General features: G+C 50.0%; 2 protein-coding genes across 9 annotated transcripts; both read right to left on the bottom strand.

The window, feature by feature from the left end:
* Window positions 1-13,752: 13,752 nt before the first annotated feature.
* On the bottom strand, window positions 13,753-41,960 carry LOC131764121 (serine protease 44-like). Of its 7 annotated transcripts, none has more exons than XR_010842595.1 (6): window positions 41,732-41,943; window positions 40,309-40,438; window positions 36,218-37,960; window positions 35,256-35,450; window positions 20,145-20,304; window positions 15,265-15,348 (listed from the first exon to the last, which is right to left on the bottom strand). XR_010842595.1 is itself a non-coding variant. In XM_067044462.1 (5 exons), the coding sequence occupies exons 1-5, from the start codon at window positions 17,671-17,673 to the stop codon at window positions 14,394-14,396; spliced, it is 948 nt and encodes a 315-aa protein (XP_066900563.1). In that variant the 5' UTR covers window positions 17,674-17,727; the 3' UTR covers window positions 13,753-14,393. The 7 variants fall into 7 exon arrangements, 1 of the variants encoding a protein (XP_066900563.1); XR_010842599.1 differs by having other exon boundaries at window positions 40,309-40,435; XM_067044462.1 differs by lacking the exons at window positions 20,145-20,304; window positions 35,256-35,450; window positions 36,218-37,960; window positions 40,309-40,438; window positions 41,732-41,943 and adding exons at window positions 13,753-14,630; window positions 16,116-16,381; window positions 17,075-17,231; window positions 17,550-17,727 and having other exon boundaries at window positions 15,185-15,348.
* Window positions 41,961-53,876: 11,916 nt separating this feature from the next.
* On the bottom strand, window positions 53,877-59,574 carry MYL3 (myosin light chain 3). Of its 2 annotated transcripts, none has more exons than XM_059076517.2 (7): window positions 59,180-59,574; window positions 56,922-56,949; window positions 56,635-56,784; window positions 55,643-55,816; window positions 54,464-54,541; window positions 54,306-54,348; window positions 53,877-54,210 (listed from the first exon to the last, which is right to left on the bottom strand). In XM_059076517.2, the coding sequence occupies exons 1-6, from the start codon at window positions 59,324-59,326 to the stop codon at window positions 54,320-54,322; spliced, it is 606 nt and encodes a 201-aa protein (XP_058932500.1). In that variant the 5' UTR covers window positions 59,327-59,574; the 3' UTR covers window positions 53,877-54,210; window positions 54,306-54,319. The 2 variants fall into 2 exon arrangements, with proteins under 2 accessions (XP_058932500.1, XP_058932499.1); XM_059076516.2 differs by having other exon boundaries at window positions 53,877-54,102.
* Between the last annotated feature and the right edge of the window lie 10,940 nt (window positions 59,575-70,514).

The raw sequence follows: 70,514 nt of genomic DNA, 5'->3' as shown, positions 1-70,514 counted from the left end.
GCTGAACGTTCCTCTGCATGTACCCCACCTCGTGCCGGTTCCTTGAAGATGACTGCAGAGCCCTGGACCTGTCATTGCTTCCGCAGTGTCCAGTCCCATGGAAGTACCCCCAAGTGCCTTAAGTGGGTGACTGTCCCGCAAAACCTGGCCGGTGAAGGCATATCCAAATCCCTGGACTGGTGTTGGCACCTTGTCGCCCAGCCTCTGATCATAACCTTGTTTCCCTGGGCTTCGTGCATTGGAGAACTTCATAATTTATATTGATTTGAGAATCTGAAAAGGTGTAGAAAGCACAAGAACAGTAAGGCTAGGGAATCAGGGAGGATGTCTTTACAAAAGTGACATTTAAGCTGGACCTAAGATGAACAAAGAGTCTTGGGGGAGAACCCAAAGGAAAGGCATTTATCCTCTTCCACAAACCGTCAGTGGGATGGTGGAAACTGAAAGAAACGGTGGCGAATACCACCATTTCTTGGGCTTTCACAGGGTGTTTTTGTAGAAGAATGTGGTCTTTGGATCTGATCAGTGTGTCCAAGATTGGGAGATGACAACCAAGATTCTTGCTGCTCCTATCCAGAGTGGGGGATCCAGCTCTGGGGACCACATTCCCCACCCTAGCATCTAAAGGGGTCCAGATGATGAGCTGCACCAATAGGAGGTGAGGAGAGGTTACAGATGCCACTTCCATGCCAAGGCAGTAGAGAGGAGGTTCACTTCTCTACATCTGTTGATGCAGAGCAATGGTTCTCAAAGTGTGGTCTGCAGAGCAGCAGCAGCATCACCTGGGAACTTGTTAGAGTTGTACATTCTCAGGACCCACCCCAGACTTATAGGATTGAAAACTCCGGCAGTAGAATCAGTGCTCTGTAGCTTAACAAGCCCTCCAGGGAATTCTGAGGTAGGTAAACATGAGCCATAGGGTTGAGTGGAGCTATAAGATGGAGAAAAGCCACCTGCTGATCAAGAAGACCTGATAGGGATGATATAGGAACAAGAAGTTAAATTTATTTTTAACCCATAAATACTCAGTGGCTTCTTTTTAAAAAATTTATTTTATTGAAGTATAGTTGATTTACAATGTTGCGTTAGTTTCTACAGTACAGCAAAGTGATTCAGTTATATAGGTATAGATATTCTTTTTCATATTCTTTTCCATTATGGTTTATCACAGAATACTGAATATAGTTCCCTGTGCTATACAATAGGACCTTATTGTTTATCCATTCTATATATAATAGTTTGCATCTGCTAATCCCAAACTCCCAATCCATCCCTCCTCCTCCCCACCTGGGCAACCACAAGTCTGTTCTCTGTCTGTGAGTCTGTTTCTGTTTCGTAGATAAGTTCATTTGTGTCATATTTTAGATTCTACATATAAGTGATATCATATGGTATTTGTCTTTCTCTTTCTGACTTACTTCACTTAGTATGATAATCTCTAGGTCCATCCATGTTGCTGCAAATGGCATTGTTCCATTCTTTTTTATGGCTGAGTGGTATTCCTTTATATATATGTACCACATCTTCTTTATCCATTCATCTGTCAATGGATATTTAGGTTGTTTCCATGTCTTGGCTATTGTGAATAGTGCTGCTCTTAACATAGGGGTGCGTGTATCTTTTTTTTTTTTTTTTTGGCTGCATTGGGTCTTCATTGCTGCGCACAGGCTTTCTCTAGTTCCAGTGAGCAGAGGCTACTCTTTGTTGCGGTGCACAGGCTTCTCATTTTGGTGGTTTGTCTTGTTGCGGAGCACAGGCTCTAGGCGCATGGGCTTCAGTAGTTGTGGCACGCGGGCTCAGTAGTTGTGGCTCACGGGCTCTAGAGCACAGGCTCAGTAGTTGCGGTGCATGGGTTTAGTTGCTCCATGGCATGTGGGATCTTTCTGGACCAGGGATCAAACCCGTGTCCCCTGCAATGGCAGGCGGATTCTTAACCACTGTGCCACCAGGGGGGAAGTCCACATGTATCTTTTTGAATTATAGTTTTGTCCAGATATATGTCCAGAAGTGGGACTGCTGAATGATATGGAAACTCTATTTTCAGCTTTTTGAGGAATCTCCATACTGTTTTCCATTGTGGCTGCACCAATTTACATTCCCACCAACAGTGTAGGAGGGTTCCCTTTTCTCTACACTCTCTCCAGCATTTGTTATTTGTAGATTTTTTGATGATGGCCATTCTGGCTGGTGTGAGGTGATACCTCATTGTAGTTCTGATTTGCATTTCTATACTAATTAGCGATGTTGAGCATCTTTTCATGTGCCTGTTGGCCATCTGTATGTCTTCTTTGGAGAAATGTCTACTTAGGTCTGCCCATTTTTCGATTGGGTTGTTCATTTTTTTGCTGTTGAGTTGTATGAGCTGTTTGTGTATTTTGGTAATTAAGCCCTTGTCGGTCGCTTCATTTCCAAATATATTCTCCCAGTCAGTAGGTTCTCTTTTCCTTTCGTTTATGGTTTCCTTTGCTGTACAAAAGCTTGTAAATTTGATTAGGTCCCATTTGTTTATTTTTGTTTTTATTTCTATTGCCTTGGGAGGCTGACCTAAGTAAAAGTTGTATGATTTATGTCAGAAAGTTTTGCCTATGTTCTCTTCTAGGAGTTGTATGGTGTTATGTCTTATATTTAAGTCTTTAAGCCATATTTTTAAAGATTTATTTATTATTTTATTTATTTATTTGTTTAATTTTAGCTGCGTCAGGTCTTAGTTGCAGTACATGGGATCTTTGTTGAGGTGTGCGGGATCTTTCGCAGCGGCACGCTGGCTTCTCTCTAGTTGTGGCACATGGGTTTTTCTCATCTCCAGTTGTGGCACACAGGCTCCAGGGCACGTGGGCTCTGTAGTTGTGGCATGTGGGTTCCAGAGTGCATGGGCTCTGTAGTTTGTGGCACACAGCCTCTGTAGTTGAAGCACGCAAGCTTGGTAGTTGTGGCGCAAGGGTTTAATTGCCCCACTGCATGTGGGATCTTAGTTCCCTGACCAGGGATAGAACCCACATCTACTGCATTGGAAGGCGGATTCTTTACACTGGACCACCAGGGAAGTCCCCTTTAAGCCATTTTGAGTTTATTTTTGTGTATAGTGTGAGGGTGTGTTCTAACTTCATTGATTTACATGCGGCTGTCCAACTTTCCCAACACCACTTGCTGAAGAGACTCTTTCCCATTGTATATTCTTGCCTCTTTTGTCGAAGAATAATTGAACATACGTGTGTGGGTTTGTTTCTGGGCTCTCTATACTGTTCCATTGATCCATATGTCTTTTTTTGTGCCCCTACCATGCTGTTTTGATTTTCAGTGGCTTCTTAAAGCAGCTGGCTCGATACTTATTAATAGACTGTATTTCATGTAAGTTCCCAGTGTCTCAACCCCAGCCTTCCTCGGGCAACACATGAGACAGACTGCACTCTGAAGCCCAGGGATATCTGGGAGCTGAAACGCTGACCCCTGGAAGGGCAGGTGACAGGAGATTGAGAGGGAATTAATCACCAGCAAGACACAGACACTCTGGGACACTCTGTCCTGGAAAAAATGGTAAAGAGCCAGTACCTTATATAGGGAATCTCTCTTATAATCCTCCCTGTGAGAATGCAATCTTTGGTAACAGTGGAGGTGAGCAGCACGTAGAAGCAGGAGAGGAGGAATAATATTGCTCATGTTCCAGTCTAGTTCCAATCTATCTTGATTCTCTACTCTGGGCTATAAAGGCTATGAAATTAGGCTACAAAGCTCCCCGCAGACATGCTGATGACTATAACAGGAGTACAGGGAACAGGACCCAGCTGGCTAAAACCATCCTTAGACTCACAAATGAGCAGGTTTAGACTCACCTCTCCCTCTAGGGCTTAATAAGAACCATGAATAGTTTCTAAGCCAAATGAGAAAATAGTTTTCTACAGAGCATGTTATATGCAACCCCACAGTCCCAAGGAGAGCAGAGCATAAGAACACAAAAGAACAAACCAAACATTTATTCAGTTGACATCAGAAATCTCCACACTCCTTAATGCCTCAGCACAGAGCCTGGATGTGGCCACTGGAGCACTGGGAAAGGGGTTCCTAGACTGAGTTGCCCCAGGAGGGCTTGTGTGGCACACGCTGGACACTCACAGATGCATCCGCACTGGGCAGCAGGGGACCTTCTCCCAACGCAGACAGCTGAGTCAGATGTGGACATGGTGATGCCTCCTCACTCTCTCCCAACAATCACCAAGCGGACTGGTTTGATAAAGTGTCAGGTCTAATGCTGTTTCACCAGTGATGATGTCCCTTCTTTGCTAGATGTTCTCCAAGATGTGGCTGAAGCATCATGAAGAGTCACCTGGCAGGTCGCTGGCCATCCAGCTGGGATGGTTTCACCCACTCCTTTCCGGCTTGTAGAGCACAGTCACGGTGTAGGTGTGGATAAGGCCGGTTCCTGGAGCACCAGGCTGGGAAACTTCCAGGGTTCCTTTCTTGCTGCCACTCTCTGTCATGTGGATCTCCACAGGGTCAGTGAATCCCAAACAGGTTTGAGGAAAGTGCATTGAGTAGGAGTGGAAGGTCAGATGCAGGGCTAGTGTGAGACTCAGAAACAGGAGGGAGTGTGGGCCAGGGTGATCATGGGGTCGGCAGGATGCCCAGAGGCAGCACCAGACACACCAGTAGGATAAAGGACCCTGCTGAGCCACAAGAGGACACCTTAATGATGTGATCAATGACCCAGTCTTTGTAGTAACTAACTTCTGTATAAACTGCAGGCAGTTCTGTGTGACCACAGTGAACACCCCAGCTCACAATCCCCGCCTGGACCCATGAGTCAGTAAAGTGACAGACCAGGGGACCTCCAGAATCTCCCTGGAGAAAAAGAAGGAACAAATGCAGGAATGGAAGGGGATCATCATCAGAGCAGGCTGATTGCTAGCAAGGCACTAGGGAGATAGGCACCTAGGTCCTTTCCTAGGTACCCACCAGGCCCAGGTTTCTGTGAATGAGATTTGAGAGTTGGAAACTTTAACATCATCTGAGAAATATTACTCCTTCCCAGGTGCTCAGGGACCCACAGGAGCTATAAAGCCAGTAAGCCCTGTACATCAGTCCTGCCAGGATATACTCAAATTCTCTTTCAGTGACCCTAATCCTTCACTGCCTGACCCCTTCCCCATGACCCTCTTCAAACCTCCCAACAGCCAGCAACTAGAGGGGCATCCCCTGGCACTGTGAACAGCTTCCAGAGCCCCTCTCCAACTCTAAGGTCAGAGTCAATTCCAACTAGTCAGTCCTAGGCCTCCACAGCTGTAAAATATTTTGAGTATCATTTCTGCATGGGGACTCAAAATCAACACATCTACCCTGAAATCTCTCCCTGCCCCTAAACCCACATAGCCAATAACATCCTCTCACCAGTTCCCCCTCTCTCCAAACACAACCAGTCATGCTAAACCCCACCTCACACACGCTGCACATCCTTTCCCAAAACTGCTCTGGTAGCCCCCCACCAACCAGCTCAGTCAGAAACTCAGAGTCCTCCTTAAGCTGTTCCTCACCCGCACCCTCACATACAGTCAGTCACCAAAAACTGATGACTCAACCTCAAACACAACCCCTTCACCGCCCCACCGGCCCAGGTCCTGTCTGGGGCTCAACACCACTGCCTACATGGTGAAAACAAACTCGTGGCCTACAGTCCTGCATGGACAGGAACGAGAAACATAGCACAGCGTTGCAGGCCACACATATTCTGATTCCAATCACCTTCTCTGGCCATATTTGCCACCTCATTGCTCCAGACCTGAAACACATTCCCTAAACATGACACATTCTTCAGAACTCTGAGCCTCTGTACTTGCTGTTCCCTCTCCCAACAGGGATGTTCTCCTCTTTCCAAGACTCCAAATACTCATCCTCTAAGACCTGGCTCAGATGCCCCCTGCTCAGAAAGGCTGCTTGGTGCAAAGGGGAGACTGTGGGCCCAGGCACTCCCAGGGGAACCTTGAACTTATGTCTTTTAGGGACCACATCTGTATAATAATGTGTATAATTATGTTGCAGGGTTGTGAGCTGGGTAACTGAGCTAATGTGGGTGAATGCTCACACTGGCACAGTAAGTCGCCATAGAAGGAACTCAATTATACGAACTTACATTATTATCATTATCACCCCCAACTTCACCACACCCTGGCAGCACGCCCAGGATGCGAGGGCTGCTCCCTATTGAAGGAACAGGCCAGGCCAGCTCAGGGGCATCCTGAGGGGTTCTCCCCCCGAATCTCCTTAAGTAAAGGCTGAAAGGGGAGGTGGCAAATAACCCAGGCTCCGCCACTGGGGAATGAGGAAACTTTGAGGGGACAACCTCATGGCAGAGGTGGCCAGGGACCCGTGAACTCACCTTGCAGGGACTTTTAATCTTTTCGTGATAGCCACAGATCATCCTTCTTCCAACTACTTGGCGATGGACTCCTAACTGTGTCTGTATCTTCTGATTACATTTCTTGTGGTGAAGAATGATTTGCTCAGTCTCCTGAAGAACATGTGGCAGTGATGTGGCTACAGAGAGACAATTCAGAAGTAAAAGGATTGCATGAGTAGAATAGAACAGGGGCCCCCAGATCCCATTCTGAGTCTTTTTATTTTTTTAACTTTTGTTTGTTTGTTTTTTGGCCACACCGCTCAGCACGCGGGATCTTAGTTCCCCAACCAGGGATCGAACCCGCGACCCCTGCAGTGGATGCGTGGAGTCTTAACCACTGAACCACCAAGGAAGTCCTGTATCCTGGGTCTTGATCAGCGCATTCACACTCTGTTGCCCCCTTAGAGAAAGGAAGGACAGTGGGTATTGTCTCATTTGACAAAGAAGGACCTGAGGCCAAATGCTGACATGGGGAACAGAGGAGGTAAGAAGCAAAGCCAAGTCAAAAGGAGGAACACATCAGGTGAGAAAGAGGCAAGGCCTTACCAGCCTGATACAAAAGCAAGTGTCTGTCACTCCAAGTATCAACAGTAACAGTGACAGGTGCCTGTACAGGGAAGCGTCACAGACTCCAGGACAGGTAGTACCCAAAGGTACCCAACCAGCCTCTTCCCACACAGGAGGCCTTACAGACTCATCAACAGGCCTGCTCTGGCTAGACCTACATCCCACGTACAAGAAGCTCCCTGCCCCCTGCCAGGTAATTCCAGAGAAGGAGAGCTCTGACTGGCAGACAGCTCATCACCCTGGAGCTGAAATCCACCCTGGAGAGAACCCATGATACCTGGACCCAAGCCCCCAGGTCCTAACATAACAATAGAAATCCCTATTGCACTTCAATCTCTCCCAGGCAGCATCCTCTCCACCTCCCCCTTTGCCCACCTCTTAGAGAATCAGCCTCCCTGTCCCTCCCTCCAGCCTGCAGGCCAACCCCACGGCACCAGGCTGCCCACCTCAGATCCTGCCTGCCAGTCTCACCGAATTCTAAAGTTTGGCCCCATCCAGTCGCCCAACACTGTGTCCCAGCTTTCACTTCAAACTTCTTTTCAGGGAGGCACACTGGCTGGATGTACGAAGAATAATTCACAGAGTCGGCCAGCTGAAGAAGGGCAACGTCGTTAGTGATAAGGCTCGCATTAAAATCCCTATGCCAAATGATGTCTTGAACTGGAAGGACCACTGCACTTAGGCAATCCGAATATAAAAATATGTTTCCCATCTTCACTGTAAGGTCCTTATAGCTGTGGGAAGACAACATGCACCTCAGAGAGATGCTGGAGCATCTACACTCCCCTCCACCCCTTCCAGGTTCTTTCCAGCCTGTTCCCATCTCCTACACCAGCCATCAGCCATTTTCTCCCTCTAAACCACATCCCCTCCACAGACCCCTAACCACTCGAGCTAGTGCTTCTCCAAGTGAGGTCCCAGGACCACCAAAGCAGTACCTGGGACCTTGGTAGAAATGCAAAACTCATGTTTCATTTATAGTGAGCACAAACCAGGGGCTTTGGCCTTGTTTTAAGGTGAGGAAAGGAAAGCTCAGGTAGGGAGACAGGCTGAGCAGCAGCCCAATCCCACCACCCCAAATTCTCACCCTTTTACACAGTGAGCTGCAATCAGCACCGACAGTGGGGAAATGAGGGAACCTCAACATTCCTGGACATTTCTGATCTGCAGGCTCACAGGCCAGGGCCACTTACTCTCTGGGGCTGCCATTCCATCATCTATCCTCATAATCTGATGGCCACATGCTCCTTGGCTCAGTGAAAAGAGGACTAGAGGTGAAGCTGCTACCTCCCTTCCACTACCTCCCCCACCTCCACCTCCTCCACCTCCACCATCGCCACATCCTGCTCCTCCTCCTCCAACTACACCTCCACCACGTCTTCCTCCACCTCCACCACCACCAACTCCTCCTCCTCCACCACCACCACCTCCAGCTCCTCCACCTCCGCCTCCTCTACTAGCACCTACACCTCCTACACCTCCACCACCTCCACTACCTCCACCTCCACGTCCTCCACCACCTCCACTAGCCCCACGTACACCATCTCCACCCTGCCCCAGGGCAGAGCCACGTTTACTCTCAATTCCACCAGGATAGTCTGACCCTTCAACCCCCCAGCCAGGCCGTGTTCCCCATTGGATCCCAGGCGGGCCTGTACAGTCCAGTACAGAAGCAGTACCTTGAAGAGGCAAGCATCCAAATACAAGGTCCTATAATGATTTCAAAGTGTCTCCCACTGGGAGTGCGGGTGGCACAGGAGACACAGTGGGTACTGGAATCTTCAGGGATTTAGGTGTCCTGAAGCTGAGGGGGCCTCCTGATTGCCAGGCTCATTGCAGAATCCTCCTTGGGTCCATCACCCTCACCTGGATAAGATGAAAGAACAATGAGAAGAGGAGCTGATCGGAGTGCATCCCCCACATCACTGGCCTCTTCCCATCGCACACTACTCAACCTCAAACCCCACCTTCCATCCCCCAAGACCCACCTGCCAAACCCCATTACCCACAACCACCCCCAGACAAGCAGCCCAGCCCAGCCTTCTCTTTTTCCTGCTTGCCCGGGCCTCACTAAGCAGAGGCTGAAGGTCCAGGAGCCAGACCAGGAGGCCCAGGGATCTGCCACCGCTGCAGGGGACGCCCGGGGACGCTATGGCACCTCTGGTCGCCTCCGCACTCTGCGACGCCCCCTCGCTGCAACTCCGCGCCTGCCCTCCTGTTGGCAGGAACATGGGGCCAGGGACGAATCCCAAAGCTGCTTCTCCAAGATCTTCACCTCATGCATATTCAACCAAACCTATTCCAGGTCATGTTCTTAAGGTCCTTGAACATGTAAGTAATTTCTCCATTTTGTAGTAGAGATATTCTGGATCATATACCTCAGCGTGATCTAATCACTGGAGCCCTTAAAAATATATATAGAAATAAAAGAAAAAGAAAAAGAAATGCAATCTTCCCAATGAAAGATAAAAGAAAAACAAAGGAAAGTATGGTAAATAGAAAATACAGGACAAAACGGCAGTAGCATCTGCAATAAGCCCAAATGAGTTGAACATACCAAACAACATAAGGACTTTCATGTTGGAGGAAAAGGCAAAGTCCAGAAACAGACTCTCTGAAGAGACAAATTTACAACAGAGAGATACAGATACATGGGAAATAAAGGAATATAAGGTGAAATGCCAGGTCACACTGGTGCAAAAATAAAGCTAGGATTGCAATTTGGTTATTAAATCATAGCATTTAAAGCAAAGATTGTATAAGGGACAGAAGGAGTTAGATACAGTAAGAAGAAGACATGAAGGAGAAAACACAATGACAAGCCTTTAAAGGTAAAGCAAAGAGGATCAATTTATGGGAAACTGGAGTTTCTGATATGCTCTTCTTAGGCAAAATTTATGTAGGCAAAATTAAGCAAAAATATAGACTATTTGACTCTCACACCTTATCATCTACACCTAACAGCACTATGATGAATTTTACAACTACCAACAGAAAACACTCATTGAACACACAGGGAACTTTCAGAATCAAGGCCCTAAGAAAACCAGTATCTCAAGTAATCAATGCGATACACATTCTGTTCATGAGCCGCACATCAATAACATTAAAATCAACTTTTGGGATTTCCCTGGTGGCGCAGTGGTTAAGACTCCGCCTGCCAATGCAGGGGACATGGGTTCAAGCCCTGGTCCAGGGAGATCCCACATGCCACAGAGCAACTAAACCCATGCACCACAACTGCTGAGCCTGCACTCTAGAGCCCATGAGCCACAACTTCTGAGCCCGCAAGCAACTACTGAGCCACAGCTCCTGAAGCCTGTGTGCCTAGAGCCCATGCTCTGCAAGAAGAGGAGCCACCGCAATGAGAAGCCCACACACCGCAACAAAGATCCAATGCAGCCATAAATAAATAAATAAATATATTAGAAATAAGAACAACTTTTTAAAAATCCCATTTATCTGAAACAAAGCCAAAACCCTAGACAATGGTCCTCCTTTAAAAAGGAAATCATGTGACTTCCCTGGTGGTGCAGTGGTTAAGACTTCACCATCCAATGCATGGGGTGCAGCTTTGATCCCTGGTCAGAGAGCTAAGATCCCACATGCTTTGCAGCCAAGAAACCAAAACATAAAACATAAGCAATATTGTAACAAATTCAATAAAGACTTTTAAAATGGTCCACATCGGGGCTTCCCTGGGCTTCCCTGGTGGCGCAGTCGTTGAGAGTCCGCCTGCCGATTCAGGGGACACGGGTTCGTGCCCCGGTCTGGGAAGATCCCACATGCCGCGGAGCGGCTGGGCCCGTGAGCCATGGCCGCTGAGCCTGCGCATCCGGATCCTGTGCTCCGCAACGGGAGAGGACACAACACTGAGAGGCCCGCGCACCACAAAAAAAAAAAAAAAAAAGGCCCCACGCATATTGCTGGAGTGCTGTCTAGCACTCCTGAGGACTCCAGCCTGGGATATGCATTGCAGAGGAAACAGATGGGTTAGGTCTGCTTCTTACAGGCATGAATTACACTGCTGTTGGCCATGAGTTCAATGATACTGAATCAACAGAGTACATTAAATAAGGTGTTTTTAACCAAAAAGAAACATAAAATAAGGTTCCATATTGATCACTTGATGAAAATGTTGTGATCAGAGGTTCCCAGGAGTCTAATCCTGCATTTCCCTGAGAAGCAACTGTTCAGTGTCAGCTAATCAGTGCTCAGAGCTACTTCATAGAACATATCAACCGCAAGAAACCCTGGTGATTTTGGCTACCAGGTCTTAGGGTGGTTTGTCACACAGCAATACGTAACAAACACTTACTGAAAGTCAGACTGTCTTACCTTGGCCAGGCCAAGTGTCATAGGTTGGTTCCCTGGAAACAGACTCCGAGAGAGACCTGTATGCAAGGGTTTGTTGAGGAGTGCTCTTGGGAGGATTCATACCTGGCAGGGAGCATGTGAGGCAGAACTTGGCAATGGGAGAAGCTGAGCTGCCATGCAGTTGCAACTGCGGTTCTCAGCTGATCCTAAAGAAGCCCTTCCAATTTGTCGAAAAGGAGGCAAAGAGGTTGGGCCTTCCTATCCCTGCTTGCCAGTCATTTACTATGGGCTACTCCCTGTGAAGGGGTGTCATCTTGAGTCAATATGTTTCTGCAGCTGAGTTTTTGCGAGCAAAGCAGCTGTGAGTCAGTATTCACAGATGCTGCGGAATAGGTGTGACTTTTCTGCAAGTGGGATTTAGCAGAAATGCCACACTTCACTACAGGGTACTTGTACCAATCAGCTCCTGAGTCCTTTTGACATGATCCTAGTCATTTGGAGAACTTCTTCACCATCTGGTGTGACAGGAAATTCCAGGCTGAATTTATACATTTCCTGGCCCACACCTGGACATTTCTCAAGCCATTTCTCCAAGAAGCCCTGGTTTCTTTGGGTGGAAAATCATATTTCAAACCACAATTTGGGCATTAGAAACTCACATTGGTATGCCTCATTAATCCTTATGACTTGAAACCCGCAGCGTTTTTTGTTGGGCTTTGTGTCCTTGTCCTTTGAAGTCCAATATTTTTACTAGAACGCACTGCCTGCCTCTCAACCTCCTCCTCTCCCTGTGTTACCTAGCTCTTTCAGAGGGCGGTTCTACCCAGCCACCAAGCCCCTCACCAAAGGGTCATCCTAATGACCACTTCTTCCCTCCCACCTGAGCTCCACATCTTTATGGCCACAGCCCAGTGCCTCATTCACAAAAAGTACTCCATAAATATTTGCCGGAAAGGATAAAAATGGCTACCATTCAGTTGGAGGTTGCTATTCTGGTTTCTGAGAGGCCAGGCCTGACTTTTCTGGGAGCCAGATGCTAATTCTCAATATCTAAGCTGCTTGAACTCAAATCCTTTCCCCCACCACAAAAAGCACATTCAAATATCAGCACACCAAAGTGCACCCAGGCTAGGACCATAAACTTCCCAAAGCTTGGGACTTCTCCTACAGCAAGGGCTGTAACACTTACTTCCCCGGTGGGATTTTCCCTCCTTGACGAGTCAACCTGGAAAGTAAAATGGGGACAGAGCAATGAGCTGAGAGGGCCCTGAGAGAAAGGAGTAAGGTGACAGAGGAGATGTGAGTATTCACTTTTCCATTCATTCACTCATTCACCAAATATTTCCTGAAATCTTGCTCTATCCCAAACCTGGAGCTGGAGGGGGGAAGGTAGAGAATGATGACACAGAGTCTCCTTAACCTTGAGTACAAAATGTCACCCAGTGGAAACAAGAGACAGGAACCGGCCCAGGACCAACAGAGTCAGGGGGGCCCAGAAGAAAGCACATTACACAGACCAGGGTAGTCCATAGGAGACGCTCTAGGGAGGACTCAGTGCTGATACTGAGTCTTGGTCAGTGAGGAGGAAGACAAAGGGAAATGAGAAGCCATACTGACATTCTCAGCAAGAGAACATCACAGAAAAGAACAAGGTATCTTGTTCTGAAAGAAAGCTCCACGTGAGAGTGGTATGTAGCCAAACTCCGGCCTCCAAGTCTGCCCAACTGTGCATTTCTGTAAAAGGACGGTACTAGACTTTACTAGATTAACTATAACCAGCTGGGGTGTGAAAAGCAGAGTGTCCCGTCCCAGCCTCCCTCAGGCAGCAGGTGGGACTATCACACATGGCTCTCTGAGGTCCACTGATATCTGGAAGCCTGAACACTGACCAAGGAAGGATGGGTGGGCAGGAGGCAAAGGCCGGGGGAAGATCAGCAGCCAGTCCAGGTGACTATGGGACACTAGGTCTACTGATAGGGACAAAGAAGCTACACACACACACACACACACACACACACACACACACACACACACACACACAGCCAGGCCCTTCCTCCTATCCTCCCCTGTGGGACCTCAGCTCTTTGGGCTCAAAGTGTCTTGACACCAAGCCCATGGGGTCTCCTCCAGGCATTCCTGTTACGGGGCAGCACAAGAGGTACGAGGCTGTGTGAGTGGGCCATACCCCAGTCTCTGCCCTCTTGCTCCCCTGTTCTTGTCTACAGAGGCTGCCAGACTCAACTGCAATGCCCCCAGTTATGGTGATGCCGGCATCTACAAGAGGAGCACAGGCTGCTGGACCCACTGCCTAAGACGTCCATCAGACTTCTATCCAGGTAGTCAGGCTCCTCATCTCACACTTTCTAGAGAGTAATGGAATCTATGCAAGCTCCCTCGGCTAAGTGGAAAACTAGTTCTCTAGAGTATGTTGTGTGCAACCCCACAACCGCCAGGAGAGCAGAGCTTCAGAACACACAAGAGACTCTCCAAGCATTTATTCAGTTGACATCTGAAATCTCCACACTCCTTAATGCTTCAACACAACTTGGGGTGAGCCTGGATGTGGCCACTGGAGCACTGGGAAAGGGGTTCCTAGACTGAGTTGCCCCAGGAGGGCTTGTGTGGCAGACGCTGGACACTCACAGATGCATCCGCACTGGGCAGCAGGGGACCCTCTCCCAACCCAGACAGCTGAGTCAGATGTGGACATGGTGATGCCTCCTCACTCTCTCCCAACAATCACCAAGCGGACTGGTTTGATAAAGTGTCAAGTCTAACGCTGTTTCACCGGTGATGATGTCCCTTCTTTGTTAGATGTTCTTCAAAATGTGGCTGAAGCATCACTCGCAGGTCGCTGGCCATCCAGCTGGGATGGTTTCACCCACTTCTTCCCGGCAGGCAGAGCACAGCCAAGGCGTAGGTGTGGACAACGCAGGTTCCTGGATCACCAGGCCAGGAAACTTCCAGGGTTCCTTTCCTGCTGCCACTCTCTGTCATGTGGATCTCCACAGGGTCAGTGGATCCCAAACGAAATTGAGGAAAGGGCATTGAGTAGGAGTGGGAGGTCAGAGGCAGGGCTAGTGTGAGACTCAGAAACAGGAGGGGGTGTGGGCCAGGGTGATCATGGGGTCAGCAGGATGCCCAGAGGCAGCACCAGACACAGCGTTAGGCTGAAGTAGCCTGCTGAGTCTGTATGAGAGGCCTGACTCATTTTAGCAATGACCCAATCCTTGTAGAAACTCACTTCTGTAAAAACTCCTGGATACCCTTTGTGACCACAGCCAATGCCCCAGCTCACTATCCCCACCTGGACCCATGAGTCATTAAGTTGACAGACCAGGGGGCCCCCAGAATCTCCCTAGAGAAAGAGAAACAAACACAGTGATGGAAGAGAATCAACATCATAACAGGCTCAATGCACTGCAAGACGCTGGGAAATTGCATGCATGGGGCTCCCCAGGCTCCACTAAAGCTCCACCAGCCCTAGGTTTCCATGAATCTGAGATGTGAGAGTTGAAAAAATTTTACAAACAAAATTTGTATATGTCATCGGTAAATTGTATACAAAAAATTGAATATTCTCAAAGAAAATGTATGTACTCTGAGATATTAATAACGAATAAAGTCCTTACTTGTATACATTTCCTGTCACTTGACTTGTATTATTGGTATTTCATGCCTGAATCTCCCCTCCTCCCCTGTCTCCCTCTTGGCAGCATCAGATCCTCTCTACTGAAGGATCAGGTCAGGCCAGCCTGGCAGAGCTTTGGTGGCTTGTCCCCTTTAATCCTCTTAACTTGAAGACAGGTGAATGGAGGTGCTGCCAGATAACGTAGGTCCTACTGCCTGTGGATGAGGAACATCTGGGAGGACAACCAAAATGCAGAGGCAACAAAGGGCCCATGAACTGACCTGGCAGGCATCCTTTCCTGTGGGGCTGGTACCACAGATAGCCCCCTTCTTGACCATGTCAAATCGACTTTCCATCTTTTCTTTGAGCACCTCATTACATCTCTCATAGCGAAGAATGCTTAGCTCGGCCTCCTGAAGCAGTAGTGTAGATGCTTGTGATGGTTCTGTAGAGAGAATTTAGGAGTAGATGGATCTGCCTAGTGGGACAAAACAGGAGCCCCTGGTACCCACGCTGGGTCTCAATACAGTGTGTTCACATACAGATGCCCTCTTAGGGTAGTGGATATTGTCCCCATTTGACACTAGATGAAATGAGGCCCAGAGTTGACATGGTGAGAGGAACTGGTAAGAATCAAAACCAAGACAGGTAAAGAAGAACAGATCAGGACAGGAAGAGGCAACCTGAGAAGTCAAAACCAAGTGTCTGTCACTCTGAGTATCATTAGTAATAGTGACAGGTATCCTGTACATCAGAAAAGCATCTATAGTTTAGAGCGGGATCAGAATCTCAGACAGGTAATGCTCCAAAGGTACCAAATCCAGTCTTGCCCCAGGGATAGGAGGCCCCACAGTTTCATTCAGAGGAGTTCTCTGGCCTCTTCTCACTCACAGGACGCTCCCTATCCACCAAGGCAGGTACTTTCAGTTTGGGACAGCTCAGATTAACAGACAGATCAACACCTCCTGAGTTTAAATCCACCCTAGAGAGAACCCACTTTGCTTGTCACTCAAGCCCCAGGTCCTGACATACTAATAAAAATTTCTAAAGCCATCAAATGACTCCCACCAGCATCTTCTCCACCCCCCTCCCTTGCCCACTTGCTAGAAAATTGCCTCCCTGTCTCTCCCTTTAGCTTGTAGGCCAACACCAGGGTACCAGGCAGCCCCTTCCCTGGCCTGAGTTTGCTGCCATCTTGCTTCACAGTCTCACCTCTTTCATCTAGTTTTCCCCAGCCAGTCACCCAGCACTCTGTACCAGCTTGGACCATGAAAGCCTTTTCAGGGAGGCACACAGGTTGGATGTGCGAGGAGAAATTCACAGGGAAGGCAAGCAGAGCAAGGGCAATGTCATTTTCCACTGTTCCAATAGGATTAAAATATTTGTGGATAACGATGTCTCGGACTGGAACCTTGATTGCCATCCTGGAGGTATGCATCAAGCGTATGTCTCCCATCTTCACTGTGTATTCCACATGGCTGCAGAGAGATCTTCGAGGCTCTACACTCCCCTTCCACATCTTCTATGTTCTTCCCAGCCTGGTCCTATCTCCAAAGCCACTTTGGAGTGGCTTATCAGTCACCTCCCTCCCTCCCGACCACATCCCTTCCCGGACCCCTGGCCACTCTAAACAGTGATTCTCAACGTTTGGTCCCCAGATGAGCAGCATCAACATCACCTGGGAACTTGTCAGAGATGCAAATTCTCAGGTCCCACTCCTGACCTACTGAATCAGAAACTCTGGGGTTGGGGACAGGCAATTATTGTTTTAACAAGCTCTGCGGGTGTTCCCATACTCATTAAAGTTTGAGACCACTGAGCTAGCCAAATTGGTCAGCTACAATCTATTCCCCTTAAATATTCCCTCTTGCAAGTTTCTGCCCACACACTGTTTCCCAACTTGCATCTCTCCCCGCTTCTTGCCACTTGGTTTGAAGGCTAATCAGCACAGGGTTAAAAAAATGTAGTTTTGAGCTTGATTTTGCATTTTGACTTTCCAGGCTACCAAGGGCCCTAACATCATCTACTTCTGACTGTACCCTGAAGAGCTATAGGCAGGGACTGTGACCCTCTTTTTCAGATGAGGAAGAGGAAGCTCAGGAAGAGGTCAGGACTGGCTCCAGGTCATACAGCCTGACCAGGAGCCCAAGCCTGGAACCCCGAAAACTCACCCAAATATGCAGTGGGCCGCAGTCAGCACCCACCAACTGGCAATGAGGGAGCCTCCGCATATGTGTTTATCATTGATCTGCAGGCTGACTTGCCAAGGCCACTTCCTCTCTGGGGCCGGCCTTCCGCCAACTACCCTTGAAGTCCGATGGCCACACACTAGAGCAGGTCAATGAAGGGAGAGGACTGAAAGTAAGGCTGCTGACGCCACCACGACCAGAGCCAGATAATCCTCATAAATCTCAGAACCCTCAGAGCAATGCCATGTCCCCTCTGACCCCCAGGGCAGGTCTGTATCCCCTAAGACTCCTCAGAGAATAGTCATGTCCTCTCAGATCTCAAGGACAGGGTTGGGTCCACTCAGACCCCCCCAGGGAAAACTCGTGTCCCCCTGAGAGCCTCCTCCTCCAGGGCAGGGGCCCATGCCCCTCAGACCAGGTCGGTTCTCTGCCGCAGGGCTTGGCCCGGAAACGTCACCTGAAGGAAAGAGCTGTGGTCGTTTGGTCCCTCCTGGTGCTGGTGTATGTGGAGGTGTCAAAGCCTTGTAGGAATCAGAGTCACCTAGGGTAAACGCCACCAAATCGGGGGCTGCCGCAGTCATAATGGATTCCGAGGCCCCCGAAGTTCCCGGAAGCCCTCGAGGAGGCAGCTTCCACGGGCGTGCCCTGGCGTCCTCGCGGCCGCCCCCCGAGGTGGGTGGAGAGCCCGAGGTCAGCGTCGACCAGCCCTGCGCCCCCTCCCCGCCCACCCGGGCCTCACTGAGCCGAGGCTGAAGGACCAGGAGCCAGACCAGGAGGCCCAGGGATCCGCCGCTGTGGAGGACGCCGGGGGACGCCATGGCACCTCTGGTCACCTCCGCGCTCTGAGGCGCCCCCTCGCGGCGGCTCCGCGCCTGCCCTCCTGTTGGCGGGAAATCAGGATGGGCGGGGGAAACCGGTCCCCAGCGCCCGTGGGGTCATCTGAGGCTCAGGGCCTGGGCCGGGCGGGACCTCTGAGTCATGACTCAGGCGACTCCTTTCTCTTCCCAGCTCTGCGTGGACTCATTAACGTTGTGCCTCCCAGGCGCTCAGCGTCCCCTGGCCTAGGTCGCTGGCCACAGAGAGCGGCAGCCGCGCCACTGCCGCACAGAGATGTACCCGGAACTCCCTGTCGGGCTGCATCAGGCCTTTACCGGCGTTTCCCTCCCCTTCTTGTTGGCAGTAAAAATTTAAGTTCCTGGGCCTCCCTGGTGGCGCAGGGTCAGAGAGTCCGCCTGCCGTTGCAGGGGACACGGGTTCGTGCCCCAGTCCGGGAAGATCCCACATGCCGCGGAGCAGCTGGGCCCGTGAGCCATGGCCACTGAGCTTGCGCGTCCGGAGCCTGTGCTCCGCAACGGGAGAGGCCACAACAATGAGAGGCCCGCGTACCGCAAAAAAAAAAAAGAAAGAAATTTAAATTCCTCAATATAAATGTTGCGCTGGACATTACTAACCACTGAGTTAGAAATGATACCGATATCTTTTTAAAAATCAACATCCACGTGAAAAGAGCCATTAGTGGAATGCAAATTAAAACAACAGTGAAATATCACCACACATCTAACAGGCTAGCTAAAATTTAAAAATAATGACAACACCAATACTGACACGGATGCAAAGATATTGGATCACTCATACACCGTGGTAGGAATATAAAATATTTCAGCCACTTTGGAAAATGGATCAACAGTTTCTTAGAAAACAAAACATACAATTACTATATGACTCAGTAATTGTACTCCTGGGCATTTATCCCAGAGAAATAAAGATTTATGTACACATTCACACATGCACAAACACACACACACAAATACTTTTACAAATGTTTACAGTAGCTAAATTCATGATAGCCAACATTTGGAAACAACCTTGTAGTAGACAGAATAATGGCTTCCCAAAGAAATCCACATTCTGATCCCTGGAATCTGTGAATATATTACCTTACATCGCAAAAAAGAATGTGATAAAATTTTTTAATCTTGAGAAAAGGAGACTAACCTAGATGACATACATAAAAGTGGCCACAATGTTTTGCAGTTCCTCCGTCAAGAGACAAAGTCAGACTGTGATATAAGCAGCCATGTCACTTTGTCTACATGACCTGGCAAATCCTATGGTGCTAGAGTTTGCTGTGGTGAATTAAAATGCCGTAAGGAGTCTGCTATGTCCTAATTAGAGTCACAGTATAGATCCCTACAGTTCTGGAGCACGACCATACTCTCTGCTGCAAAGAAACTGTATATCCTTTGAAAAGCAACTCCTGGCACACTACTGAATCCTAAAAAGAAACTAAATGCCAGACCATGGGACATTAAATGACTAAGAGACCAGCACCTCCTATCATAAGATGGAAATTTAGCCAAATTCACTAAGTCATAAACTCAGTTGGAAAAAGCAATTCATGACTCACTGGAAGTGATACATTTGGGATTGGATCATGGCAGTCTTGAAGACACAAGTAAGTTGTGCAGAGAAAAGGCCTAGACCCCCATGTCACTTATTTGTATTGAACCGAAACAATTCTCCATCAGTTCACACCCATAGCCTGATAGGGTATATCCTATGACCAACAGATGAAAGAAGAAAAAACCTGGGCCTGGTTCACAGATGGGCTCAAAATCTTGGTGCCAGCTGAAAGTAGACTACTGTTGCGCTAGTTATTCAGGGGTTATATATACACATTCAGGGGTTATATATATACATATATATTCTATATATAGCTAGCATTGCCTGCCTGTAATGCCTTTGCTGACACCACTATCAGTGGACTCATGGAAGGTCTGACTTACCATCATGGAATCCTGAGTAACATCACCTTAGACATAGGGACCTGCTTTTGGGCCAGGAAGGTGCAAAGTAGGTACATGATTAAAAGAGCCACCGGAACTATCATGAACTTCGTTATACAGAAGCTAGAGGCTTTATCACATATGGGAATGGCCTCTGTATTCGTTTTCTCTGCTTTGTAACAAATAATCACAAATTCAGTGGCTTAAAAAAACAGACGTTTATTATCTCACAGTTCCTGTGGGCCAGGAGTCCAGGTACAGCTTACCTGGGTCTTTTGTAAGGCTGCAATCAAGGTATCAGCCAGGGCTGGGTTCTCATCCATCAGGAGCCTCGACTACAGAAGAGTTTGCTTCCAAGCTCAATCAGTTGTTGCCTGAATTTGTTTCCTTTGGCTGTAGGATTCATGGCGGCTTGCTTCTTCAAAGCTAGCAAGGAGAGGAAGACACATAGAGTGAGTCTTCCAGCCAGACAGAGTCTTACATATTGTAGTATGACAATATAGGGTGACATCCCACTCCTGGAATCAATCAGTCCAGATTCACTTTTCAAATGTCCTTGATGGAGAAGTAAAAATTATTAATTTTATTAAGCATTGACACTTTAATCCACATTTAAGATTTTGTGTTATGAAATGACAATTATGCACAAAGCACTACTGCTGTATAAAGAAGTAGGATGTTAACTCAAGCAAGCTGTACAATTGTTTGAGTTGTTAGCTGAATTAGCTGCTTTTATCATGGGACATCATTTTTACTTAAAAAGAGTGACTAATAAACTGCAGTTATTTAGACGCATATTTGGCAGACATATTCTCAAAAATAAAGTTAGAGTCTGCAACTTTGAAGAAAACAACTGACAGTACTTGTTACAATGATAAAATTTGGGCTTACAGGTGAAAATTTGAATTTTGGAAAATTTATATTTGCTACCATGAGCTCAACAGCTTTCCAATAATTAAATACTTTTCTGACAACAGTAGTGGTAATATGAGTGAATGTGATATTTTGATATTGTGTAATGAAATGTGTCAACATTTGGAAACTCTGCATAACTAAGTGAACCAATATTTTTCAATGATTTACAAAATTATGCATAGCTTCAAAAGATCCATTTGGAGTGAAAGGTAGACCAATGGATTTTAATGTAATAAGGACAAAAAGTTTTATATTCCACATTGTAAAAAACTACCACTTGTCAAGTTTTGGTGTATTATAAAATGATTTTTTAAAATCCTCAATTACTTAAAAAGTTTATTAAAATACTCCTCCCTTTTCCAGCTGTATATCTATGTGAGACTGAGTCTTTTCATATACTTAACCAGAACAATACATTTTGGAAGAGAATGATAACCCAGCTGTCTTCTGTTAAGTGTGCCTTTACTCTAAGGTTACCTCAGCCTTAATACTAAGGTGTGAGCCTTGCAGGGTCTCTACTGATAACCTGAGTAGACAGTGAAGTCCCTCCCCTCTGGATGGATGAAACTGGAATGTTTCCTAGTGCCTTGTGGGCTCTGAGGCTTATAGTTCCCTGGCAGATGTTCTTTGTTCTTTTGCCTAGCCTCCTGGAAATTTAACCTACGTGTGTACAGATCAGTATTCAGCCAAAGACTAAAGGGGATTGTTCTGCAGGTTTCTGGAGTTCTTTCTCTGCATATCTCCATCCTACCCAGCAGGGATTGGCAAACTTTCTCTGTAAAGAGACAAATAGTAAATATTTTAGGCTTTGCAGGTCACACATGGGCTCTGCCACATATTCTTTTTTTAAAACTCCCTAAAAGTGTGTAAATCATTCTTAGGTCAGTACAAAAACAGGCTATGTCTGGAACTGGCCCACAAATCATAGTTTACCAACACTTCTCTACAGTATTCTGACCTGCAAACTCCAGATACCTAGCCTTCCTGAACTCCAATCTCTTGTCTCCTTAACTTTGTGATATCATCATGTTCTGTTTGGGTTTCTCTCCCTGTGCCATCTGAAAATTGCCTCTGCTTAGGAATCCAGGACAGTTACAGGGTTTGTCTCACTTGTTTCCTTCTCTCCAGGATCACTGTGCTTTGCTGCCTATTGTCCTGATGTCTGAAAAATCATTTCTTTTACTCCATCTAGTTTTCTAGTTGTTTATAATGGGAAATCAAATTCCACACTGGATATTCCTTCAATGCCCTAAAATATAACTTAGAGTTTCTTTTTTTAAAAAGATAACAGAAAGCTTAGACTGATCTCTAGGTCTCTTGGTGTCCTGAAACGTTCACCTCAGTTTTTTGCTTTTTTAAAAAAATGCTTAATTCAAAGCCTGGGGTTAGCCCAGGTTTTGACAAATTCCTAAAAAATCTGGTAATGGAGTTGGAATCTGACTCCTTGGTGACTCCCTTCTCTTTCTACCTTGCTTGCTCTGGGAATCCTGACTTCTTAGAGAGGCAGTCACTTAGAAATGCAGGGAAGGAAAAAGGTTGGAGAGTTTGGGAGTCTTTGTCCTTTCCTTCTCATTACTACTCTGGCTACTGAAGACCTAAGTGCTTGGTAGTTTGAGTTGAAAATTCTCTCTGCTTTGCAACTGGAAACCTGCAGGGAGGTAAAAAGTGTCTGAAAAGTTAAAGCAGCTTTTAAAGCTCATACTGTTGTTGACCTTTGGGAGGAATCTTAAAGGCCATTGAATGAAGACACAGTGCCTACATCAAAGAAGTCACAAAGGACAAATGTGTGTAGAGGGACAGTTCCCCACCAGCATTAAGAAAGTCCTAAATTGTTCTCCTAACTGGGAATTGCTTACCAGTCTAAATTGAGAGAGGTACCTCATTGGGCCTTTAAAGTGATCAAGAATTCTGATCTGAAAGGAGAAACTATTAAATACCTGCTGAGGATGTTAGATATAGGAGGGTAAGAGTATAGCTGAGAGAAATACTAACTCTTAACAATTCCAGTCTTTCAAAAAAGTAGAACAACTGGTTTTCTATACATACTCATGGTATATTTTCACTTTTGATTATGAGTCCTCTGTTTCAATGTGTGTCTTTTGAATTACCTGTGTCTTCTGAGTTATGACCTTCGATGTCAACGATTCATGTGTAAATACGTTCATCTGTATTTTTTAGTTTATAATGACAATTTTCAAAGTAGTTTTACCAAATTACACTCCCACTATCAGTGTGACTCTATTATCCCACAGTTATTAGCTTTTCCCACATGATGGGCATAAAATTATACCTTGTTATGGTTTTAATTTGCATTTCCCTAAAGTTCAGTATATTTTCATCTCTTTACTTATCATTTGTGCCTTCTTTCTATAAAATGTTTATAACATCTACTCAATTTTACATTTGAGCTGCTTTTAAAGTATTTTTTGTTTAGTTTTTTTTAAGTATACTAATCCTTTGTTGGTAATGTGTGTTTCAAATATCATTTCACAATCATGATTTGTCTTTTCACTTTATTGTACTCTTTCAGCTCTGGCTTCTTTCACTCAACATAATGTTTTTGAATTCATTCATGTTCCTGTGTATAACAGCAGTTTATTCTTTTTAATTGCCAAGTAGTATTTCAGTGGCTATCATTTATCTGCTGACAGACATTTGAGTTGTTTCCAGATTCAAGCTATTATGAATAAAGATGCTATGAACATTCATATGTAAGTCTTTGAGTAGTCATTGTTGCTACTTTCTTCCAGTCTGTGGCTTTTATTTTCATTTTCTTAACAGTGTCTTTCAAAGAACAGAAGATTTTCATTTTGATAAAATCCAATCTTTTTATTTTTCTTGTATGGTTCATGCTTTTTGCATCCTATATAAAGAATCTTTGCCTACTCAAGGGTCACGAAGATTTTTCTTTTAAGTTTTTTACATTTAGTTCTATAATCCATTTTGAGTTATTTTTTCTACATAATGCAAGGTAAGGATTGAGTCACTTTGTTTTATTTTATTTTTGTATAGGAATGTCCCATTGTTACAGCATCATTTACTAAAAAGACGATCCTATCTCCAGTTGAATTATCTTGGCACCTGTGTTAAAATCAACTGGCCATATACATGTGGATCTATTTCTGGACTCTCTATCCTGTTCCACTGATCTATATGTCTGCCCTTATGCCAATACCACACTGTCTTGATTGCTATACCTTTATACTAAGTCTTGACATCCAGTAGTTCTTTATTTCAGTTATTCTAAGTCCTTTGCTTTTCCATATATATTTTAGAATCAGCTTGTCAATTTTTACAAAAAAAAGCTCCAGATTGAAAAACATGAACAAATTTGGAGGTATAACACTACCAAATTTCAAGACTAACTACAAAGCTATAGTAACTAGGACACTGGGAAGTTGACATAAGAATATGCAAATAGATAAGGAACTGAATAGAGTCCAGAAATAGATGCACATATATACTGCCAATTAATTTTTACTAAAGTACCAATGCAAATCAATGTGAAAATAAATGTATTTTCAATAAATGGTACTGGAACTGGATAAACATTAAAGATAGAGAAAATTACACGTTGTTCCCTATCTCACTCTGCTCCCCAAAATCTGTAGGCCATAGACCTAAATGTAAAAGCTAAAATTATAAGGCTCAGACTTAGGACTCTAATCAGAATATATGAAGACTACTTACAACCCAGCAATAAAAAGACAAGCATCTTGATTTAAAATGAGCAAATGAAAAAAAAATTTTTTTAAGAAAAATAAATAAATAAATAAAATGAGCAAAAGAATTGAAAAGATGATTCACAAAAGAAAATATACATATGAGAATATGAAAAGGTGCTCAATATCATTAGTTACAGGGAAAAGCAAAATTCAAACCTCAGTGAGATACCATTTCATACCTATTAGAACTGGGAATCCTCATCAACTACCGATGAGGACGTGGATCAAGTGGAAGTCTCATTTATTGCTAGTAGGAGTATAAAATGGTACAACTGATTCGGAAAACTTTGGAAATTTCTAATAAAGTTAACCATACATCTATTCTATGAACCAGCAGTTCCACTCCTAGGTTTATTCCCAATAGAAGCAAAAGCATATAGGCACAATAAGTCCTGTACTAGAATGTTTATCAGCAGCTTTATTCATAATAACCCCAAACTAGAAACAACCCAAATGTCCATCAACAGAAGAATAAACAAACTGTGGAAAATTCACATAATGGGTAACTATTCTGCAGTAAAAAGGAATGAACTGATGATACACATGACAACATGAATGAATCTCAAAAACAATACGTGGAATTTGATGAAGGCAGTCAAAAGGTATAAACTTCCAGTTATAAGATAAATAAGTGAGCTTTCCTGGTGGCGCAGTGGTTAAGAATCTGCCTGCCAATGCAGGGGACACTGGTTCGAGCCCTGGTCCAGGAAGATCCCACATGCCGTGGAGCAACTAAGCCCATGAGCCACAACTACTGAGCCTGCACTCTAGAGCCCACAAGCCACAACTACTGAACCCGCATGCCACAACTACTGAAGCCCACGTGCCTAGAGCTCATGCTCCACGACAAGAGAAGCCACCACAATAAGAAGCCTGCGTACCTCAACGAAGAGTAGCCCCTGCTCGCCACAACTAGAGAAAGCCCGCGAGTAGCTATGAAGACCCAACACAGCCAAAATAAATAAATAAATGAATAAAAAAAAAATTCTTGAAAAAAGATAAATAAGTACTAGGGATGTAATGTACAACATGATATGTATAATTAACACTATTGTATGCTATATATCAAAGTTGTTAAGAGAGCTAATCATAAGAGTTCTCACAAAGAAAACTATTTTGCTATTTCTTTAATTTTGTGTTTATATGAGATGATGGATGTTCACTAAACTTACTGTGGTAATCATTTCATGACGTATATATGTCAAATCATTATGCTGTAGCCCTTAAACTTATACAGTGCTATATGTCAATTATATCTCAATAAAACTGAAAGAAAAAAGAAGACAAAAACTTCCCCTACCTATGTGGAAGGTAGACCCAAAAGAACACTTACTGTATGATTCCATTAATGTGAGATGCAATAATCTGCAAATCTAATCTGACAGTAAACAGAACAAAGGTTACCTCTGGGAGGGGATGATAGAAGGGAATAAAAGGGGACATCCTGGATTGATGGAAATGTTCTCTATCATGATTTGGGTGATGTTAGCATGGGTATACATTTGTTAAAACACATAAAATTGTACAGTGCAATGTGTGCATTGTACTATGAATAAATTATACCTCAGTAAAGAAAATAATATAGAAATGCATTGAGATAATACAGTCATTCATCAACATAAACTTTTAACCTTACCAATTTTTAAATATGAATAGAGAAGGAAGCAATGGCATACAGCAAAGTAGGAATAAAGACGAATTTAGTCTAAATAAGAAATGACTTTAAAAACTTATATTCCTAACAATCCAGAAATAAAGCTCCAGATAATATCAACTGAATTAGTTAGATTGAGGTTTTTCTGTGAGCAAGTGAGACTGAAGATGATGGTGGCTTAATTAAAAGAGAAGTTTATTTCTCTCTTGTATAAAGAGCTGTGATGGCAGCCCTATAAATTCCAAGGAGTCAAGTTCCTTCTGAATTTCTGTTCCATACCCTTAATATGCTCCAGACCTGAAACACATTCCCTAAACATGACACGTACTTCAGAACTCTGAGCCTCTGTACTTGCTGTTCTCTCTCCCACCAGTGATGTTCTCCTCTTTCCAAGACTCCAAATACTCATCCTCTAAGACCTGGCTCAGATGCCCCCTGCTCAGAAAGGCTGCTTGGTGCAAAGGGGAGACTGTGGGCCCAGGCACTCCCAGGGGAACCTTGAACTTATGTCTTTTAGGGACCACATCTGTATAATAATGTGTATAATTATGTTGCAGGGTTGTGAGCTGGGTAACTGAGCTAATGTGGGTGAATGCTCACACTGGCACAGTAAGTCGCCATAGAAGGAACTCAATTATACGAACTTACATTTATTATCATTATCACCCCCAACTTCACCACACCCTGGCAGCACGCCCAGGATGCGAGGGCTGCTCCCTATTGAAGGAACAGGCCAGGCCAGCTCAGGGGGGTCTTAAGGGGTTCTCCCCTGAATCTCCTTAAGTAAAGGCTGAAAGGGGAGTTGGCAAATAACCCAGGCTCCGCCACTGGGGAATGAGGAAACTTTGAGGGAACAACCTCAATGCGGAGGTGGCAAGAGACCCATGAACCTACCTGACAAGAATCCTTTCCTATACTATTATAGCCACAGATCATTCCTTCCAGTACTACATCCTTATCTGTTGGCATGGCCTTCTGGACCATCCCATTACATTCTTCATAGTAGATGATATATTGGTCCATCTCCCGGAGTAAGACTGAGACAAATGGGCCACCTACAAGCAAAGAAACTCAGCAGTGGGTAGATCTGCACAGGTGGACAGTAAGCCCCCAAACACCTTGAATCCCCCTTGAAGAAGGCAGCACAGAGGATATTGTCCCCATTTGACAACAGAGGAAACTGCAGCCCAAAGCTGACATGGGGAGAATAGAAGGTAGGAAACAAAACCAGGACGAGAAGGAAGAACAGATCAGGACAGGAAGAGGCAAGGCCTTACCAGCCTGAGAAATGATAACCAAGCATCTGTCACTCTGCACATCAATAGTAATAATGAAAGGTGTCCGGTGCATCAGCAAAGTGTCTTTACTTTAAAGCAGAATCACAGACTCTCGGACAGGTAGTGCCCAAAGGAACAATTCAGCCTCTTCCCAGAGATAGCAGGCCCTATAGCCTCACCAACTGGGGTCCTCAGGCTCTGCCAACACTCCCAAGGACAGGAAAGTACCTGGGCACCAAGGCAGGTACTTCCAACGAGGGGCAGCTCTGCCTGGCAGACAGCTCATCACCCCCTGAGCAGAAATGCACCCTGGAGAGAACTCCAGAGCATCTGGCTCTGTCCCCAGGGAACCTAAAAATGACCCCAAACCAGCCAGGCACAGTTCCCCACAAATCTGCAGGGGACTTCACCCATGTATTTCTTCTTCTCCTGAGCAGTTCTAGTTCCCAGGACTGGTGCCTTGCTTAAACGGCTGCCATCAAATATTGGTGTGGCAACAAAAGGCCTCAACCAATTTCTGGGCTCAAGCCAATCGGGAACCATTAGCCTGGCTGCCCCCTAACCCACCTGCCAGGTGGCGTGCTTCGCTACCCCTCCCTCTAGTGTTGTTGCCAACTCCAGGGATAAGGCTGCCTCCCTCTCTGCCCAAGGTTACTTCCTGCCTCACAGTCTCACCGAATTCTTGTTGCTTGCCCCATCCAGTCACCCAGCACCTGGTCCCAGCTTCCACCTGGAAAGTCTTCTCAGGGATGCATATAGGCTGGATGACCCCAGTGAAATTTACAGCGAAGAAGAGCCGGAGAAGAGCAACGTTCCACATGTTGAGAACAGTTCCACGTGTTTAACAGTTCCACGTGTTGAGAACTGAGGGTGAACGACTCAGCTGATAGGAACCACCAACCCTGAGATTTCACCATAGACACTCTGATCTCCCATCATGACATTGTAGCAGTAACAGCTGTGGGAGGAGGACTTGTCCCTCATAGAGACCCTGGGAAGCATCCCTTGTGCCTTTCCACACATATCAGCGGTTTCCCAATCTGGCCCCAACCTCTCTCACCACTCTCGCTACGATCCTATCACCAAAAAACCCTCCTACTGACTCTCAAAATTGGTTTGCTCACCCAAACAATTGGTTTTGTCCACCAAACTAGTATTCCTAGTAACAAGACTACCAGTGCAGAATCCCTCCCATTTTTATTGTGTGTGCTTTGGTTTGGGTTGGGTTTTTATCAACTTGCAGGGCAGCAGAAACTAGTGGGTATCTGAGGAGGGCAGGACTGACTCCAGAACTCTCACATCTCAACTTGTCATTACTCACCTTAAAATACAGTGGGCTGCAGTCAGCACCCACTGAGCTGTGTGAGGGAACCTCCACACACGTCTGCCACTGACCCTCAGACTCACCTGCCAAGGCCACTTCCCTTCTTTCGCTCTGATTTCCTCCCACGATTTTCAGGAACACTTGGCCACACGATGGGGTGAGGACAGGGTAGCAAGGAGAACCTCAAAGGAACAGTCCCTGTCTCCCTGGAGCCCCTCAGACAGCCGAGAAGGTCATGTCCTCCTAGGCTCCAGGACAGCGCTTCCAAGTCCGCAGGCCATGGACCCACAGATGAAGCGCATCTCCCTCAGGCTCCACAGCAGGGCTGCGCTAATTTTGACCCCGATCCCCTCAAACTCCCAGGGAGCACCGGCCCCCACACTGGCGCCTCAGCCCGCCCCTCCAGAAGGCCAATGAGAAGAGTTGGCCAAAACTCCACCAACTTGGAGGCTCCCGGAGCCCCAGGGGACCCAGGGTTCCCAGGGGCTCCCTGACCCCCTCCAGGGTTTGGCTGTTCCGCCCTGGGGTCCTCGAGGCCACCTCCCGAGAGGGGTGAAGTGGGCAAGGGCGTCGCTGACCCGCCCACTGGGGCCTCCCTGAGGCAGCGCTGAAGGGGCAGGAGCCAGGCTGCGGGGGCCGCCCGGGGACGCCATGCGCTCGGCGACGGCCTCAGCGCTCTGTGTGCCCCTGCCCACGAAGTCTCCTGCCTGAGAGTGCAGGGTCGTGCTCTCAGATCCTCACGCCAGACTGTGTCCAGCCAAAATGCTGCCCAGGCCCAAGGGGTAAGGGTACATCTGAGGAGACTGTCCTTGCTAGGGACCTTCCAATTTAACATCGGCTCTAAAAGGCGGGTGCTTTCTGACGTCCCTGCCCTTCTTGGTGTGGTACCTAGCCTGGAGCTGGTGAGGATGGGCAGGTCTGGGAACTAGCTGAGGAGCCTTAGTTCTCCATAACGGTTCCTCAAGGCAGGGCCTCATTCACCAAACCTAGATTTGCGGGGAGGGGGACTATAGATGAAGTGGGTGTGGGTTGGACAAAGGAGCTGGCTGCTATGCAATTTCAGTCGTGGGGATGCCTGTAAAAATAAGCCACCACCAAAGATACCCGCAGGTCAATCCATTCTTATTAGCTCTATGCCCCTGATGTCTCTTTGTCTTTGTTGCTTAAGTGCTTCTACCAGGCCTCTGCCTCTCTGGATTTCATCATCCCTGTTGAAGTCAGGGGAAAGACAACAATAACAACTTCTGAGTTGCAGTACTTCCCACTTTTCCCCAGCCAAAAGAGGACAGCCAGTTACAGTGTTTTTCAAGGATATGGGTGTTCCCCTCACAATTTATTTTTCAATGTCTTGATGAAGGGGTTATTCTCTAAAGCTCTCTCTCTTTGCATTCCTTTCTCCACATTAGGCTAAGGAATTTCTGACATATCAATTTCCTTTAGTGTGGTCCACTATTGCGTTCAGGTTTAAAACAACCCAGTAAACATGCAGAATCATTCCCACCTATCTGAACCAGCAAACTGAATTCCAAATTTCTAGCAAGTATACTGTTGATAAATTTGGGACCAAGCCTTCCCAATCAAGAATCCTTTGAATCCCATCCTATATATATACCCCTTGTTCCTTCCAATGTAGATCAGCAAAATCTTGCAGTTCCTTTTGTAAGGAAGCCTTCTACCCCTGGGTTATACTTTGCACCTGTCCTAGAGCATGCTGGGATCTTACTCTAGTTATTAGGTCTAGAGGCAGTGAAGACTGGGGTGATTCAGGCAGAGAACTGGTATGCCCTTATAATGTAATTTACTCACATGAAGTCATTACAGTGTCTCTAAGGTGGAGAGGACCAGCCTTATCAAATGGGAGGAGGCGCTGTTTCTGTTAGCAAGAGTGGTTCAACGTGGCTGGGGGTAAGGGTGTCCTAAATCTATCCAAATGTATTCCCATGTAAATTTTCAGGGTCTCACTCCCAATCAATGCCCTAACTTTTTTGTAAGAGTTCTGATGAAGCTCTTAATTCAATTTATGTTGAAATTCAGTGAGCCAAAAGATCAGATACTACATCTTATTATCAACTACATCAACCCTGCAGTTATAAGGCATATGAAAATATTTTAGGGAAGTCATGGAAGCTTTTAAACTGAGAAGTTAACATTGTAAGCCTTAATTACAGTGTAGTCTTTGGAGAGGTAAGCAGGAATCACTACGGGAAAGTATGAAGTCTGGCCTGGGTCCTTCTATTCTGTTTCTTCTCCCCGCTGTGCTGCCAAAGAAGAAGGAGAAGGAGGAGAAGAAGGAGGAAACAGAGGAGATGCTGCCTTATGCAACTAGGGGAAGGGCATAAAACTGTAATTTTCAGGACACAGTTTAAAGCCTACTGTAGCTGGGTGAAGAGAACATAAAATAACCTCTGTCCCTGGGGGAGGAGCAGGAAATTCTCCTGGACCAGACTTATAGAGATCTCCTATACTGCAAGAAGGTCAAGGTCACTGAGAAGGCCTCTTCTCTGAGAGCCAAGAATATAGCACCTGACTTAGGGGGAGGCTGAATCAGGACAACAAAGAATGCCCCACCTCCTCCCTCCACTAGCAAGTGTCCAGGAACAAGTAACAGCAGTCTATTGCTAGAAGAGAGAGTAAAAGCATGGAGAGACATCTTCTGTGAGACACAGGCACAAAGAGAGGACAGATAGGTGAGAGTGGAGAAGACACTGAGAAAAACAAATCAGCTACCACTCTAAGCAAAAAATAACACTAGAAGAGTTTGAAGCCTGCTGCATATTGAGGGTAACCATAGCAATAACAAAAATCAGAGACAATCAGGACACAATTATCTCAACACTCCCCACTAAAGAAAATACATGCCCATTTCTGGACATAAGTGGTATTGCTTAAGTCTCTACTATTCTACACAAGATAGCTAACTTTCAACCAAAAATGACAAGACACACAATAAAACAAACAAAAAATAAACAACGCTCTTTCAAGAGACAAACCAATCAACAGAACTAGAGTAAGACATAACATGGATTTTGGAACTATCACACAAGGAATTTTAAATGCTATGACGAATATATTTGAAGGCTTTAGTTCAGAGGTCCATAAACATTTTCTATAAAGGACCAGATAGCAAATATTTTAGAATTTGCCAACCATAAGATAAAATTAAGGATATTATGTGGATTTCTTATAAGAAAGAACCATTTCCTCAAAAACAGTAATAATATAAATTGGATATAATATTTTATAATATAAATCTACTAATGAGAAGATTGAAATTTTGGAGAGGGGAGGAATAACATTTTACTTAATTGGGGTCCAAAGTTAGCATTCTCTATCATCAAAATCAATTGTAAATGTTCTGTTAATGGTGAACTGTAATGATACTGGGTTGGCCAGAACTTTTTGGCCAACCCTATATGTTACGCTTTTCATCTTTTGTTTTTTTTTTTTTTTTTTGGCTGCGTCGGGTCTTAGTTGTAGCACATGGGATCTTTGTTGAGGCATGCAGGATCTTTTCATTACCCTGCGCATTCTGCTCAGACTTCTCTCTAGTTGCGGTGGGCAGACCTCCCTGGCTGTGGCGTGCGGGTTTTTTCTCTGTCTAGTTGTGGCGCGCAGGCTCCAGGGTGTGTGGGCTCTGTAATTTGCTGCACGCAGGCTCCAGTTGAGGCGCACAAGCTCAGTAGTTGTGGCACGCAGGCTTAGTTGCCCCGTGGCATGTGGGATCTTAGTTCCCTGACCAGGGATCGAACCCGCATCCCCTGCATTGGAAGCCAGGTTCTTTACCACTGGACCACCAGGGAAGTCCCTATGCTTTTCATCTTTAAGCATGTCTTTTCATGCAGATAAGTGCCATCATCAAATGCTGCTATTAATCTATGAACATATGGCTTTGAGCAAAAAAAAAAATCTTCACTTGGAAGGCATTTATTGAGTTCTTTTGGATTTTTCTCTTGATATGTGCCTTTTATCCTGTCATTACACTGCAAATTAATCACTTCACTGAAGTTTAGGTGGAAGCTCCTCAACTGCAATGTTAAGTGGATTTTTGAAATATGTAAATCTCCTTTGCACTTGCATTAAGGTCCAAAAACTGCTTCTCGAACTGTAGCAGAAAGCTCAGAAAATATATCTACTGCAAATGTGTGTGGAAATGCATCTTGCTCCTTGTTTTAACTATGGACAACATAGGGACTTTTTTAAAGTAGCTTGATATAACATGTGATTCAAAAAACATTACTTATCATCAAAGTGATTTTACCATAGTATAGATAGCAAAAGAAAACTAATAAAGGATGGGAGATACTGTTATAAAGCCCTTGCACTACCTAAAAAACTAATCCTGTTATTTGAAGAAAGAGGACAATTAACTAAAGATATTCACTGTAAACTCAAGGGAAACTAGAGAAAAGTTAAATAACTATAATAAGTAAGCCAATAGTGAGGATAAAATAGAATCATAAAATATACTCCATTAACTTAAAGAAAAGCAGAGAGGAAAAGAGAAACAAGAGATGGGACAAATAGAAAACAACTAGAAAGATGGTACACTTTAATCCAACAATAAAAATACTTACACCAAAGGTAAATGAATCTATTAGATGAATTAGCGATTCTATTAATTCACATTCATGTTGTAGTATATGAATTAAGACAGACTGTCAGACAGGATTTTTTTAAAAAGCACAACTATTTACCCACATTAAATATAGACGGGTTATGGGGGAAAGTATAGAATATGATATATGATGCAAACACTAATCAAAAGAAGAAATGTCTAGATTACTATCAGGCAAAGTCAACACCAGAACAAAGAATATTGTCAGGGATAAATAAAGACATTAATTGCATAATGATAAACAAAATCCTAAATATGTTAGGATCCTAAATGGAGCTAACAACAGATCTTCAAAATTTACAGAGCAAGGGGAAAAAGACATTCTAACCACAATTAGAATTTGGAACTTTAACATGTCTTTCATAATTGATAGAACAACTATACAGAGAGCTACTAAGTATATATAAGATCTGTAAAATACTATCAATGAATTAGACCTAAATGACATTTATAGAATACTATATCCTAGCAACAACAGAATATACCTTTTTTTGAGTGTACATGGAACATACACCAAAATAGAGCATATTACGGGGCCATTAAACAAATAGTAGCATATTTGAAAGAATTAAAATTGTACAGAATATGTCTTCAAATTATAACAGTATTAAACTAGAAACCAATAATAGAAAAATATCTTGAAAATTGCCAAATGTTTGGACAGATTTTAAAACTTTTATTTTGGACTTCCAGAATGGCTGCATGAGGAGCTCAGTTGATTCTCCAGAGAGAAAGCTATTTAGCTGGTGAAAATTATTTTTTTAAAAATAACTATTTAAGTTCTGTGGAAATTGTCCTAATGGCATACAGAAAATTGAGAAATATTTATGCAAGAAAATTTAAAAATTCTTGGTAAGAACCAAGAGTTCTTGGCGAGAGTCTGTGGTATTTGAGCCACGACCAGCTCCCATGCTTACTCCTTAGCTTCATATTATGGAACTCTGTTCTGGGCAAGTGGCCAAGACAATGGGGTCTCCCTCTCCCCCAGCTATGGTTTCACCCCAGGAGAAGTAGATAGCTGGTGTCTTTCATTCTCCCAAGACCATTTTGCAGAAGCTCTGTTCTAGAAGGCATGACCAAGAGGACTAGAGCTTCCTTCCCTCACTTAGCCCCTACTCATACAGCAGAAGATCTACCCCAGGTACAGCAGGCTAAGAATCCTGGGTCTTCAATTGTCCCATCTCAGCTCACTCACAGAGCAGAGGTTCCATGGGAGGGGCAAGTGAGATACCAACTCTCTCCCCATTGCCCACTAATAGAACAGGAGTTCCATTCCAGGAGAAACAGGCTGCCATCCCCATCCCTAGCTCTGCTACAACAGCACAAACATTCTGCCCAGGAGGATAGGCAGGCTGAAAGAAATGCTCTGCAACTCTGCTTGAAATAGCTGAATTTATTTGGAACAGAGGGTGGAGAAATTCATGCCTAATGGAGTTGTTAAGAACAACAGGGATCTTCTTGGTGAGCAGTTAAGAGAGGGTCAGTAGCTCCATGATAACTAGCAACAAAAAGTGAAACAGCAGACTAACCAGAAGTTTAACAGAGAAAACTAGTGAAAGAAGCAGCCAAGAAGAGTTCTCCTGGGATCACACTCATCCCCAGGGGTCTAAAACACTGTGCGTGCACTAGGCTACACCAACTCATGAACAATAAGAGCAGGAAGTAGAGCAAATTTAAATGTATTTCCCAAACCAAACACAGATCAGCAAAGTGCAGAAACCTTGCTAGTGCAATGGATTTAAGCACAACCTCTGACCAAATACTGGCTGCACAGTGAGCTTCTCTGACCCAGGGGCAACTCCTAATAAGCCCAGCTTAAAAATAAAATCACACTCATCCTTAGTAGGCTGAGAGACGGTGCACATACCCAAGCCTGTGTCTTTTCAACAATGAATGGAGGGCTTCCCTGGTGGCGCAGTGGTTGAGAGTCCACCTGCCGATGCAGGGGACACGGATTCGTGCCCCGGTCCGGAAGGAGCCCACATGCCGCGGAGTGGCTTGGCCCGTGAGTCATGGCCTCTGGGCCTGCACGTCCAGAGCCTGTGCTCCTCAATGGGAGAGGCTACAGCGGAGAGAGGCCCGCGTACCGGAAAAAAAAAAAAAAAAAAAAAAAAAAAAAAAAAAAAGAATGAATGGATAGGGAATTTCCAAGTTTCCAGTCATTGGATGAACATGCGGTGACGGAGGGGAGAGTAAATTCCCTAAATGGTGAAAGCCATCTCCAAGACACGCACACACTTCCAACGATAAATAGTCAAAATAAAACTGACCAAAGGGGCTTACACACAACCATTGACCAATGAGAAGCTAGCTTACAGTGATCCAGGAGTTAACCCTAGGAAGCCAGGCTAAAATATAAAAATAAGGAAAAAACCTAAGCAGGGATATCAGAGGCTGCAAATTGAGGTGGAAATATCGACTTCACAAAATTATCTCACCCAAGTACTAAACAAATAGACAAATGATCACCACAAATCCTGGGTGGGCAGGAATCAGTATCCCGATTTGCTATACTATATTACCTATGATTTTTGCTTTTCAATGAAAAAATTACAAGACATGCAAAGTGATGAAATAAAATTATTTTTAAGGCAGGACCAGAAAAATTTTAAACATAAAATTCTCTCTCTGCCTGTTTGAGCCACTACCCCCTCCCCTTTAGTGTGCATTGTGCATCTGCATTATACACTAATTAGCTCCCCTCAGAAGACACAGAAATGCCTACTCGCCAAAAGAAAACCAATTTCCTCCTGGCTCCAGAAGGTAACTCCTTAGGAGATAACATTCCTTTCTCAATTCTGTAAGGGCTTACAATAACCCACTACTCACCTTGGTGAACTAGTAAACTGTCAATATGGGACTTCGATGCATAAAACTTTGTCTCAAAATCTTATATCACTGTGCTTTGATCTCTAACAGGCAGAACAGTCCTCAGAACTTTCTTTTTTTTTTTAAATTTATGTATTTATTTATTTTTGGCTGTGTTGGGTCTTCATTGCTGCACGCGGGCTTTCTCTAGTTGCCGTGAGCGGAGGCTACTCTTCTTTGCGGTGCGCGGGCTACTCTTCTTTGCGGTGCGCAGGCTTCTCATTGTGGTGGCTTTCTCTTGCTGCGGAGCACGGGCTCTAGACACGCGGGCTTCAGTAGTTGTGGCTCCCCTGCTCTAGAGCACAGGCTCAGTAGTTGTGGCACACGGGCCTAGTTGCTCCGTGGCATGTGGAATCTTCCCCGACCAGGGCTCGAACCCATGTCCTCTGCATTGGCAGGTGGATTCTTAACCACTGTGCCACCAGGGAAGCCCCCTTAGAATTTTCTGAAAAACTGTCTCCCAGGTTATAATCCTCAGGCTGGCTCAAATAAAATTTTCTACTTCTTTCTTAGATCGACTATTAATTTTTTGTCAGCAAAAGATATAGGAAAGTTTAACCAATACATAGGAGAAGAAGCAGATAGGAGAAACTTAACTTATGGGGTCTTCGAGGGGCCCCATGTGTTGGACATAGTAGACAAAGACTTCAAAATAGTTATTTTACACATGTTCAAAGAAGAAAAAGAAACACACATACATACACATACATGTCATCTCAATTGAGGCAATAAGCATTTGGCAAAATTTAACACCCTTTCATGATAAAAAAAAAATCAATAAACTAGGAACAAAAAGAAACTTCCTCAATATGATGAAGGCCATATATGAAAAACCCACAATGAATATCATAATTAATGGCAAAAGACTAAAAGCTTTTCCCTAAGATCAGGAACTAGACAAGGATGCTCACTTTCACCACTTCTACTCAGCATTGTACTGAAAGTTCTAGCCAGCCAATTAGGCAAAATGATCTTATATATAGAAAACCCTAAAGATTCCATAAAAATCCTGTTAGAGATAATAAATGAATTCAGAAAAGTTGCAGGATACAAAATTAACATGCAAATATTTGTTGCATTTCTATGTACTAACAGTGAACAATCAAAAAGGAAATTAAGCCGAAAATTAACCAGAAATCAATGACAGACTTAAATGTCAAACCAAAAACTATAAAACTCCTAGAAAAAACTATAAGGGAAAATTTGTGTAACCTTGAAGTAGGCAAATATATTTTAATAAGACATAAAAACAAGTGATAGGAGAAAAAAATTGATAAATTGCACTTTATCAAAATTTTAAAATTTTGCTCTTTGAAAACTACTGTTAAAAGAATGAAAATTCAAGGTAGAGATTGAAAGAAAATATTTGCAGTACATCTATGACAAAATATTTGTATCTAGAACATATAAAGAACACTTAACAGCTCTGTAAGAAGACAAATGGCCCAGTAAAAACTGAACAAAAGCCAAATACTAGGAAAAAAAAAAAAAAAAAAACAATGACCACTGACAGGTAACTGGATAAACAAAGTATGACATCCATACTAATGGGCTTCCCTGGTGGCGCAGTGGTTGGGGGCCCGCCTGCCGATGCAGGGGACGCAGGTTCGTGCCCCAGTCCGGGGGGATCCCACATGTCGCGGAGCGGCTAGGCCCGTGAGCCATGGCCGCTGGGCCTGTGCGTCCGGAGCCTGTGCTCTGCAGCTGGAGAGAGGCCCGCGTACCGAAAAAAAAAAAAAAAAAAAGTTAACTAATGAATTAATTAACTAACTCCTGATACATACAAATGTATGGGTAAATCTCAAAATCATTATGTTGAGTGAAGGAAGTCAGACCCATACAGAATTATTCCATTTATATAAAAATTCATATAAAATTCCAGAAAATGTAGACCAATCTAGAGTGACAGAAGGTAGAGCAGTGGTTGCCTTGGGCCAGGGACAGAGGGAAGAATGAACTGTGAAGGGACACACGGACACTTTTACAAGGGATGGAATTGTTCTGTATCTTGATTATTGTTGTGGCTTTAAAAAAATATGTATCTCTCAAAACTAGTCAAATATGTGCAATTTATTTCATTTAAATTATACCTCACTAAAATTGATTTTTAAAAATAAATAAAAATAAAATTGGGATAAAAAGGGAAATTAAGAAAACAATTCCAGGACTTCCCTGGTGGCACAGTGGTTGAGAATCCACCTGCCAATGCAGGGCACACGGGTTGAAGCCCTGGTCCAGGAAGATCCCACATGCCATGGAGCAACTAAGCCCGTGCGCCACAACTACAGAGCCTGTGCTCTAAAGCCCGTGAGCCACAACTACTGAGCCCGTGTGCCACACTACTGAAGCCCGCGCACCTAGAGCCCATGCTCTGCAACAAGAAGCCACCGCAATGAGAAGCCCGCGCGCTGCAATGAAGAGTAGTCCCCGCTCACTACAACTAGAGAAAGCCCGCGTGCAACAACGAAGACCCAACGCAGCCAAAAATAAATTAACTAATTAATTAGTAATTAAAAAAATTAATAGCTTTTGTGCTGCAAAAAACACTATCAGTAGAGTGAAAGATAATCCACAGAATGGGAGAAAATATTTGCAATTCATGTATCTGATATAGGATTGATATCCAGAGCATATAAAGAACTCCTACATTCAACAACAAAAACCCAATTTAAAAATGGACATAGAAATTGAATAGACATTTATCCAAAGAAGATACAAAAATGTACAGTAAGCACATGAAAAGATAACCAACATCACTAACATTAGGAAAATACAGATCAAAACCACAATATGGGGCTTCCCTGGTGGTGCAGCGGTTGAGAATCCGCCTGCCGATGCAGGAGACACGGGTTCGTGCCCTGGTCCGGGAAGATCCCACATGCCGCAGAGCGACTGAGCCCGTGAGCCATGGCCGCTGGGCCTGCGCGTCCGGAGCCTGTGCTCCGCAATGGGAGAGGCCACAACAGTGAGAGGCCCGCAAAAAAAAAAAAAAAAAAAAAAAAAAAAACCACAATATGATACTATTTCACACCCATTATGATGGCTAAAAATAAACAATCCAAGATCAACAACACAGAAAATAACAAGTGTTGGTAAGGATGTGAAGAGATTGAAACCCTGTGCATTATGGAGAAGACAGAGGAAGGAAGTAAGGGGAGAGAGTAGGGAGACAAGCAGAAGGGGAGTGGAGGAAGGTAAAGAAAGGAAGAAACTGAGCTATACATAGGTAGGAAGACCAAAATGCATCATTTGTGGAAGATATAACTGCTTTCTAAAACAAAGCCAAACAAACCAACTGAAAAATTAATAAAACTGTAAGAGAATAAGAGGGCTGGGGAAAAGATCAATATACAAAATCAATAACTTTCTACCCTGAAACAATAATAAATTAGAAAATGTAATAGAAAAAAAAAGATATTCCATTAATGACAGCCACACACTTTTTTTTTTTTTTTTTTTTTTTTTTTTTTGCGGTATGCGGGCCTCTCACTGTTGTGGCCTCTCCCGTTGCGGAGCACAGGCTCCGGACGAGCAGGCCCAGCGGCTATGGCTCACGGGCCCAGCTGCTCTGCGACATGTGGGATCCTCCCGGACCGGGGCACAAACCCGCGTCCCCTGCATCGGCAGGCGGGCCCCCAACCACTGCGCCACCAGGGAAGCCACCCATCAATGTTATTGATGAAACTCAAAATATAATTAGAAGAACTAAGTACTAGTTTGGGGGGGAGGGGGTTGTTGTTTTTTTGGTTTTGGTTTTGGTTTGGGGTAATACAGGTCTACTAAGAAGAATGGAATTCTTTTAGGGGGATAACATCAAAATTAGTGTTCCCTATCTTGTAAATGATTGCAAATGCTCTTCTGTAAAAACTATTCTCAGCTAAGAGGTGGTGAGCCAGATTTGGTCTGTACTCAAACATCACCTCCCCATTGAGGCTCTCCCAGGACACCCTCTCAAAAAGTGTGCCCCCCTACTCTGCCCTCTTGATCCCCCTTATCCTCTAATTTTCTCTGTAGCGCTTCTCACAATCTGAAATACTATACATTTTACTCACATATGCACGAGCTGTCTTCCCCTTCCACATGTAAGCTTTCTGTGGACAGGGTTTTTGTATGTCTTGTCACTGCTGGATTCCCAGCACCTGGAACATGTCTGGCACACAGCAGGTACTCAACAAACATCTGCTGAATGAATGAACAAATGAATAAAATTCTAGTGAAGAGAGAATGAGTTAATACCTGTAAGTGCTCAGAGCATTGCCTGGCACATGCTTTGCTCAAAAAGTATTACTCACTGTTACTGTTGTTCCTTTGAGGAGGGGCCCCAAGCATCTGCAAAGTGCAAGCTCCAGAGCAAACAAATCTTCCAGCCACCAGATATGTCCAACGCACACCTATCTGCCTGCTACAACTCCTCTCCCTGTCCCCCTGCTCCCCCTGTGGCTCCTGGCCTCTGTCCCTCCACTGGACCCAGTGCCCTCCTCTGGCTTTCTGTCTTTGTCCCTCAGTTACAGATGGGGCTTCAGGACCAGTTCCCAAGGGCCGTCACCCCCTACGGTGCCTCCAGCAGAGTCTCCACTCACTACCAGAGATGGCTTGGACCCAACTGTCTGGTTCCACTCTCCATTCTGTCCCCCACCCCACCCCTTCATTGCCTAAGTACTCTGTGCCCAGCCCCGGGTCTTAGCCTGACTAACTGCACCTCACTCAGAACCTCCTCCTCTGGAAAGCCTTTCCTGACACCCTTCCCTGACTCCAGGTGTCCCAAGCCCCCTCTGCTGACCCTTCATTGAACACTGTCATTCTGCCAGGACATCTGTGGTGCCCTATCTATCTATCTCCCCGGAGGCCCTTCCTCTACCTCCCCAACTCTGCCCCAGGAAGACCAAGGCCTGATCCCTGGCCCCTTAGCTCCCGAGAGACCCCTCCTCCAGCCCTCTGGAAATTACTTGTTCCTGGGGTCCATCTGCTCTCCCTTGCTGGTCCCCTCTCAAATCCCACAATGACCCCATCCCACAGTGGAGGAAATGAGAGGTGAGAGGTTAAGCAGTTTACCAGGACCATACAACGAGGCAGGAGGAAAGTGGGAACCTAGGCATGGCTGAGGAGGAGGGGCGCTGGAAGCACTGGCCTGGGATGCACAACACTACAGACAGACAGAGGGACAGATTTTTGGATGAGCCGGCAGCTGAGCTGGGACTGGAAACCAGAGCTCCTCCTCTCTGCCCGACTTCTCTGTAAGGCCAGGCATCAGGGGCTCACCCTGAGGCGGCTCCCGCCCCCTGGCCCACAGCCAGCCGTCATCCCCGTGAGGTCAGCCACGGGGCCGCGATTTCGGGGAAATACCATCTGCTTATTAAAAACAGGCGGTGGTCAGGCCCCTGCTGCTTTCCCAGTAGAAACTAGGCTGTTTGTTCCGAGAGGAGCAAGAGTGGGCAGGGCCTAGTCAGGGCCGCGCGGGGGCCTGAGTTGCAGTACCTGGTGAAGGGTCCGGGCTGGTCCGAGTAACTGGGGGTGGAGTGGGGTGGAATCCCATGTTTTGGCGAGGGCAGCCGGTGAAGGGACCGCCACCCAGCACGTGGCCGCTGAGCCGCCCACGGGGGTCGTGGGCTGGGACCTGGAAGCCGCGCGGGAAAAGCGGGACAGCTTTCGCAGCAGCACACCCCCGGCTCCGAACTCAGGCGGCGGGCAGAACCGGAGGAAAAGCGGGCGGGTGAGCTAAGCCCCGCCCCTTCCGGAGGCAGCCCCACCCCGTCCCGCGGGTGCCTGCACCGCCGAGAGCAGCTGAGCCCTGCAGGGGGAGCCAGAGGGCCGTCCTCCGCGCTCCCGGCTCGGGCCGCGGGGCATCTGGAGCGTGTTAGACCTGGGCGGCGGAAGGCGGCGTGAGCTCATCCCGGCCGGCCCACTGCGGTTTCTAGGCGCGGCGGAGGGAGCAGAGCACAGAAGCGCTGCGCCGCGGTACCCAGGGGAGTGCGGCGGTAGCACAGCTCCTCCCGGGACGTGGGTGTGAGCCGGAGCGGCTACAGTGTGTGTGTGTCACTGGCGCGGCGACAGTGTGTGTGTCACTGGCGCGTCGCCCAGGGAGGGCGGGCCCTGGGAGCCGGCTGCCAGCGTGCGTCGCTGTGTGACACCGTGTGTCGTGGCTTGTGAGGGTGTGTGTGTCCCCGATGGGGAGACACTGCGTGTCATAAGTTGCAAACATCAGAGCACATAGTTCTCATTTTACAGAGAAGAAGGCTGAGTGCAGGGGAGAGAGAGGGCCGGCTGGGTGGCACAGGGCCAGGTCTTCAGGCGTCCCGCCCCTCAGCTTGTGTCCCTGTGTGTGTGCAGAAGGTGCGAGCCGGCCCATCGTGTTCCCCAGTGCCGGGCGGGGGGTGTGGGTATCCGCCTTCCCTCCCGCATTAGACATCCTCTTCCTGGTCACTACCGCACCACCACCCTCCCCCATCCCTGCGGGACCTCGACACTGGTCTCCTTCAGGAAGCAGGAAGAGACCCCTTCACACCAGGGCCCTGGTGAACAGTGACACACACCTGGGTACAGACTCGCACGCACATGGAGCACACACCGGCACACATGTGAGACACCCTTCTGTTGGTAGGACTCTGAGCTGGGAGAGCCAACAAGCAGGTTGCAAAGTGGTGACAGGGTTTGGAAAGGCCTCTTGGTGCAATGCCCCCATCCCTGCCTGCCAGGGAGAGGGAGCAGGAGGGACTAGAGGTCACTGAACCCTGCATCTTGGGGGCTCCAGCTCCTTGAAATGGGCCCTGAGGCTACTGCACAAGAAGTGAAGGGCCCCAGAACTACAAGACTCCCAGGACCAGGAGTCAGGGTGGGCACACTGTGGGCAAGACCAGACACAGAGTGGGGAGCTGGGGCTGCAGCAGGTACCTCTGAGCATCCAGGGCTCCCCCATCCCAGACGGCTGGTCCTTACCTTGGGCCCTCACCTCAGGGACCTACCGTCCCAGCTTTGGTTAATCGTAGCCAGAGCTGTGCTGAAGACCTCAGGGAGGTGGCCCAGCACCCGTCAGCCTTCCTGGCTGGGCTCGCAGCATTGTCATGCCTGCATCCTCCTCCCCTCAGCCCACAGCTGGGCAGAGGCTCTGAGACAAAGACCCTGCCTGCAGGATGGGGCACAGGAGTCGATCGCCCTCCTCACCAGATATTGCTCCCCAGGCCCAGAGCACACATTTGCAGGGGGTTGGTGATGCTACGCTTGCTAGGAACTCTAGGCCTCTGTAACCCCTCTGTGTTCCCACCTGTGAAACATAGAGGACACCTGCCCTAGCTAGACCTCCACAGGGAATGTAAAGTCTAAAGGGATGTGCATCTACTGTAGCCACAAGGGTCCTCAGCTCCCAAGACACTGGGGCAAGCTGGGTGAGGGATTTTTTTAACTGGAATGACTCTGGTTTGCATAACCAGAGCTTCCAAATTACTTAGCAAAACATGTTTGCTTTTTAATTAACATGTGCTTGAAAAACAATGGTTTTAATTAAAATGGGTGGGGGGAGAGAAGTGATGGTGGGGGAGAATATTTCAAGCTCCAGGGTGCTGGTCAGACTTCTTAAAAATAAAATGGGAGACTTGCCCCAAGCTGGCAGAGGTGGGCGGCCTTAGGAACATCCCTACCTGACTCCACTCCTCTACAGCTCCCTTGCTGAGAATTTACCCTTTTGCTGACAGTTTAATTACTCACTTATCCACTGTTCCCTGGGCCCCTCTGGAAGGAGTGGGGTTTTTTTAGAAAGCAGTCTTGGGGAGTAGATGAATGGGGTTCCACCAGACAGAAGGAAGAGTATGAGTGAAGTTCGGGAGTGTGGACCTTGTTGGGGGAACATTAAGTTTACTGGGGAGGGAGAGAAAGGAGGTGGGGGGAGGTGACCCATAATAAAGCCAGATCCCTGATGGACTGGAAAGGTAGAGCTGGACCCAGAGCCACTGATGTCCAAGCCCCACCTAAGGGGGCAGGGGTAGTACTGAGCTGGAGCCAGGAACATAGGGGTGGAAGGCGGGTGAGGCCATGGGGGACAGAGGAATTGGCAGAGGAAGGGGAAGGGCTGTGGAGACTGGAGACAGGAGGTGGCCTGGGGCCTGGGGGCTTGCAGGTCAGATGCTGATGGGCTCTGTTTATTTGATCAGTCCATCAGGGGGCAGCGTTGACCCCACCATCCTGCTGGCAAGATACCTACCCAGTAGGTACTCAGTAAATGCTTGAAGAAAGGAGAGAATGAGATGATCCATCCAAATCAGCCACACCATCTCCCCTTTCTGACCTTTCAGGGCCAGCACTGGGGTGCAGCCTGGGATCAGAGGTCAGCATGGAGATGGGACAGGATGACCACCCCCTCACCCATGCAGACAAAGGGAGATTGAGAGGAAGCTTCTGGGGAGTGAGAGCACCCCCAGGGGTCAGGTTAGGTGACCTCAAACCCCCAGCTCCCAGTGGCCCCATCCAGGGCCCTGTTTCTCATTAGGAGCCTTCTGGCCTCCCCCAGCCAGCACCCCGACATGAAACATGCCTCCCTGTACTTAATTCATTATGTGCAGGGTGGGAGGCCCAGAGGGCGGGGGTTATTTTTCCCCTGAGCTCAGACATTCCTTGCTTTATTATTCTCCACGTTTCAAAGCAGCTGTCGCCTCCCCCGACCGCCCCCAGCCCGAAGCTCAGAGTCCAGAAGGGGCCTCTCCAGGGCTCAGAACACCAGAGGTTCCCACCTCTGGTGGGAGCTCAGAACACTTCCAGCCAGCACCAGAGGGAAACTGAGGCCCAGAGAAGAAGCCCCAGGGCAACCTGCAGGGACCTCCCTCTCCTATAACACTGCCTTCCTTGCCCGGAAACACCCCCTCCTGGCCACCCTCCACAAAGGTGACCTCAGGGCCCTCTACACTGCAGAGCCAGCCCTTGCCGTCCAGCTCCAGGAGCAGGTGCTGCAATAATTCTCAGGGCCCTAAAAAACCGAGTACTGGGACTTCCCTGGTGGCGCAGTGGATAAGACTCCATGCTCCCAATGCAGGGGGCCCGTGTTCGATCCCTGGTCGGGGAACTAGATCCCACATGTATGCCGCAACTAAGTCCTCATTCTGCAACAACAAAAAAAAGATCCCTCATGCTGCAACGAAGATCCTGCATGAGGCAAGTAAGACCTGCAAGAAAGAAAGGACGAAAGGGAGGGAGGGAGGGAGAAAGAAAACGCTGGGGTGCTTTAGAAAAAAAAAAAAGATTTCTATTAAAAAAAAAACAACACCCCTGAACCCCCACTGGGTCAGCAGCCTTACAGAGGGCAAGGCCCATCCTGGAACAAGGGATCAACCTAGAAAATAGCAGGGCTGGGGTCAGCCTAGTGGATCACAGAGGGTTCAGGTCAGGGGAAAATCAGTTCTAAGGATCCAGTTTCTGAGGACTAGAGACACCTGGACAGATTTTGGCCCTATGTCAGAGAGCTGCCTGCCTGGCCAAGCTGCCTCAACAGGGAGTGAGCTCCCTGTTTCGGGGGGTGTTCAAGCAAGCAGCAGCTCATCAGTCTTACCCTGGAAAAGATGTTGGCCTGGGTATCTGAGGGCCCTTCCTGCCCAACTTTGAGGTCAGAATCGGGCTGGCAGGCACAGTACCCACTCCAGATGAACGGAATTAGGTGCCCCTCCATGTTCACTCAGGTCTGAAGTCACAGGCACGACACAAGAACAGGAGACCTGGGAGCTGGGCCAGAGCCAGAGTAGGACCCGGCCAAAGCGTTTTCTTTGTGAGTTCACTACAAGCTCCTGGCACCTGGGGAAGCGCTAGGAGCACAATAGATGTGTGATCACTGTGTACTGATGAGTTAAATGGGCCCTACTAGAGTTAGGGGAGGAAGGCAGCCTGCAGGGTTCAGGGCCTCCACCTAGGAGAGGGACTCTGACCACAGTGGAAACTGAGGCAGGAGCCCAGGCGGGGCAGGCAACCTGGGCGTGCTGGGGAATGAATTTCAAGGTCATTCTTGGTACTCTGTAACCATTTTGCCCCTGCTGACCCTATAGCCAGGCCTGTCCACCCTGAGTATGGGGCTTGACGGCTGAATCCTCAGGTGACCAGGAGGGTAGGAATCACTCTGTGATGTGGCCCTGCAGCCACAGCAAGCCTGGGGGCCCAGGGCCTGCCCACACCTCCAGCTCTACTCTCCAGACCAACCCCAGGGACCCCCTTACTACAAGGAAAGCACCCTTTGGGGGATGGACTACACAGAACCTGAGCCCTTGAGAGAGGGAGCAGCTTGCTACTAGCTGGCCCAAGCTGTCTCCACCTAGAGCTTTGGGATCTGGGTGTGTTACCTTCTTGGGGGCCCCCAGCCCAGGCCGTGCAGAGGAACCCACTGGTACTCCTGGGATGTGCCCAGCTTCCCTTCTTATCCCTCATCCCTGAGCACGGTTACTCTTCACAAAAGCTAGAAGCCATTCAGTGTTTGCCTTCCTGCCCAGCAGCCACCGTCCCACACCATGTGCTGCAGCAAGGAATGAAAGGTCACTGCCACTGGCTTCCCACCAGAGGTGCACACAGGTATGGGTATCCAGCGATCTGGGGACACCTGGAATCTCAGGGTCCCAGACACTCCAGCGAAGGGAGCTGAGGCATCTTCACTCATGTGCCTCACCCCCAAGCTCACCTGCACTGGCCCTGCCACGTCTCCACTCACCACTCCATCCCAACTAGTAGGGCCAGGCCTCTGTCAGTCATCACGGTGGAGCACAGTCAGCACCTGATTCAGATGAGCCTTGAGCCTGGAAAGGACCTGCCCCATTCAAGGGTATCTATCCAGGGATTTGGGGTGATTTTCACTGCAACAAACTGTGCGATTGCCTCAGAACTTAAAAATGGACTTGTAAGGTCTTATTTTGCCAAGTAAAGACATGGAAAACAACTGCCACCAGCTATCATCACCATTGTTTTATGAACAAAATAATATTCTTAAGGCAAAGAAAAAAAAAAATAAAGTAAGGCAGGATGCAGTCCCTGAAGAAAAACAGCCAGGCCTTGAAGATGCATAAACTGAGCTTCACAGAAAACACGCAACACGGGCCTTATTCTTCTCCCATGAAAATTGTCTTGGATATTGTCACACGTTGGGCCCTGGAGCCTGTGGACACCCAAATGCTTCCAGTCTCCAGCAGAGCAAGAATCCCTTCTGCAACCTTCCTGACTGGAATTGGTTCCCCTCTGCTTGCACACCCCTTGGGACAGGGCGCTCGCTGTCTCTCCAAGTTAGCTTGGGAGCTAAGGATGGCATTCTAAGCACCTTTAAGTGGCTTCCAAGCAAGCCTACTATGGGAGAGAGGGAAAGAGATGAAGAAGGGAGTGAGATGGACAAGGTACTGATGGGAGGGAAGACAGACCTCCAGACCCAGGGCATAGGAGTGGTGGGGAAAAGGGGTGCTCGTGTTCAACTGGACCAAAGTATAAAAATTAGGAAGCTGGAGGGCTTCCCTGGTGGCGCAGTGGTTGAGAGTCTGCCTGCCGATGCAGGGGACGCCGGTTCGTGCCCCGGTCTGGGAAGATCCCACATGCCGCAGAGCAGCTAGGCCCGTGAGCCATGGCCTCTGAGCCTGCAGCGTCCGGAGCCTGTGCTCCGCAACGGGAGAGGCCGCAACAGTGAGAGGCCCGCATACCGAAAAAAAAAAAAAAAAAAAAAAAAAATTAGGAAGTTGGCAAAGATCTGAGACTTCCCAGGGAGCAGGGTCTTCCCCATCTCTGGAGTTCCAAAGTCTTCTACTGCCTCACTCCATTCCCCAGCCCTCCAGAAAGGCTCTGACACACCCATTCTCATTCTCACCAAAGCCTCAGTAGATATGCAAAGTACCCGGACCCACAGTCCGAAGAAGAGAGTGGAGATTGGAAGAAAATGGTGGAACCTCAGGTGTCCACAGCCAGGTTGGGGAGGAGTGGAAGGCAGGCGCCCTTCCCAGCCCTGACCTTCTAGGCCCTTCTCCATCCAAGGGGACCTGGCCCTGGCTTCTGAGACTAGAGGGGCCTGTTGGGCAGGCGACCCTGGGGAGCCTCGTGTACACACACACACTCTACATTCCAGCTGCGCTCTGTCAGCATTTGGGCAAACCAGCATTGTGTGGCTTTGGGAGGGCAGGAGCAAATAACCCCCAAACTTGGGCAAGGGCGGGCCTGGGGCTGGTTGGAAGGGGAACCCCAGGGAGGCTCTTCTGTGCTGGGTCACCGGGTTCAGGGTCTAGGGTTTTCCTGCTGTTCCCTGAGGTACCTGGGTTCCCTGGGGTGTGGCTGGTCCTGTACCCAGGCAGGCTCACCCTAGCCCCCTCCCCTAAACCCTCCTTACCACTCAAGGCCTTGGAAACAACAGCCCAGCACTCCGGCCTGGCACCTCCCCAAGCACCCCTTATGCAGCATGAGGGCTGCCCAGTTTTTGTTGCCCCTCCTCCTCCCTCCCACCTCATTTTCACACCCCCTCTGATTTTGTGCACGCCACTGCTTGGACCCGTTTAGTCTACCCGCCCCTCCCCACATTCTCTTAAGATCTTTATCTGCCGTCTGTCAGCCCCTGTGCCACTGGGCGCTTTGAGCCCTAGAGTCCAGGGCCTCATCCTTACAGTTTGATTTCCTTCCTTCTTGTGACTTGGTTAAGGATTTCCTCCAATACTTGATTTCCTCAAGACTCTGCCTGACTTCATTCTGCCTCGACTTGAATTTCTGGCCTTCTTGTCCCCCCACTTAGTGCTACCTAATCCATGTCCCAGTGGTGACCCCAGGATCCCTGCAGATGGCATCTGGAGAGAAGATGCCGGCTGCAGCAGGGAGCCGTGCAGAGACGTCAGAGCAGAGGAGGGATGGTTGGTCCTGGGGTAGTGAGGCTGAACTCTGCCCCTGGCCCCCTAGTCCCCTGACTGCCCCACTGACCCTCTGGTTCAGCCTGGACCAAGACTGGAGAGGTAAATGTTCCTGACACCTTACAGAGACCTCAGAGATGAGGCCTTGGGCCAGATGGGGGAAGTAAGGCATAGAGAGACCCCAGACCAGACTCCAGCCTTATGGGGCATATGACTTGGCACCTGAGGCATGGAGGGGACCAGGCTGACGTGAGGGCAAACCCTTTGCCACACCGACCCCTTTCCACCGGCCGCAGGGACATAGGCTGGACCACCCTGCTTGAGCGGGGAGCTGGGACCAGTGTTTATGCAACTGTGGGGAGGCCACAGCCTGGCTGGCAGTGCTGCCCGCCCAACACAAGCACTGACTCAGCAGAGCCCCCAGCACGTACACACTCAGAGATGCACAGAAACAGACACAAACACACACACAGAGGTAAACGTACATGTGCATGTGCACAGACAAATGGACACCTGCATTTGCTGGTATACACACAGACACACACTCACAGACACAAGTACACAGGCAAACTTGTGCATGTATGCACACACAGACACAGGGGGACACACAGAAATGCAAACACATTTCACCCAGCCAAGGTAGGTGAGAGGCTCCTGAGTGAGGAGAAGCCTCACCCCTGCAGCTGAGTTCTACCCTCTAGGCCCCTCCACTCTGACACTCACACCCACAGCCAGTGACCTGAGCCCACACATGATCAGCACAGCCACATATAACAGGCAAAATGCCCCAGAGTGGCATCACGGCCATGACTGGGACAGAGACACATTCTAAGTGGAGTAGAGCCCCAACAAGGGGGACCAAACAGCCCCAGGCAGAGCTCAGCAGACACAAAAGCCCCAGCTCTGCCCGCACCAGCCCCCCACAGCCTGTCTACTCTCTCCACAATTGAAGACTGGCGGGTGGGAGCTGCAGAGGGTCTCAGGGGATGTGTGGGACACTCCCTTCCACTGCCAGGCCAAGCTGAGTAGGGTGGTAGCTCCCAGGAACTAGGGGAGCCTGCAAGAAGGAGGGTGTGTTTGGGGGAGGGCTGGGGGCGCTGCAGGACCATTCTGGAAACAAGAGGAGGGGGCAGGCTTTCTTGCGAGAGCAGGACACATATTCCCTGGGATCCCAGACACATGGAAACTTGGAGGCAGGACCTCTTCTTGCCTGGGGATGGCTGAGAACAGGTGTGATCCCTGCCTACAGGACTCAGCCAAGGGTGGAAAGAAAAAGCTGGGACCACTCAGTCCCGTGTGGATCCTGGGGACTTTTGAAGGGGAGCTCAGCTGTTCCTGGGCTTGGTGTCCAAGAGCAAGGGGGCTGGGGCCTGCCCAGAAGGATATTGGCCAGTCTGTCTGCCCTGACTGGGGCCAAAGGGAGACCCTGCTCTCCTCTGTGGGGGTCCGCGGCCACCAATTGGCCAGGGAGGCTAGCCAGAGTCCAGCAAAGTCAAACATGCACAAGGAGACGCCCTTACTAGCAGAGACCACTGCAGCAAGTCCACTAGTGCCTCCATTCCCTGCCCTACCAGCCAGCCAGACTATGCACCATGAAAGGGCAGACCACGGTCCCTCACTCCCACCCCACACCAGACCTGGGGCTGGAGTGGACTGTGTTTAGACAAGGAAAGGAAGAAGAAAACCTCAAAATCTGCCCAAAATGTTGCTGAGAGTGTCTTAAAAAATGACCTGAAATCTGATCACTTCTCACCATTTCCACTGAACCACGCATGCATCTCCTTCTCTCTCCTGGACCCTCCTACCTGTGGTCCCTGCTTCCTCTCATATGCCCCAGTCTATTCTCCACATAGCAGCCAGAGTGATGCTGATAACACATCTCCCCAGAGCACACACCAAAGCCCTTCCCACGGCCCAAGGACCCTCCACCACATCCTGTCGCCTCCCCACCACACACTCTGCTCCTGTCTCTGCTGGAATGTCTTCTCTCTGATGCCCTCATGGCTCCCTGGAGCAGATGCTGAAGTATTGCCCCACACAAATATTCCAGCCTGCCTCTGGGGCCCTGCCCTAACCAGCGAAGGTGGGAGCTGGTAGATAAATAGTCTGGTTTCCTCATGCCCTCAGTGAGACAACACCACCATCTCCTGGAGGTCCCCAGTGGGGCTGAGCCCCCGTTGTCCACAGGGTCTTCTGCTCCCATGCACCCTAAGGACTTCCTTCCCTGCCCAGCTGCTCTCCCGTGCCCCCTGGGGCCACCTCCCAGGGACACTACTTACATTCAGGTCCTTGTCTCAGCTCTGCTTCTGGGGACGTCCAACCTAAGACACTCCGTCTCGCCTCTGTTTTTCGTGTTTCTTATCTTCAACAATGATTCCCCATTCCTCCCTGCCCCCAACCCGCAGCAACCACCATTCTACTCTCTGCCTCTATGAATTTGACCGCTCTAGGAACCTCATTTGAGTGGAATCATATTGCATTTGTCCTTCTATGTCTGGCTTATTTCACTTAACATACTGTCCTCAAAGTTCATCCATGTTGTACCATGTGGCAGAATTTCTTTCCTTTTTAAATCAGAATAATATTCCATTGTATGTATAGACCACATTTTGTTTATCCATTCATCTATTGGTGGCCACTTGGGTTGTTTCCACCTTTCAGCTATTGTGCATAATGCTGCTGTGAACATGAGTTTACAAATATCTCTTCAAGTCCCTGCTTTCAATTCTTTTGGATATATACTCAGAAGCGGAATTTCTGGGTCATATGGTAATTATGTTTTTAATTTTTTGAGGACTTTCCATACTTTTTCCACAGCAGCTGCACCATTTTACATTCCCACCTACAGTGCCCAAGGGATCCAATTTCTCTACCTTCTCGCCAACCCTTGTTATTTTCTGTTTTCTGGATAATAACCATCCTAATGGGTGTGAAGTGGTATCTCATCGTGCTTTCGATTTGCATTTCCCTAATTAGTGACGTTGAGCATCTTTCACGTGCTTATTGGCCATTTGTCTATCTTCCTTAAAGAAATGTCTATTCAAGTCCTTTGCCCATTTTTGAATTGGTTTGTTCATTTTGTTGTTGTTATAGGAACCCTTTATATATTCAGAATATTCTCTCTCCTCTTTTCAATTTTTGCCCAGCCATTGCCTTCTCAGATACTCACTGACCTCATTATTTAACATGTCATTTGCCTCCCAAAACACACACACACACACACACACACACACACACACACACACACTGTACACACACTGCACATTCCCTCCCCTACTTTGGGTCCCTCCCCAGCCTTTATCACTGGTTGACACACTTTATGGCTTTGGTGACTTGTCAGCTTTGTATGAGTGCCACAAGGATGAAAGGTTTGGCTGCTTCCTCCACTGCAGTGTTCCCAGGGCCTAAAGAGTCTGGCACACAGTAGGTGCTCCATAAATGTTGAAAGGATGAAAGGAGGGGAAACTGACTCCTGCATACACACTCACAGCCCCTCACAGACTCTCACATACACTACCGCCACTCCTCCTCCCACACATACGCGCACACATACTCTCAACACTCACAGTCCTGCCATGCTCACCGCACCACACAAACACCCTGAGGCAGCCTGATCCGTGCAAGCCTCAAACCCGCTCTCACACACCCACATACTCATCTCACAAGCAGATGCATTCACATCCAAATGTACCCTAGCGGGGCTGCCCTGACCTCCTGAGTCCTCCTGGCCTGGAAGCTGTTTCCTACCCTGTGTGGCCCGCTCCACACTCTGGGCCCTTGATCTATCCACAACCCTTATCTCTAGGGCCCCCAAGACTCTCTACAGGGCATTGCTCTTCCTTCCCTTCAAACAGGAGTGGATGACCTCCTCCAGGAAGCCTACCCTCACCCTCCCCACTGAGCTCCAAAAGGAGGGGAGGGCCTGGCCCCGGAGCAGGGTGTGACAGTGGGGCTGGCACTTGCAAGGGTGTGTGCATCTCTTCCTGTCATCGCAGGGGTTGTGCACTTGTCTTCTGCTGAGAAGCCCAGGGCTGAGAAACCACTGGTGGACACCGGATTCTCGCCCTCTGGCCTAGAGCCACAGCACAGGCAGAGAGACTGGAGTCAGGAAGGGGTCTAAGGCCTCTTCAGCTCTGACAGCCTGGGGACAGTGAGTCAGGCAAAGCCATTCTCTGCTCTGGGCTTCAGTTTCCCCACCTGTGACATGGGTGGCTCTGGGCCAGTGCCCAGCAGTTCCCTGATTGCTGGTTGTGGAGTGAGACAGCTCAGACAGTGCTCTCAGGCACCCAGTGGCAACCCTGTGTTAGAGGCCAGAGCATGGCTACTGTCTCCAGAAGTGGGGCAGGGCACCCAGTCCTCGTCCAGCTCAGCCCAGTGTCCTGGTGGGCAGGCTCGGAGGGTTTGGCAGCCCAGATGGGACAGTTTTTTTGTTTTTTGTTTTTTGGTTTTTGTGGTATGCGGGCCTCTCACTGTTGCGGCTTCTCCCGTTGCGGAGCACAGGCTCCGGACGCTCAGGCTCAGTGGCCATGGCTCACGGGCCCAGCCGCTCCACGGCATGTGGGATCTTCCCGGACCAGGACACGGACCCGCGTCCCCTGCATCGGCAGGCGGACTCTCAACCACTGCGCCACCAGGGAAGCCCGGGACAGTTTTGATGCGGTGAGCAAGGAGGCAAGATTTCAAAGTGATTCCTCTTGTTTTGTCCAGGGCTCACCGTGTGTGGATCATAGATTTTTATAAAAGTCAACCAAAGGGCCACAGAGAAGAGAGAAGGAAGGAGGGAGGGAGGAAAGAAAGAAGGAAAGAAGCCATTTATTCATGAGGCCCAAGGGGTGGGGACAGAGATGCAGTCACAGGCCAGTGCAGCCTGATGGGGAGAGATGACAGCCCCGCAGAGCTGTGCAGAGAGAGCCTGTGCAGGAGTCTCGATGTGCTCCCCTCCATCCCACAAACTCCAGGCCACTGGTGTCAGCGACTCGAGTGGAAGACGAGCTGTCCCCAGCACAGCCTCCCCTGGGCTCCCTGAGAGCAAAGGCGGTCACAGGTTACAGTGGAGGGGGGGCAAGCAAGGCTGCGGGATGTCGGCTGAGAACTGGAATTGGTGGAGTTGGAGAGGTGGCAACAGGGGATCTGGATGACAGAGGCAGGAGGGGGACAATAGGGCTGAAATCAGCAGAGGTGCCAAAGGTGGTAGCAGGTTTGGAAGGGAGGGTGGTAGGTCTCACCTGGGGCAAGAGGTTCAGCTGGACATGATGTGCTTGACAAATGCTGAAAAGAAGGAAAGAGTGAGCAGCAGGGGTTCGGCCCTGGGTAGCCAAAGGTGGGGACCTAGGATCCTAATGCCCCACTCCCGCCAGCAGACTCCCTGCCCTGCTGAGTTTACCTTTGTAGTTGATGCAGCCATTGGGATCCTCTTGCCCAGCCATCAACTTCTCCACCTCATCTTCTGTCAGCCTTTCACCTGGCAGGAGTGGAAAGCTGAGTCAGCATTGTTGAGGTGTGAAGGGTGGGGGGCCCCCTGAGCCCCTCTGGATGGTGGGTGTGCCTCTCCAGTATTCCCACACCTCATATTGGTAGACACAAGGCCTGGGCTGTCACCCCGATTTCTGAAACCAGAAGAATCAGTGACAAGTCAAAAAGGGCAAGGCCTGGGGTGCAGGCCTGGCACTGCCTCCGAGCCTGGGCTCTGTCTGTAACAGTGCCATTTTGTTGTTCAGGTCACCAGCACATACTGTCCTCTGTCCTCAATAGGCTGGCGGGACTCCCTCCATCAGGAGTAGGCCAGGTCCCCCATCTCCCTGGAAGCAGGGACAGCCCTTCAAGGCTAGAGGAAGGATGCATAAAATAGAGCTGGGGACCTTAGGGGATGAGCATGGAGGAGACCAAGAGACACCACCACTATTCCCCAGACAAGTCTGGCACTTTCCTGCCTCTGTGCTTTTGTAAGTGTTGTGTTGTTTCCCCCACTGGAATGCCCACTGCAGTTTCCCTCACACCTCCTAGCCCCCAGTCTCACACACACACACACACACACACACACACACACACACACACACACCAGCACAGGGCTGAGCACACAGTAGGTACTCAGTAAATGTTTGGTGCAGGAAAAGTTCACTTTGCACAGACACAATTGGTGCTCAGTGAACATTTGCCGTAGGAAAATTTCTCTTTGAGAAAGGAACGCTCCTGCCAGCCAGGCACCTGACAGCGGGGGTCAAGATGCCCAAGAGGCAGGCACAGTACCTCCTTGGCTCTGGAATTTGACCTTGAGGCAATGAACACAAGGACTGGATTGATCCCCCTGGATGTACCGCTCTGCCCCACCCTGTCCCCAGAGCTGTTCCTATCCCCCTCCAGTTCTGTGAGCTGCACCAGCTGGCTTTCTTTATTCTCCACCTAAATTTCTAAATTCCCCACATTTCTGTCACCTGCCATCGAGGCACCTTGACTGCATCACCCTCCATTTCACAAGTGAGAAACAGGCCCGGTGGGTGGCAGAGTGCTTTCTCCCGGATGCCCCAGGAAGGAGACAGTGGGGTGGGGAGGAGGCTGCCCTCACCCAGCGTGGCCAGCACGTGGCGGAGCTCGGCGCCCATGACCGTGCCATTGCCCTCCTTGTCGAAGACCCGCAACCCTTCCACAAAGTCCTCGTAGGTGCCCGTGTCCTTGTTCTTGGAGATGTGCTGGAGCATGGGCAGGAACGTGTCAAAGTCCATCATCTTGGAGTGAAGCTCTGTGGAGAGATGGCCCAAGCATCAGGCTCTGAGGGGCAGATGGGCACCCCTCCCCTGTGTCTGACAGTGAGGAGCTATTGCCCTCACCCAGCTCCCAATGCACTTTACACCAGTTAGTCATTTACAAAGCACTCCTCTGTCACAAGGCACTTTACAGTCGACTGAGAAATGCATTATTTACGTTGTCCTTTGCTGTTCACAAGGACAGTGGCACGACAGTGGGCTCTGACTAGCACCTCTGCTCTTCTCTGGGGGAACAGTTCTCTCTAGCGTCTCTCTATTTTTCTTATCAAGCCCGCTCTCTCCACACCTGTGATTGGTCAAGAGCAGCTGGGCCGATCAGAGACCTTCTCTGGGACTTCTGTACCTGTGGTGAGGGCTTGGGTCTCACTCCTCCTTGGGGCAAAGCAGGCAACCCTCTCTGGCCATGGTGGTGAGGGAAGCTGGCCCTGCCCCACAGAGGAATGCCCAGGAGGCCAGGAAGGACAGGGAGAGCATATGGGATGCTGAGGCCAGGCACACCCTGGCCTGCCCTCACACCTGCCACTGAAGCTAGTTTGCGCTGTTGTCAGTCCCCTACGACCAGGAGGCCTGGCAAATAGGCATGGGCCCAGATGGCATAGGAACTATCACTGCTCGTCACCTTGTCAGCATCACCGGAGACTGGCCTCCAGGTCCTCCTCCAGACAATGGGAGGATGTTAGGAGAATGCACAGCAGGGGAGCTCCCATGTTGTCCCACCAGCGATGGCAGCCCACCCCGGTGGTCTCCCCCGGGTCTGGCACTAATGGGGACGTGTCAGGCTGGGCGTACCAACCTTCCTGCTTTGGCTTCCCTAGGACTCGGAGCACCTCGGCCTGTGTAGGGTTCTGGCCCAGCGCCCGCAGGACATCTCCACACTGCCCATACGTGATCTTCATCTCACACTTGGGTGTGCGGTCGTACAGCGTGAAGGCTTCCTTGAACTCTGCCAGGAGAGGGCGTGAGCTGCGGACACTTCTAGAGTCAGCCCCCCCCGACTCGCCCCACACTGCAGGGGAGGGCTCTCAGCCTGGGGGACCCGGGCCCCAACCCTGCAGCCCCTGGCTCAAAACCCCCACTCACCTTCAATCTGCTCCGGTGTAAACTCGATCTGAAAGGAGACCCCCAAAGATTCTGAGTGTCTGGTTCAGAGGATGGGGCCAGGCCTCCTCCTGGTCCCTCCGTGTCCGGACCAGGCCTCAACCCCTCAGCTGCCCCAACCCGTCCACATTCCAGGACTCCAGCTTCCACTGCCCAGGACCTCCTGCAGTCCACCTTGACTCCCTCCTGCCTCCTTACCCCTCCCCCCAGCCCACCTGAGGACCTTGGGTCTGCATGTGCCCAGACCCTGACACCAGGTAGGCCTCATCAGGCAGGAGAAGGGGTGAAGAGGGAGGCCTGGTGCCCTGAATCCCCAGCCCAGGGTGGGCCTTACCTGAGGCCCCTGGTCCTGGACAGACGTGCCTGAAGCACAGACTGGCTTTGCCAGCTCTGCCAGGCCTGGGGCCCAGTGGGCAGGACTGTCCACATAAGTGAGACGGGAGGCCTCATCTCACCAGGGCGGGGGCGGGAGGTGGCAGGAGGAACAAAGGCAAGGGGGCAGGCCAGAGAGCCCTGTCAACATGAGAACATATTTGCAGGAGCTGGTGCGTGTGCGGTGTGCATGTGCGTTCACACACCTGTGGGTGCATCTGTTTGCATGTGTCTGCCCCCCACAGAGCCCTCAGGCTGGGCGCTTTCGGTCACGTGGCCCTGCCTACACCTGAGTCTTACACAGTCCCATCCATAAGCGCAGGGCAGCCCCCAGCGTGGCACAGCAGGGGGCCAGGGCCCAGCAGTTGAGTGTTTGCTGAGGCCACATCAGGGCCACCTGAGGTCAGGAGGCCTCCTGGGACCTGGTTTCCCCCTCCTCACTTGGATACCAGGTCTATTTTTATCACTGCAGTCACTCGCCCCAAGGTCAAGGTCGCCCAAGGGAAAGGAGCTTGGGGGAGGGGGACTTGACTGGCGCCTAACCCACTGTTGCTCTCCTGGTGTCCCCTCCACCATCCTCCGTAGTGCACACCAGTGCAGAGGGGGATCCTGCCCCTGCCACCCTGCTGCGTTGTCCCTCCCAACCCTCTGGCTTAACCCTGTGTTGGGAAGACCAAGTTGTTGTTCCTGGCCCTGCCGAGAGCTCTCTCCACCAAGAAGCCTGCTGAGATTATGGGCCCTGGGCCCCTGGCACAGCTTTCTGCTGGGGTCACGGGAGAGGCCTCACTAGTTCCTCTGTTCAGAGGGTAGTCTGTGCAGCCTCAGATCCGGTGAGACCACACAATGCCACCTTGGGCCCTAGGGTTGTCTGACCCTCACCAGGGGGCCTGTGGGACACAAACCTGGGGTCTGGGGATGGTCAGGAGTCAGAGTCAACTCCAGGGAGCACTTGCCATGAGTGGTTCCCAACAGCCTGTGAGGAAGACTTATTGTCCCATTTTACAGTTGAGGAAACCAAGCCTTAGAGCAGTGATGGGAATGGAGCAGAGTTGGGATTTGAACCCGTGTACTGAGGGACAAGGTAGGTGCCTCCAGGAAGGGCTCAGGAATGGAGATGGATCTGTGCAGATGGGCTGCAGTTCTTGCTGGGGACCGTGAAGGGCTGGGAGGGCTCCATGGGGCCCCTCAGCCAGCAGCAGCCAGGGCAGCAGTGGCCAGTGGCCAGCCAAGAACAGGCAACAGGCTGGACACAGCTACGTGCCACTATGCAGACGCCGCAGGTGGGAGTCAGGGCTCATTCTCCAGGTTTAGACTCTGAGAAAGGCTTTCAAGCCAAGCCGGGGAAGGGCTCCTGGGGCCACTGGTCACAGTTCCAAGACCAGCTTCCTCCATGACCTACCCAGACTGGCTCAGTATCGCCAGCTCAAAGCTGAGGCCCCACCAGCTCTGGGGCTCAGGGACCTTGGCAGGGGTGAGTGTGATCCAGCCTGGACAGGAGCCCTGCTTCCCTTTACTCCCCACCCTGTCCACCCTGGGGAACTTGGTATGGACTTAAGACCCCAGAGCTGGACAAGAAAGATCCCTGCCTGGCTGCAGGGGGGAAGGGCACAGGCAGGTCCAGGATTCCCCAAGGATGTGAGGTCCAGGGAAAAGGACAAGGGAGAGCCAGTTTCCAACCACCAAAAAGATAGTCCCTTCAGCAGCACTGGGGGAGTCCTGCCTGATGTCTGACCACAATCCCTCCTGCTGCAACCCTCCTGATAGTTCAGTACTCACTTTCTGGAGCCTGGTCTTCCATGGGGTAGATCCACTCTGGGATTCACTTACCTACCCTGCCCTTCCCACCGAAACCCAGCTCCCACACCCACCTTGACCTTGGAGACATCAAACTCAGGTTCCTTGGGGGGCTCTGGTACAGGTGCGGGTGCGGGTGCAGGTGCAGGTGTGGAAGCTGGAGCTGCCTTGGCGGCTGCCTTGGGCTCATTCTTCTTGAGCTCTGGCTTTTTGGGAGCCATGGAGGTTGTAAGCAGAGAGGGACGTGGAGAGAAGGAAGCAGAGAGCTGGGTAGGTGAGCCTCCCGTAACTGGCCTTTATCCTGCCTGGACACCTCATGACCCCAGCCCCACCCCTGCAGGGCACAATGGGGACAGGGCCATAAAAGGACATTGGCTAGGCTCAGGGGCTATTTTGGGGCCTGGGGGGGCATTGTTCAGGCTCAGGAATGGGTGGAGGAGAGGGAGGGCTCTCCTTTCCTCCCAATCACCTGTTGGGGAGAGAGTGGGGGAGGGTAGGACAGAGGTCACTGCTCAGCCCCCACACATACCCTCAAAAGCACATGCACGGGCTTCCCTGGTGGCGCAGTGGTTGAGAGTCTGCCTGCTGATGCAGGGGACACGGGTTCGTGCCCCGGTCTGGGAAGATCCCACATGCCGCAGAGCAGCTAGGCCCGTGAGCCATGGCCGCTGAGCCTGCATGTCTGGAGCCTGTGCTCCGCAACGGGAGAGGCCACAACAGTGAGAGGCCCGCGTACTGCAAAAAAAAAAAAAAAAAAAAAGCACACGCACACACACAGGGGCCCTGCTGCCCCTCAGCGGGTCAATAAACTGAAAGGGTGCAGAAGGTTGCCCTGAGCATGTGTTGAGTGTTGTGTTGGGGGCAGGAGGACTGGGATTACCTAAGGGCACCCCTTGAGTTAAACTTCCCATCTGTGCATCGAATTCCCATGTGTCTGTGCCCGTGTGTCTACACGGAGGGGGAGAGGGAGGTCTGTGTGTGTCCATGTGTGTTGTCTCCATTTGGCTAGGTGTTTGTATGCAGAGGGGGTCTCTGTGTATCTATGGTGGGAGGGTCTGTGTCCATGTGGGGGATGACCCCCCACCCCGGTCCGCGGGTGTTGCTTCTGTGTGTCTGTGTCTGGGTGTTTATCGTGCCTGCATGAGTGTCTGGTCATGGCTCGCAGGCAGCTGCAGCCCATCTCTGGGAACACCCTAAATGGCAGTAGGATGGACTCTGCTCCCTCGAGGGTGGTCACCCAGCCTAGTTCAACAGCCAAGCAGCCTCCACAGCCTCCCGCATCAGCACCTGCCTGACCCTGAGGTCGGTTTCTTGGGTTCACCCTCACTTCCTATTGCCCCTCTTCCACAGCTCCCCGTTACCCACTTTCCCCACACACCCCAAGGCCTGCTCCCCGCCAGACCCTTGCACACACTGTACCCTCTGCCCTTGCCCCCCTGCTTGGAGCATTCAAGGCTCAGCCGCACTGCACCCTCCTCCAGGAAGCTGTTTCCACTGCCCCATGTTGCCCTCTGCTGACACTTTTGGTGAGGTCCTGAGGGGATCTGCCTCTCTGAAGGACCCCAGGGCACTGGGAGAGGTTTGCCTCCGGGTGCCCGGTCTAGTGTACGCCCCCACCCCGCCACAGTTGCTACCCACAATGCCACCCCAGATGGCAGTGACAGAGGGCAGCCTGCCTGGTCTACCATTTCAGGAGTTGGGGGGAGGAGGGAAGGCTGAGGTGGCATAAGGCCCTTCCAGGCACAGAACTCGGAGAGTGGAGACATCTTGCAAACACATTGGCCTCCATTCCTTGCCCAGTGTCTGTGCCGGGGGGTGGGAAGGAGGTGTTCCCTGTTTGTTTGTGGGGTTTTTTTGCGGTACGCAGGCCTCTCACTGCTGTGGCCTCTCCAGTCGCAGAGCACAGGCTCCGGACGCACAGGCTCAGCGGCCATGGCTCACAGGCCCAGCCGCTCCGCGGCATGTGGGATCTTCCCGGACCGGGGCACGAACCCGTGTCCCCTGCATCGGCAGGCGGACTCTCAACCACTGCGCCACCAGGGAAGCCCCCCTGTTATTTTTAAATGCCTGGAGCCTTTGATAGAAACTTCAGAGGCATTGCCCCCCCCTCCTGGCCCCTGGGGATTTCCCAGGTGTAGGGAGTCACAGGGGGTGGAGCCTGAGGGGAAGATTCACTTGGGCCTCTACCTGGATGACCCCAACGTCCCCCTGCTGAGCCCAGGTCTCTCTCATTCTGTCACTCAGTCTCATGGTGAGGGGAAGAGCAGTCCAGGGATAGGGCTGGGTCCCCTCCTAGCTGGAACACAGGACATTCCTCCCCTCATCTGGAGGGCAGAACACCCCACATCTGGAAATCTGACAACATCCGGCGCTGGGGGAGAGGCAAGTTTTTCACTTTTCTTCCAGATGTCTGGCAAGAGTATTAAGAAAGAAAGGGGTGGAGGAGGGTCCTCAGAGACCAGCCAGAAATACCACAAGAGGAGAAGACAGACAGAGGGGGACACACAGAGAGAGACCTCTGGGCGGCCCCATCACCCAGACCTGCTGACCCTCAGGACAACTGACTGGACACCCTCGAGGGCTCCCACCAGCCACAGGCACAGCCAACAAGACACCACCCAATCCCCTTTCACTCATCATGGGGGAAACCGAGGCCCAGAGCCTTGGACATATGCAGGGGCACCCAGAACCCCAATCTCACTGATGCATCCACACACAATTGGTATCCCTTGGAAACCACTCAGCATCAGTGGGAACAGAAGTAGATGAGTGACATGGGCCTCCTGAGGCTTGGTTCCCAGGTTTGCAGACTCATGCAGCCTGCTAGAGCCACACAGAGCCACCTTCCTCTGCTTGGTGAGGGGGTGTCTTGGTCCTCTTCCTTCGAGCACAGGACAGATACGGTCCTATAGTGGGGACGCCGGGTACAGAGCCATCCTCCACTCCCTCCCCAGGGCTCAGATGGGCCTTTGACTGTCCGAGCTCTGGCTCCTGGAAGCAGCAGTGCCCTAGGCTCACCCCACAGGGCCACTCTCAACCCATAACTAATGCCCAGACCCCAGCAGGGACTCTGCAGGGATCACCCCCACCCCTTGACTGCCAGCAACATGCCTATCGAGGACAGGAGGAAATTAAGGGCTGGGCAGGTGAGCAGGCAGGTGAACAGGAGAGGGGACTTAGTGACAGGGAGAGGCAGGCACTGGGTAGCCAAGACGAGCCACACAAGGCTTGGCACTCACCTCTCTCTCCCAGGTCCCAGCCTGGGCTCCATGCCCCTTAGGAATGCCAGCCCAGCAGACGAGATCCTGGCAGAGCCTTGGGGGAGAGACAGGGGTCTGGATCCCTCTTCTTTGACTCCCCCAGCTCCAGTGTCTGAGTTGTGGCCCAGTCTGAGGCAGACAGCACATCCCAGAGCCCTCTCTGGGGGCAACCACCTTACCTCCCCATCCCCCACCTCAGGAAACTGTGGGCCCTGACTTCTGAGAAGCCCATGAACAGAGGCAGGAGACCCCTGGCTACGCTGGCCTCCTTCTTTGTCCTTTCCAGCCCCCATGCCTTTGCACAGGCTTTCCTCCCTCTGGTGCCCTTGTCTGGGACCCTGGCCATGGCTTGTTCCTTGTCACCTCTGGGTCTCAGTGAGATGTCACCTCCTACGAGAAGCCTCCTCAGACTACCCTGGACCTGACCCCTCTGCCCTGCCTCTCAGCTGGACTCCCCATCCCTGCACACCCTAAAATGAGCTGTTTCCCTGTTATCTTGTCTCTTATGTGTGTCCCCCCTCCCATGAATGCCAGCTGGCATAGGAGGAGTTTTTGGTCTCCCATGGCTGCATATCCGTAGGGTCTAGAACAGAGCCTGGTACACAGTAGGCACTCCATAAATGTCAGATGAGCAAATGTCCCAAACATCTCAATTTACCCACCTCTCACAGCGGGACTGGAACCCTTTGCCAAACCCCATCTCTGGAGTAAGGCAAGGGGAGATTTGCTGACTGACTGACATTACTTGTGTCTGCCAGGGGCACCCCGGAGAGCAATGCAGCCGTTGCTGCCCCTCAGCCCACCTGCCGCACCCCCTTCACGCAGGCCTGCTCTTCATGCCACTCCCCATCCGTTGCTAAGACTCCTCTCAAGAGCCTGAAGTGGTAGGGACCACCGGATGGTATAGGCAGTGACTTGACCATGATGACCAGCCAGCAGGGGGCGTAAAAGGGATAGGAACTGGTCTTTGGATCCTGAACCCAAACCCCAGAAACCGGGATCCCGACCCAGATCCCAGACTCCAAACCTGGAACCTGGAATGCCAAAACCAGGCCACAGACTCAGGCCTCAGAATCCGAACCCCAAACTTAGATCCTGGAACTCAGAGCCCAGGACTGGATTCCGCTCTGGGGACCCAGAGTCCAAAACCTAGGATGCCAAAGCCAGACCTTCAACAAAGACTCCAAACCCTAGATAGCAGGCCCAGGACCCAAGACTCTAAGCCCAGAATCTAGATCCAGGACTCAAGACCCAGGACCCAGGACCCAGGACTCTAAACCCAGACTCCAGGCCTATAAACCCAAACCAAGACCCCAGACCCTGGACCCAGGACAGGGGCTGCCGGCTTTCCAAACGGGCACTGCCTCCTGCCCTGTGTAGACAAGGGTGAAGCAGGGGAGGGGTTAGCTCTTGGCTAACAGCAGGGGTGAGTGCTTGGCAGACCTTCCTGCTAGTGTTCAGAGGGGTATGAGGAATGTCCCTCATCCTGTCAGAGCCAATTTGGGGAACTCAGAATATGGTGGCCACATGGAGGGAATGGTGGGGAGTGAGGAGAGGGATGGATAGGTGAGGCCTGGCTATCCCCTGGGCCCAGGAACCAAAGTCAGGGAAGGAGGGTCAGGCTCCTCACGTGCCCTTGTCCCCCTGGCCGCAGGCTTCGCAGACTGCCCTGGCCCGCGCAGGACCGCCCCTCCTGCCCAAGGCCTTTGGGCTGGGACGCAGGCCCAAACTTCCCGGAGGAGTCAAGAACGCGGCCTGGGCCAGACCCAGAGCCTTAGAAGTAGGTCAAATGTTGCTGTGCAGCAGGTCCTGGGACCCCATCTGGGCATGGGCAGGCCCACGGGCTGCAGCTCACCCACCAGGGCACACGCATATATTCACATAGATGTGGACTCACCACTACACGCCCATAAATACAGACCCTACACAGGGCCGCTACTTCCTGCCCAACTGCTCAGATGAGGGGACTGAAGCCCCAAGAGGGGCAGGAGCTGCCCGGCAACTCTGGATAGAGGTGGCACGAGGCAGCCACGAGGACCCAGAGAAGGAGAGGAATTTCTGCACCATCCCACACCCCTGGAGCCTTGGGTGAAAGTCTGACTCCAAGGAGGACTTCCCAGCAGGGCTGCTCTGCCACCAACAGGATGTGGCCTGCTTCCCGGAGGCACAGACCCAGGCCTTGAAAGATGGGAAGGAGTGGCCAAGGGGGAGGCAGGAGACTTCATATGCTCTTGTGACCCAGGCCGGTCCTGGCTCCTTTTGTCCTCAGTTTCCCCATCTGTACAATGGCCATGGGTGGGGCAAAGTGATCCTGAGTTCGAAAGGCAGTCACTGCCCCTGAGCAGTGATGAGCCCGTCCTCACCACCCCCATGCCACACACAGACAACTCTGTCCTCGGCAGGCCAAACACACCCCTCAGGCCCCTCCTTCTGCCTACTGTGCTGACGGGGACCAGATGCTCCAACCTTGTGGTTCTGGGGGTGGGGGGGGCAGGGCCCAGAGGGCTGGCAGACAAGCCCTGGGTTTGGCCCAGGGACCTATAATCAGCTCCTGCCCCTCTGATCCCGGCCCAGGACTGACGCTTGGGGCTGTGGTGTTCTGGCCGGCTGTGGCCACGGCCGCTATATTTGGGAGCCCAATTGAGGATGAGGGAGGGGTGGGAAGGCAGGAGCCTCCAGGGACCAGTGTCTCACGGGGGACGGGGTGGGGGACACTGTTGGCCAGGCTTGTTCGCTTATGGAAGGAGGGCACAGCCGTGACTTCAGGGGCCCAATCTGAGGGGCGTGCTCTGCTCTCAGGGGCCCGGCCTGGGGGTCATCATCCCTGCCCTCAATGGCTGGTCTAAGGAAGTAGATTGAAAGTCTCAGTACATGAGAAAGGGGAGGGGGGTGCTGACAAGATGCATGGGAGTGGGATAAAGGCTCTCGAAGGGCAAGGTCTGGGGCAGAGGGGTCTGAGATGCGAGGGATAGGAGGAGGGTGTGCCAACGTGCTACGCAAAGGGATGGAGAAAACAAAAGGCCCGGAAGCCGGGATCCAAGGGAAGGGAGTGAGGTGCAGCCCTGGCCCTGGCTTCCCGGTTCTGCCTGCTGGTCTAGCTTCTAGAGGGGCCCAGCCCCTCCCCCAGCATGGCCTGCGGGCTCTCTGAACTGCCCTGGACATTCCCCGCCGTTGGGCCAAACCCTGTACTCTCCCACCAGCAGTTTCCCAAAGAGCAAATATTTATTGTCCTTGGAAGAAAAAAAAGAGTCCCCTTTTAGGATCAGGGTCTGGGAGCTGTTACTGAGGCTTGCAGGGGTTCAGCAGCGGCCTGAGATGACCAGAAACCCGACCTAGAGGCTGAAGGCAGAGGAAGGAGGATGAGCTGGCCTCAGAGGAGAGGGGCCATGGCTGCCCCAGGCTGCTGGGCAGGGTCTCTGCCCAGATCTCCATCTCCCCAAGATTTCCCCAGAATAGGTCTGAGGGTGTACAGACTCTGTCCTCACGGCATGAGGTACGAACGTGTGTGTGAGCGGGTAGATGTGTGCAGTCTGTGTGTGCTCAGATGCATCACTGTGGGCAGGAGGATGGGAACACATGTGTGATCCTATGGGCGTGTGTCACACGAGGCTGTGACCACATGTGTGTAGGAGCACGCCTGGGCACTCCTGGCTCTGTGTGCGTGTCCATCTGGGAGCTTGTTCATCTGTTGGCATGGGGCGGGGTAGGGGCATGTGGACACAACCTCTGTTGAATGGCCAATTCAGTCAAAAATGCCAGTAAATTTAGCAGAGGAAAAAAAACCCTGTCAGTCAGACGAGAAGTCTGAATTGGGTGGTTGTTTGACTGGATGGACCAACTGTCTCAGGCAAACAGTTTGCACTGGCTGGGAGGAGGAACCAGCTCCCCTGGGCCATCATGGAGAAACTGGAGACGGGGACCCCAACTACGGCAGAGACCGACACACAGAGACCAAGACAGAGACAGAGGTGGGGACAGATTCAGAAAGAGTGGAGGGAGGGTTGTTGAGGAGGACCAGAGACAAAGGGAGCTCCCGGGGCAGGATGGAGCTTCCCAGAGCCTACAGACAATGCGTGTGTACACAGCCCTCTGGCCCCCAGTCCCAGCTGCAAGCCGGGTCGAAGGCAGACTCATTCTTTCCTCCCACTCACCCTCAAGCAGCCCAAGGTGGACCAGAAGGGGGCAACAGACTGGGATGCAGGAAGGGAAGGTGGGATGGGCAGCTATGACAAGGAGACAGTGACAGGAATGAAGGCAGTGCAGGGGACCAGGATGGCCGTGGTGGAAGTGAAAGCAGGAGGTGACGGTAGTGATGACAGCAGAAGAGGGAATGGTAGCTGGGAGAGCCTCCCTCCCTGTCCCCTTGCAGACCACACGTAGCTGTGGTGGCCCCACAGACCTAGGGTTGTCCCCAGCCCACCCCAGCGAGCACCAGCTGTGTCCTTGCCTCCAGTGGCCACACAAACACCCTCTGTGGCTCAGGGTGTGGAGCTGCATTGCAAATGGCCCAAGCCCCCAGCCAGGAATAGTTAGGGTCAATTGCCGTACCCGCCTGTGTGGATATTTATATATCTGCCCGCCCACCTGGTGTATTCATGTCTAAAGTACAACACACACATGCACACTCACACACACACACACACACACTCACTCACAGGATACCCCAGTCAGGCTAACCCACCCCCGGTGTGTGTCTGTGTCTGTCTAAAGATACCTACTGGTCCCTGGACACCCCTCACGTCACCTGGTCCCTTTCTACCAATACAGGGGCCAACAGGAACCACAATGAAGTGTGTATGTGCACCCATGCACACATACATACTCACACACTCACAGTCACTCAGGAACCCCACCCACGGGTGCTTGGACCCAGAGCAGGCACACTCCTATGCACACATCTTTAAACACAAACCCTCACACTCTAGAGATGACTTTGTGTACACACCCCTTCATACACAGGTGCACATGCACTTTGCCCACACATTCCCTTTTTTTTTTTTTTTTTTTTTTGCGGTATGCGGGCCTCTCACAGTTGTGGCCTCTCCCGTTGCGGAGCACAGGCTCCCGACGCGCAGGCTCAGCGGCCATGGCTCACGGGCCCAGCCGCTCCGCGGCATGTGGGATCTTCCCGGACCGGGGCACGAACCCACATCCCCTGCATCGGCAGGCCGACCCTCAACCACTGCGCCACCAGGGAAGCCCCACACATTCCCTTTGCGTGCGTACATACACACATTCACATGCCTCTGCATACACATATCCCTAACACATCACACCTTCAAGCTCACGGCATAGGAAGAGCTCTGGGTGGGAATTAGGAGTGCTGGGAGGGAGGAGAGAGGCTGAGGGCAATAGAAATCAGGGAACTGTAGTAGGCCTGCCTGGTGAGGTGTGGGTAGGTGGCAGTGTGACTGCTCGTGTGTGTATGTGAGTTTGAAAGTGTGTGTCCAGTATTTTGGAACCTTTCCACTGCCTCCTCTCCAAACCCCCTGGAGGGCCATCCCCACCCCCACCCTGCTCACAGAAGGAAACAGAGGCCAGAGCAGAGCAGCTGGGCCTCGGGAGGTCAGCGTCCCCAAGTTTGGGGCCTGCAAGCCTTAGCATCTGTGTTGTTCTTGGAACACCCAGGCCAGATAAGGACTGGGGTCAGAGCTCGGCTCTCGTGGGAAAGGACTCTCTGGAAGGCTCCCGACCCATTCTTTCCCAGATGTTGGACCCCAGAGCAGGCAGCAGGAGGGCAAAGGGGATGGCTGGGGGACAGGTAGGGCCCCATCACGCTGGGCTGGAGAACTGGAGGGGGTCCACAGCAGATTCAGATTCACAGATGCCCAGGAATGTGCAGTGACCCCTCAAACCAGCCCAGGGACCTCCAATTGTCAGGCCTGGAGCAGACAGAAAGGGATGATACCAGACACCCTGCTCTCTGCAAAATCTGGACTTGAGACCCTCTGCTCCAGGGAACCTCATTAGGTTCTGGAGCCAGGACTAATGGTCAGAGACTCAGTGTCTGAGAAGTCTGCAGCTTAGCTGGATGGAGAGGCTGTTTTGAGGAGATGGATGGAGTGTTAGGCGACATCAAAGCACCATGTCCCAGCCAAAGCAAATCCAGGTGTTGGTCCTGGGATTGGTTATCGGGGCCAGCAGGGGACCCAGTTCTGGTCCTGGTCCCATCACTGACTCCTAGAGACTCTTGTCCTCTGGAGACCTCAGTGTTCACACCTGTACAATGGAGTGGGGTCTTAGGTCAGCTCAGCAGACACACAGTCCCCCCAGCACAGTCAGTTTGGGGCATCTTCAGACCTGACTCTCCTCCTTCCCCCACTTGCACCAACCTTTGCCCCCTGCCCAGGTCTCAGTGCCTCAGAGAAGGCTGGAGCTTCTTTGCTGGAGCTTAGAGCTAAGAGTCAAGTCAACAAGGGAACAATCGGCTGGAATTCTGCATGAATACAGGGCTCATCCAAGGCTACAGAGATCATCGAGGAGGGACTGGGGGATTCCTGTGTCCCCTGGGAGCCTTATCTGACTGCAAGCCCCACCCCACTGAAGGGGGGCCCTGCCTTCAGGAGTCCTGGTCTGAGGGGATAAGCAGGAACCTCTCAGGTAGGTGTAGCAGGCCCCTCCCCCAGCCCCTCCCCCACCTAGCCTGCCTGCAGTTCCCTGCCTGACCTATAATCACTGTAGATGCAGTTTGGGATCCGGAACCATGAAGAGGAACCATTGATTGCATCAGTCAAGAGCCCTCACCACCTTCACACTCCCCCTGCCTGGCCCTGGGGTCCCCCCAAACCCATCATCCCACTGAGAACAGAGGCCACAGGTTCAGATGGGCTGGAGCACTGGGGTCGGGCCCTCCCTGCAGCCCCAGGCCTCCCAAACCTCAGTCTCCCACCTAGGAGTTGGGCTCCAGTCCTGCCAGCTTGACCCTTGGGCTGCTCCCTGATTTGCTAAGAACTTTCCAATCCACCAGGTTTAATCTCCTAAGGCTCCCTGGAGAAGAACTTTCTAACAGCGCATGACAAGAGACTTGTCCAGAGGCCAGACGAGGGTCTTTCTGAGATCCTGGGATTCCCTCCCTCCTCTTGGGGAAACTGAGGCTCAGAAGAGGAAGGCTGTCTCCATAGCAACTGAGAGATAAGAGGGGCAAGGGGCCGCAAGAGTATTTGAAGTCCAAAACTCCAGCCACTAATTCTCCCCTCCTGCAGAGACATGGGACAAGATAATGCTTTTTTTTCTACCATGAAAGACTCAGCAGGACCACAGATATGACCCAGTCCCTGCCCTCAGGGCTCGCAGTCTATCAAGAGAGAGGCAAGAATCAAGAATCTGAGGTCTTACTCTGCTGGGGGCTCAGAAGCAGATCCAGGAAGACCTAGGAGAAAAGGGGACATTTGAAGGGTATTTGAGACATCCCCCCCAAGCCAAGAAGGGGAGGGCAAGTCAGACAGTGAGAAGCAGGGGTAGAGACTCACCAGGGTTCAGGCAATGGGAACCCCAGGGCAGTGGTGCCTGCAGGGAAGTGGCTCCCAGAAGTGGAGCCTCCAAGTCTCTGAGCCCAGCCCTGCACACAATAAGTTCTCAAGCGTTTGGGGAGTAAGTGATCTGATCCAGGGGGCTCACAGGAAGGCGTCTGAGCAAAGGAGTGGCTCCATCAGGTCTGACCTTCCAGAACACTTTTCTTTCTCTCTCATCCCTCTCCTCTCTCTGCTAGGTCATCACGTCTTTGCCCCCATCTTCCCCCAAATAGCCCTCTGTGATCATGCTTAAATTGGAAAATATATGTGGAGCACTAAGTGGGAGGGGCGGAGGTGGCCACTCTTCCGTCAGGGACCCAGCTCTGCTCCCTGGGCCAGGAATGGCTTCCAGAGCCAGCTGTGGGATGAAGGGTGTTGCAGAGGGGCGGCGTATGCTAGTTGGCCCAGAAGTCAGCACTCCTGTTCCCTGCCTCTGCACGCCCACACCAGCTCAGGAAGGCAGGGAAGGAAAGGGGAGCAGTGGAGGTGGGGGGAGGCTAAACCACCAGTCTCCCTATGGAGAGAGCATGACTGAGTCCATAGTCGCCGGGGCTTCTGCTTCCCACCTGGGAAACGGGGCTTGAGGTTTTCATTCACTTCTGAAGAGGCAGAGGGGCCCCGGAGATGGAGCAGTGGCC

The sequence above is a fragment of the Kogia breviceps genome, chromosome 10, assembly GCF_026419965.1.
Source record: "Kogia breviceps isolate mKogBre1 chromosome 10, mKogBre1 haplotype 1, whole genome shotgun sequence".
Taxonomy (NCBI): domain Eukaryota; kingdom Metazoa; phylum Chordata; class Mammalia; order Artiodactyla; family Physeteridae; genus Kogia; species Kogia breviceps.
The sequence above is the reverse complement of the archived record's forward strand: the minus strand, read 5'-3'. Positions and strand labels throughout refer to the sequence as shown.

What these genes read in the sequence shown, in the direction of transcription:
- LOC131764121 (XM_067044462.1), bottom strand. Translation starts at nt 17,673, where the DNA reads ATGACTGCGGCAGCCCCCGATTTGGTGGCGTTTACCCTAGGTGACTCT. An exon ending in ACCACAGCTCTTTCCTTCAG is followed by an intron (nt 17,232 to 17,549) that starts GTGACGTTTCCG and finishes GACCTGCTCTAG; the next exon opens with TGTGTGGCCATCGGACTTCA. An exon ending in GCGGCCCACTGCATATTTGG is followed by an intron (nt 16,382 to 17,074) that starts GTGAGTTTTCGG and finishes ATCTCTCTGCAG; the next exon opens with CCATGTGGAATACACAGTGA.
- MYL3 (XM_059076517.2), bottom strand. Translation starts at nt 59,326, where the DNA reads ATGGCTCCCAAAAAGCCAGAGCTCAAGAAGAATGAGCCCAAGGCAGCC. An exon ending in TACACCGGAGCAGATTGAAG is followed by an intron (nt 56,785 to 56,921) that starts GTGAGTGGGGGT and finishes CTCTCCTGGCAG; the next exon opens with AGTTCAAGGAAGCCTTCACG. An exon ending in TGGCTGCATCAACTACAAAG is followed by an intron (nt 54,349 to 54,463) that starts GTAAACTCAGCA and finishes CCTTCTTTTCAG; the next exon opens with CATTTGTCAAGCACATCATG.